This window comes from Dendronephthya gigantea, unplaced genomic scaffold, assembly GCF_004324835.1.
Source record: "Dendronephthya gigantea isolate DGI-Jeju-01 unplaced genomic scaffold, DenGig_1.0 000131F, whole genome shotgun sequence".
Lineage (NCBI taxonomy): Eukaryota > Metazoa > Cnidaria > Anthozoa > Malacalcyonacea > Nephtheidae > Dendronephthya > Dendronephthya gigantea.
In genome coordinates this window covers 543386-615474 of record NW_021163141.1, presented here as the reverse complement: position 1 = coordinate 615474, position 72089 = coordinate 543386, and the positions used below count along the sequence as shown (strand labels likewise).

Below are 72089 nucleotides of genomic sequence, written 5' to 3'. Positions count from 1 at the left end.
GATTGCCCAGTCAGCATCGGCCTATCGGGCTAATAGTGCCATATAAGGCCATATAGGGCCCAAACGGGCCTATGAGCACATGCTCATAACTGCTCATGAGCAGTTGCTCATCTGTTCATAAAACTGCATTGCTGCTCGATAACAAGGCATTTCCACACTGCTAGTGCTAAGGGGATGAGCTGCCAATTTTGCGGAAGATACTTCAGCCGCAGTTATAATCAGCGCAGACACGAGCGGGAGTATTGTCCACTACGAGAGCAAGAAAGAAACATGTCTCAAACAGACTATGACAGCGAAGGTGGAGATTTCCAAGAGGATGTCTCGACCACTTCCAGTCAGCAGTCTGAAAGTTCGGCGACGACGACTGACTCAGAATCTGAAGAAAAAATGGACCCATGGATGCCGCTTATAGAAGAAGCAATGCAAAGAAGTAATAGAGCTTTCGAAGAAATGCAAGAAAGCCTTGTAAACAGTGGTTTTGATGAGCACTCTGCCAAAGGGAAAGCTTTCTCGAACATCATCATGCCTAACCTTCAGAAAGAATTAGAAAATATTTATATGGAGCACCTTTTGTGGATGAGACAATTAAAGGAAGACCCGATACATAAAAAAATAATGAACACAAAAGATGCATTTGTTGAAAACGATGATTTTGATCCAGAGGAAGCAATAGAAGCTGCTATTGATAAGAGAAAGTTTCTTATCAAAGACTTTTGAACGAATACAAGTTTGAAGATGAATAGTAAAATAAAGAAAGCGATTTAAAAGGTTTACTAATAGAGCGTTTGTTGAAGAATCCATGGCAAACGAACAAAAAAGGGATACGAAATGAGATTTTGATGTATTACAATTTATTGCTGTAATTAATCGTTAGATGAATAAATGTTAAAAACGCAAATCTATATCTGTTTTAATACAACTATTTCCGGCGTTTAACCCCCACACAGCAGTTTACCCCGTGCTGACACTTCGGTTTCGGGAGCTCTAATCTGTCACCCCATTGCCAAACGTTACACGGATTTTTACGATCGCAGCAAACAAAGAACGGTCTCCCAAAGTTACGTTTACTTAGATCCTTCACAACTTTCATCTTGGTCGGCTTTTGGTGTGTGTCACACAGCGGATGAATCGCGCCATTCGCCCTCCGCATCATCATAGCCGTATCAAAGAGCGAATGAACTTGTTCAGGGCAAAATAATTCACAACATTTAGGGTTGTTCTTGTTACAAACCCAAAACTTTCCTCTCTTGGTAGAGATTGCGGTCGCAGGCACTCCATGTAAGCACTTCATTGCTGTGTTTTCTTGGGCAATTTTTGTTCGATACTTCGATGTGCGATATTTATGTGCAAGCTACTCTTTGTTTGGAGGCGAACATGTTCAGGTTCGTCATGTCATTAAAACCTATTACCAGTAATGTATGCATAAACGCGTTTGGACAAAGTCATCAACTGACTCATAACTGCGCGTGGGAGTAGCGCACACCGTAGCGCTCACAAATTACCTTTTGTAAACAATATGTTTGATACGAGAAGGATCTCCTCGCAAACCTGTGAATAAATTAAAATATTTAAGACTCGACGACATCATCGGCGGTGCCTCGTACACCGCCTGCACCGCCTGCTCCAGAACCCCTATTCTCTATACTACTAAGGTTTATGACGAGGAAGGCTTAGGGTTTATTTTAATTAATTGGAGAGAGAGAAAATTGGTTATTTTTTTGAATAAGCTGTCTCACCATTGTACATGGTACAGCATAAAAACAATCTTTTGAAAAATATACGTTCTCCTTTAGATCCTTGTTTCCACATGGGAATGGTGCGAGGTAATTATCCTGAGCCCAGGTCAACAAAATGCACTTATGGGTATCAGGAATTGTCTGGCCATGTACACTTGTGAGAGGTACGGATTTGCCAACACCAACACACTTCCCGTTGTCAACCACAACAACAGCGTCTAGTAAAGGTAATAAATTAGTATAGACCGGGTATCATGAACATTGAACAACTCCTTCTCAGACACAATAGCGAGATTTACAAAAAGTGATCATTTGTACGATACAATACAAGTACGGTACATGCAGTACCTGAAGGTAACTTGATCGTTGTATTCGATGAAACACAACCTGTTGGGGTGGGCCCTGTGGCAGGTGAGGATAAAAGACTAGAAGATGAGGAGGATGTTAGACAGGAAGTAGATCTAGTCAACGAGGAAAAAGGCCCAGAAGTGACTGAAGAAGATAAGGAAGGAGGACTAGGAGTGACCGAAGAAGATAAAGAAGAAGGTCTGGGAGTCACCGAAGAAGATAAGGAAGAACTAGGAGAGACCAAAGGTATGGAAGTCAGAGAAGAAGTTAAGGAAGGAGGACTAGGAGTGGCCAAAGAAGATAAAGAAGAAGGTGTGGGAGCCACTGAAGAAGATAAGGAATGTTGAGAGGTGATGGGAGAAGATCCAGAGGAAGGTTGGGAGGTGACCAAAGATAAAGAAGTGACATGAGGAGTAAAAGTGGCAGAAGGATTAGGGCTAACATGGCAGGGAATAGATGTAGCAGGGGGTGGTATGGATGGTAATGGAGGTTCTTCTTTGCCCACAGCAGCCCTTTTGCTGTCTGCCTCTTTGCTCTCTATAAAAGACAAATTAATTCCAGAATAAGAAACTTTAAACATACTTTTTACTTGCCAATCTAATGACATTGATAAGCCTGAGTTACACTGTCAAAGTTTCTATGATTACAGTGGAATTTTACATTTACATTATTTCACATCCAAATTTTGCAGATGCTCTTTCCTCAGTACTGATTAATTTTCCTTATTTAGCCTAAAATTCAGTCAGACTAAAATGGGAATTGTCCATCGGCGCTGGATTTGAGATGATATACACTATGTTTGACTGCATCAACAATTATGAAACTCGTTTACATTGTTTCCGAAAAAAGAACTCCCCACAAAAAAATTAGAAACAACTTACGTCTAACAAATGAGGAAAATACGTCAAGAACTGCTTTGCCTGTTGGGGAATTTGATTGGCCATCATTAGCCCCAATGAACTCTTCTCCCAGACCAGAAGTCCCAAACCTCACAAAACTTCTGCCACGACTATGTCTATGACTTGCCATCACAACAATATCCCATCCACAATGATAATTCAAAACTTTTGCCTAATCAATGAAAAATAAGGCTACAGATAATGCACAATACTAATTGAAATAAGGTTTTATGGTTGTTAATACCATACATAGTATTTAAATTTGCTGAAAGTGTTTTTACTTAGCATCCTATTTTAATGGGCTCGATCATAAATGGGCGGATCATACTCCTATTGAGTGTTGAGAAACAAGATATATGTAGATATATACAGCGTACGTACGTTATACGGCTGCCAGCCGTGAATATGATTTCATGGTGCAAACTGTCTGATATCACCATTCATACACCATACAGCGGACGTACCTTATACGGCTACCAGCCGTGAATATGATTTCATGGTGCAAACTCTCTAATATCACCATTCATACTCCATATACCATACAGCGGACGTACGTTATACGGCTGCCAGTCGTGAATATGATTTCATGGTGCAAACTCTCTAATATCACCATTACTGGATCGTATACCATACAGCGGACGTACGTTATACGGCTTCCAGCCGTGAATATGATTTCATGGTGCAAACTCTCTAATATCACCATTCATACTTCATGTACCATACAGCGGACGTACGTTATACGGCTACCAGCCGTGAATATGATTTCATGGTGCAAACTCTCTAATATCACCATTCATACCTTAAACAAAGTTGGCACCATATTAACCACCTCTTTGGTAGGAATGATAAATCAAACAACATTTCCCAATTAAAAATAGGCGACACTATTATCTCTGATAATTTAATGATAGCTGAGGCCTTTAATGACTTCTTTGTGAACATTGGGCCAAAACTATCCGCTGAAATTCACCATGATTCTCTGGACTTGTCAGAAAATCTTGTTTCTAGTCCAGTAACTCCATTTATTCTGAACGAAGTAAGCGAATACGAAGTATTTCTTATGTTAAGTAATCTTAAGACCTCAAAATCGACAGGCCTTGATTCTATCCCAGCAAGGGTACTTAAAATCTCAGCTGAAATAATTAGCCCTTCCCTAACGTGGATTTTTAATCTTTGTATTAAAACCGGAGTCTATATCGACGATTGGAAGAAGGCTTGGGTTGTACCTATCCACAAATCTGAAGATAGGGAAAAATGTGAAAATTATCGCCCAATATCAATCTTACCGATTATTAGCAAAATCTTCGAGAGATCTATTTTCAATCAATTGTATGAATTTTTAAACGCTAATTCTCTTCTCTCTAAACATCAGTTTGCGTTTCACCCAAAAAATTCTACGCTGGCAGCACTTATTCAGATGTGTGATGCATGGTATGAAAATATGGATAATGGTGAATTAAACGGTGTAGTTTTTATTGATATTCGAAAAGCTTTTGACTCTATTAGTCACAATATTCTATTGCGCAAAATGAAAGAACAATTTGGGATTTCAAATATTGAATTAAAACTGTTTGAATCCTATCTGTGTGGCAGGGAACAAGTGTCATTTGCTAATGGCGCAATGTCAGCACCTAAAAGAATTGTCTGTGGGGTCTCTCAAGCATCCATACTAAACCCCTTATTATTCTTACTGTATATTAATGATCTGCCTGACTGTTTAGAAAAGTCAACCCCATGCTTATACGCTGACGATTCACAGATATTTTCATCTGCGAAAAATTATGTAGACCTTTATGCTAATCTGAATCATGATTTAAACAATGTTAGTCAATGGCTGGTCAAAAATAAACTACAGTACCACTCAACAAAAACCAAAATAATGTATGTCCGATCAAATAATAATATTGCTAAAATTGACAATGAGTTTCCCGTAATGATTAATGATCAATTGATTCCCAGAGTACACTCAATTCCATGTCTAGGAGTTAAACTTGATGAAACATTGAGTTGGGAAGAGCATAATTTATAGAAATGGTCTGCAAGAAAGTCGGAGCGGGCATTGGAATCATAAGGCGTATCAAGGCTTATGTTCCTGCAAATACTTTGATATCAATTTATAATGCTCTGATTCAGCCTTACTTCGATTACTGTTCTTCGCTTTGGGGAGTTTGTAACAAAACGCCAGAATAATAACTGGTGCAACTGGTGCTAGTTATGAAATCAGGTCTGCTGACGTTCTTCGGGCTCTTGAATGGGAAAACTTGACTCAAGACGGACTATGAGCAAGGCAACATTATTGTACAAAATTCTGAACGATTGTAGTGCACCAAACTGTAGTGCAAACTATTTAATGCTGTATTTGAAAACTCACCATATTATAAATTAGTACGCATCCCGACGCTATATTATCGGTCTTCAGAAATACATTGTTGATTAAATGTCGTAACCACGGCTCAAAAACAAAACCAATGTCCATGTTTTTGGAATAACAATTGAAGCCATAGAATGCGAATAGACAATAAAACAATATAGACCATCCAACCCAGCAACAGTATACGTGACATGTGCTTTTTATGGCATAATGCAGTAGATGATCCACTGAAGTAGCTATATCTCTTGTATTTCGAACTGAATCTGTGTGTTTTCCAACATACTCATCGCTCTGCAAAGGCAATGATTCATTAGTTTTCATTTTGCGAAATCTGTACAAATGTAAAAAAGAGGGCCGAAATACATGTGGAAAACGAGATGCAAGATGCTTGAAAAAACCCATAAAAAAAACTATTTTTTCAAGCACAAAAAAACATATAAGCCTAACTAGAAGTGTTGCTTTATCAAAATCAATCTTTTTCTCACCTTAAGAAAGCCATTTTAAGGTATGATTGATCAAAAAATCCACAAAAAGAGGACAAAAACCTTTCCATACATTCCATGTGCTTGTTTTCGAACAACTACGATGTACGAATGCTGACGCTATCTATGTACAAAAACTGGTTTGACAGGAATCATAACGAATAAACAATATTATTGGCCAATGAGAAGCGATCTTTGCCACAATCGAAATTTCCACTTCGAAATTTCGCAATTTTCACAAGTGCAGTGCCACACCAGATATATTTCCTTGATATATTCCGCATGCAGTATGTGTATAGATATCAAATTATTCAACATAATATTAGAAAAATACACACTATTCTAATTCCTAGCGAATAATTTCAGATCTCAAAAATGTAATGATACCTATTGATGGCGATGGTTGGAAGTGAGAGAATGCATTTGTTTTGGTATCTGTGGCCGGTATAGCCAGTATTGTAATTTACAGTGCATGAAAGAGAGACGCGCATGGTGTTTTACTAGAATTTTAAGGTGCTTGAGTAGAGAGTCGCACGAAAGATTAGCCTAATTACTAATTGTTTTTAATTAAGGTTGCTAACTAAGTATGAATACGTTGAGATGGCTTTTATTTCTATGTCAACAATTCTGGAAGCCGCGACTGAGGCTGGATACGTCGTTAACTCGGTCACTTTAGAAAAGACTGTAAAGCGGATTTCGAACGGAAGAGTGATGAAAGAAAATTCCTGGGGCAGAGATGGCTCGGGTTATAGGAATCGTTCTGATGAAGAGGGAGAACGAAATCGATAACAGATGTGCTGATGGGCAGTGCGTGGTGTCTCAAGTTTGTATCAATTTGCTGCCACATCCAGAGATTATGTTCCGCACACACAAACAGAAAGTTTCCATGAACCGTTTAATGGGTATGACAGACATCGAATTGAAAGAAATATCTCTTTTTACCATTGACGTGGCAATTTGTTTCCTGGAAACAGCAACTCCATGCTTTGGACAACCAATTCCAGAGGACACGAACGATTATTATGAAACCCCAGTTTCCAATTCAAGAGTCGTTTTCGTTACAACGGAAGCAATCGGGCCAAAAGAAGCTAAGGAACATCTAATGTCACTGTCTTGTTCATTATTATCCCTCACTTTTCCCAATCCTACCACCGGGGTATCCTCTTGCAAAGAGTATTCTTATGTCTACAGATTGTTTAAACAAAGGATGTACAAACGACGTAACAGCAACAACTTTGAGCGGGCTCCTCATCCTAAGTGCAACCAACGATTTTTGGCAAGAAAAGGTTTGGAAAATAAGGTGGCTGATCATAAAAACAGATTGAAGAAAGAGAAGATTCAAAGAATAAGAGAGGAAGATCACGTGGAGTTTGTTGATGAAGATAATACCGATCTCCTGGAAGTTGTCAAGAACATCGACACGACCTGTTTGCCTTCACAAATGAAATTGTTGTGGGATGTGCAGATGAAACAGTTAGCAACAAATTCTCCTAAGGGATATCGATGGGATCCAAGGTACTGTATCACTAAGGGCAGATTTGTGGTGTCAGTGTAGTTAACTATATATGCAAAAATTGCTGTAATTAAAAGTTGAACATCGTCATGCATGTCTACGTACATAACGTACTAACAACATTTGTAGCACCAATGGCAATAATTTGTGTGTCTGTCATGTTATATAGAGAAACGATACGTTCCTGATACGTTCTTTATTGAACAATTTTAGGATTGTTAGATTTGCTTTCGATCTTTACTGCAAAAATCCTAAAGCACTAGATTCCATGCGTGAATTTGTAATACTTCCAAGCAATTGGGTAATCAGGTAATATACAAAGAGGTCGTCACGACTGGCGTGAGAGCGCTGTAATGTCGAAACAATTTGTTACATGCTGAATTTAATTATTTTTGCCTTCGGTCAGTGGGCCAAAGTTTTGTTTTAACTGCTCACAACAAGCATAACTATGACCACAGGTTAATATTTTTTTATTAACCTACACTAGATATTACGAAAATTCTGTGAATCAAGCGCCAGGATGGCATAACGAAATAATTTCATGGTGCAAGCGTGAAGCTGAACGGCAAAACTTGAAAGATTATGACTATTGGGGAGGTTTTGTCATTGATGAAATGAAAATCCAGGTTTGTCAATCGCCGATCATGCATTCAGATGACAATTTGTATCTAGAAGTTTTTTTTATCAATAGGAAGACCTGCAAATGACTGTCAAGGGTGGAAAACATAATTTAACAGGGATCGTCGCACTCGGCGGTTTTCATAACGCAATGGAGGGAATTAAATCTGGTATGACTATGCGTCTTCCTAACATGTCTACTTCCACCACCCCAAGACAGGATGTTGAATCGTCTAAATTATATTTGCCTAAGCTATTGTTATCAAATGCTCGTTCCTTAGCCCCTAAAATTGATGAACTCGAACAGGTTGCGAAATTGAATGAGGCTAACATTATTTGTATTACCGAAACGTGGTTGTCGCCGAATATACCTGATCCCGCCTTATTATTACCTAATTTCTTTTTATTTCGTAATGACCGTGAATTTTCGAGTGGTGGCGGTGTCTGTATTTATGTCAGCTGTGAAATCTCCTGTACGAGACTTAAAAAGTTTGAGAACCCCAATATTGAATCCTTGTGGTTGTCGTTAAGACCTAAACGACTACCCAGATCCATCTCAATTATGCTTGTGGCTGCCATATATCACACGACATCATCTGGTGCATCTGAGAACTGGGATTTATACAATCATATTCAAAGTAACGTCGACATATTTCTTAGAGACCACCCCGATGCCATTGTTTTGATTACAGGTGATTTCAATCCAACCAGCACTGGCTTTGACGTTAATCGTGTTAAGAGGCTAACAGGTCTCTCTCAAATAATACGCGTGGGTACCAGAGAAAACGCTATATTGGATTGGTGTCTAACTAATGCAAAGAAGTCTACCTTGGATGTTTCTAAACTGCCCCCTCTTGGTCTTAGTGATCATAACACCATCCTAATTAAACCTTACTTAAATAAACCACCTATTCAAGCGAACAAATCTGTGCTGAAAAGGGATCTTAGAGATAGCAATTTGCGACTTTTTGGTCAGTGGATTACTGCCTACGATTGGTCTGATGTTTTATCAACTTCTGACTGTGAAGAAAAGTATGCTAAATTTGATGAAATGATTACTTTTGCAGTTGATTACTTTTTTCCAGTTAAGAAAACTAAAATTAAAAAGTCAGACAAACAGTGGATGACCCCTGCCTTAAAAGTTGCAATATCCAAACGTCAAAAAGCATTTTTCAAATATGGGAAGACGTCGAAAGCCTTTAAATATTGGCGAAATTTAGTCCAACATGATGTTAAAATTGCACGGGCCAAATATTATTGGAAATCAGTAGAAAAACTGAAAGACGGTAATCCATCTAAGTGGTGGAGAGAAGTTAAAAGCTTGGGTGGTTTGTCGTCTACTAATACATGGCACCAACAGTTAATAGGTGATGACAACCCTTCTGTAACACATCTGGCTGAGTCATTTAATGATTTCCTGGTTAACCTTACCTCTCACTTTTTCCCGCTTACACGTGATACCAGCTCCATAGACCCCGACGTACCACACCAGTTCCTCGTCAATCCCGGGATTGTTTTGTCATCCCTTCGTCAGATTAAGACCAATAAGTCCACAGGACCAGATAGAATTCCTAATATTCTGCTCAAAATGTTTGCTATCGAATTTGCTCCTGTTCTGGCTGATATATACAATTCATCAATACAACAAGGAATTTTTCCATCAGCTAAAGCGTGCTGTCGTTATTCCAGTTCCGAAAGTGTCACCCCCAGCAACCCTCGAGAACGATCTGCGTCCAATTTCTCTAGCATCCCAAGTGGCAAAGGTTCTAGAAGGTTTTACCCTTTAATCCTTGTTGTCGCAAGTTGCTAACAAAATGGACCCTAAACAATTTTCCCTTCCGAGAAAATCCACAACCCATGCCTTGGTCTACCTATTACACTCAGTCTTAGCAGCTCTCGAGTCAGGCCAGTGCTATTAGAATATTCTTTGCAGATTTTAGAAAAGGTTTTGACCTGGTTGACTATAATATTATAATTGAAGAATTAAAACGTCTTGATGTCCATCCTTCTATTGTTCGGTGGATCATGGATTTTCTTACTGGCCGCGAACAACGTGTAAAAATTGACAATTGCTACTCCTCATGGAAGAAAACTAATGGTGGTTTACCGCAAGGTACCAAACTTGGACCTATTTTGTTTGCAATTCTCGTCAACCAGCTTTTAAATAACTGGCAGGGCCGTATCAAATTTGTAGACGATTCGACAGCTTTTGAGATCATTCCGCGGGGTTCGCCTAGTTTTCTACCCATAATTGTAAATGAGATTTCCCTGTTCGCCATGAAAAGAGGAATGGAACTCAATCCAAAAAAATGTAAGGAGATGATTATAAGCTTCTTGAAATTTAACCATACCTCCTTCAGTCCTATCTACGTTGCAGGCGTTCCTATAGAGCTTGTGTCAACATTCAAGTTACTCGGCGTTCATTTGTCTAATGATCTTACATGGAATACCCACGTTGATTATATAATTAAAAAGGCTAATTCACGATTATATTCTCTTCGCAAATTACGGAAAGCTGGTTTAAAACAATCCGACCTGACCATGGTATATTGTTCCTTCGTCCGTTCGCTACTGGAGTATGCATCGCCATCGTGGGCTACCTTGTCATCCGCATTGTCAGATGAAATTGAATCTATCCAATGGCGTGCTCTCAAAATTATTTACCCGACGTTGTCATATGCTGATGCGCTTGTTGTTACAGGACTTGATAAATTGATAAATCGTAGAGACATGGCTTGCAAACTGTTCGTTCATAGGTTAAGGGAATCCAAGACACACTTTCATAATCCATTAGAATCTATTGTTAAAGTAGAATCTCAAGAACCCGCTCATGATTATTACCTACGAAATCAAAACAATATTCGATCTGCACCGCTTATATGCACTGAGCGGTTTCGTAACTTTGTTACAGTTAAGTATAATATTTAAAAAAAACAATATTGAATTACAATATTTAAATTCCATTTTAATCTAGCTAAGTATGTAAATAAGTCATTTTACCGTTGTATATAACTTCTCAATTAGGCCTACTTATGTAGACTATATTGATGATTATTTTATAAATTATTAATATTCTGTAACACCTTACAATATTTAATACCCTATGTAACGATAATCGTGTAATTCAGTTTGTACTGCGATACGATTTTAATAAACTAATAATAATAATAAATAATAATAATAATAATATGTATATGTTATAGTGATTATAGTAAAGTTAGTAAAGAAAGTGGGTGCAGAAACTACATGCAGTCTGGTTTTAAAAAGCTAATTGGTTTTAAAAATGTCTATAAATCCAAATCATACTTGTCATACAAATCTGATTCAGGGTCTACATTAAATGCTTTGTCTGCAGAAAAGTCATACTTGCATGGGTCCCCACGGACCTAGTGTAATAAATAATTTCTTGAATATAGGTCAGTCATCCGTTCAGTTAACGAGCCACCTCCTCCACTTCATTTTCGTAAGTGATCGTGGATTCCGTTTCCCACTGGCCCACTTTCCAGCAACGCAATGTTCACCTTAGGTCATGTACCTCCAATTTTCGGAAGGCGTAATGCAGATGAAAAGAGCTGGGTTTACGTAAGCATTTATAAATATATATATATAATATATAATATATATATAATTATATATATATATAAATATATATATATATATATATATATATATATATATATATATATATATTAAAACTCTTTTCATTGTATAACATATAATATATTCATCATGAAGACACTTATCACTAAATTTTTCTTTAAAGTATATATCACATGATTTGTGATGGCGCTGATTCAAATCGTCAATTCATTAATATCCACTTCCCAAATTCAAATCCAAGAGAGCTCCACTTTACTGGATACAACATGTTGACAGAAGATCCTATGATATTCATAATGGATAGCAAGGTATTGTAATTACATACTATGTATATACTCATTGTATGATAGTCTTACTTAATGATTGCGTAAACACTTTTTTTAATTAATTAAAAGTATCGTTTATCCCTGTAGCACAACTTTAAAAAATTGCGAAATAACATCGAGAAAAGTTCAAGTAATGGCAAAAGAACGCTTACAAAGAATGGAAAGAACATCTTCTGGTGTCATTGGAAAGAAGCGTATTCATGGGATCAGATGAGTAATTCCATTCCCATTCACGAGCGGCTGAAAGAAGACCATTTCAATCTCACTCCTAGTTCGAGGATGAGAAATGGATTGGCTGAGGATGTTTTAGACAAGAAGATGCTATTTCTAATGATGGTAATTATATATTGCAGGAGTATGCCAATTTCGTAGGTAAAATCAATACAATAAATCCAGACATTGCTATAGTCTCACTAAAGATAATAAAGCTTGTCTATATATTACGTAGCATTTGTTGCAAGTATATTTGCAAAAAGAAATATTGGTTAATTGAAATTTTTAATATACGGTCTCACTGGGTATCATACTGCGGTCCAATTATAATATACTGAGATCAGATTTTCGGTGTTTTTTTTAAGGCATACAAAGAACATCTTAAAACAGTCGAGGGCGATGATCCAAGTAGATTGGATATGACAATACTGTTTCTTCGACATACAAGTCGAATGGTGGAGCTGTTCTCAGATAAACATGCAATTTATCACTTTCGTGACATTCGTATTCAAGATCTAAACAATACCTTGCAGTTCTTTACCGAATGGCAACAGCAAGCAACCACGGGTAAAGAATTTCTATCTACGAAATTGTGGTTTGACCTACAGTCAATGATACTCGGATTTTCAGCAATGGTGAAAACCAAGCTATCGAGATTTCCTGGAACATTAGTAAAGCCTGCTATTGTCAATCAGGATGTAGTTAAAAACCATTTCTCCCAATTACGAGGGGCTAACGGGCAGAACGAAAATCCGACTTATCAACTCACCCAAGGAACACAAAATTCGATCATATTTGGACAAACCACAATTAGCCAAAAAAGCAACACTGGTGACGTTAAAAATTGCTCATTTCCTGGTTTACCGAAAGAGAAAATCTTTGGAAAGAGCAATAAGAAAATGTCGGAAAGAACAACGGGTCTCCTCCTGGATGAACCAAATCACAATTAATTCAGAGAATAATTTTGATTGGTTAGATTTGACTCATATTTTGTTAATGGCAAGTCACACAGGATCATGCATGTCGTCCCATATTTCATACTCGCACTTTCTGACGTAATACATTTTTATCTGTCTACACTATCATGCACACTTAATTTTTAGTAAACATTTATAGTTAAATTAAACTATATAGGCTATATAGGTTTTCTTAACTGCGTATATAACCTGCCTCGTGCAGCATGATCTTATATATTGTTAATTCAGTTTATATTCTTCGAAATCGCAGTACTGGAAGTCGATTAGGAATGTTTTCTGGACGATAAATCTCCTTTACTGTATAATGTAACATTATTTCACGGCATGGTATATCGTTGCATTCGTTAACTTTTGAGACGAGCTCATTTACCAATTTAGATTTGTTCCATTTTGTCATGATACGGATTCCATACGCACGGGCGAGTTGCTGCAGTTCTGTTTACTTGTACAGTCTGGTCATCCCTTTCTCCTGGACTTGGTTAATTAAAGCTATGAGGCGGAGATGGGAAGAACGCTTTGAAGGGCTTCGATCGTTTTCTATCGCCTTTATTTCAATTTTCATTTGCTTCTCTTTTGCTTTTTCTTTTCTGGCCAAAACTGCTTTGCGATGTGCCAAAGTCTTCTTCAAATGAAAATCCCGTCGAAAATCTCTCAGGAACTGCCCACATCCCAACTTCAAGTACCGTTCGATGACGTCCTCAAATATTTTCATTTCCAAAACCTTAAAAATATGTAACTTTATGTAAAGTGAAGTGCTTCGCAGGCAGTTATCTACTACTATAATAAATTATAAAATTATGCATGCCTTTTCCTATACGTAGTGGTAATATACTACCTTTTTCATATTACCTTTTCCTCTTCTATTTCAATGTCAAACAATTCATTAAATTTCCGCTTCATTGTTTCATTATTTAGAACACTTTTGATTGATTCGTCGATCATATCTGCCTTCTTCAATGACAGCATATGGTGATTTATGAGGTCCACGCGTTTCTGTTCCAGAAGCAAGAAAAATTCGTACGCGCTGTCGGTAATGTGTAACAATCCTCTCGACCTATACTGACGCGACCCCGTTACGCCTAACGTGTGGGGATACGCTGTGCTCTTATCTAGAACTTGATGTGGCACTACAATGTTGTTCTCCAATAGATCCAACATTTTCACTTCCCTTTTTAACTTTTTTCTTGTGTTGTTGACTTCGGAATTCTTGTTGGCTATAACATATCTTCGACCTTTATCCAGACATTTCCGAATTGCCCATGCACCAACATAACGCACTTTCCCTAATCCAGCGCCATCCATTTCTGCCACATGGAACTTAATAGGTTCCGCGTCACTCCTTTTAATTTTCTTTGCTACCTCAACGATGAAAATTTGGTACAACTTAAAAACTAACTGTGCACAAAGAGTCCGTTGCCCATCGGTGATTTTATTCCAATCACGAACGCCAAAAGCAATCGTTAAATCCTTGCGATATTGATGCGACAGAAACAGTTCGTGTACTTGTGATGTTGACAACGTGAAATCTTTGTTTGTTAAATTCACCGTTTCTTGATTATCAGCCAAATGCTGCTCAAACAAGCTGGCGATACGACACCAAAGTATACAACCTAATATCGTAAACGTTTCGAAATTGTTGATAGCATAATTCGCAGCAGCATTGATCGCCTCACTGTAGGAATCCGTGCGATTAGTAATTGCCGATAAGAGGAATGTCTCCATGGAAAACGTAGACGGAGGGCTTGACAATTCTGTTTCAAAATGTGGTATCAAACATAGCAGGATATCCTCAAGCTTACATGTTGCGGGTTCATTGCTCGTTTCAAAAAACTCTTCTTCTTCAATTTCTTCATCGCTTTCGTCTGATTCAGTCTCATTCGATTGTCCTTCATGAAACTTTGTGACTCTGTCTTCATCCATGAAATGACTGTCGCCCAGACGTTGATATCTGCAACACGAATATGTCTCGTTCGGCTCTAAACTGGTGTTGCTTGCAAGATTGACCAACTTGGGTGGTGGAGGTAACAAAAATTTACGGTGGAAATTAATTACTTGGAGGTTGTCTGATGATTTAACCCTTGACATGGCAACGTACGTTTGACCGTGGACAAATTCCTGGGCACAATGGATAACGATAGCGTCCAATGTCAAGCTTTGCGACTTTTGCACTGTTATTGCATAGGCAGGGACGATTGGAAATTGCGTTCGACTTCCTTGAACTCTTCCGTCCGAGGCATACTTAATCCATGTCCTTCGACCTAAAGTTATTGTGCCAGTCGTAGAAAAATTGACGATGACTTTATTGTTGTCATATGGATCCACACCAATGAATTCTCCCTGGTATCCATTCTTTAGACTGTCGTTGATGTTATACAATAACATAATCTTGCATCCAGGTTTTACAGCTAGTACACTCGGAATATTTTTTTCAAGACAGTTTGTATGTCCAGTATCAATACTGCGCAATTGAATTAATTCACCAGGAAGACTTGCTAAAACAGTCCAATTATGAAATTCCACATGGACCTTATTAAAGTAAATGTGGACGATGGACTCTTTGCCCTCTGGTGTAACAATTTCTCTACTCAAACTGCGGGCGTATTCCTCGGCTTCTTGGCTGCAATCACCCACCCGCAACATCTCCAGTAATTTCAGGAATAACGTTTCACTTTCTGACTGTCTCAAAACCTTCGTAAGCTCGACACGGTGTTGAAAGACATCATCAAAAAGCTGTGATTTGTAAATTGACTTCCCGTCATCGAATGCACTTGGAATTGGCTTTAATTGCCAACAGTCGCCAGCAAGAATCACTTGTATTCCTCCAAATGGAAACTTATTGTCGGAGAGCAAATGGTGCAGTACATTCGCTAGTTCAAAAATTCGTTTACTAGACATTGAAACCTCGTCCCATATCAAAACATCGGTTTCCAAAAGTTGCTTCCGGATATTCTCTTGCTTCAATGATCGCTCCGCCAGCATTATTGAACAAAGTTCTCCAATCTGAATACCGTAAAACGAATGTACAGTTTTTGCCACACCATCATAATTTTTGCATGCAATTCCAGTAGAGCAAACTATTTCGCATTTCATCCCCTTAGCAGAAAGTGATCTCACTATTTCATAGACTGTGGTGGTTTTTCCGACACCAGCTTTACCGAGTATGCAAATATTATATTATGTTGAATAATTTGATATCTATACACATACTGCATGAGGGATATATCAAGGAAATATATCTGGTGTGGCACTGCACTTGTGAAAATTGCGAAATTTCGAAGTGGAAATTTCGATTGTGGCAAAGATCGCTTCTCATTGGCCAATAATATTGTTTATTCTTATGATTCCTGTCAAACCAGTTTTTGTACATAGCGTCAGCATGCGTACTTCGCAGTTGTTCGAAACCAGAACATGCAATGTATGGAAAGGTTTTTTCCCCTTTTTGTGGATTTTATGATCAATCATACCTTAAAATGGCTTTCTTAAGGTGAAACAAAGATTGATTTTGATAAAGCAACACTTCTAGTTAGGCTTATAAGTTTTTTTGTGCTTGAAAAAATAGTTTTTCTATGCCTATGGGTTTTTTCAAGCATCTTGCGTCTCGTTTTCCATATGTATTTCGGCCCTCTTTTTTACATTTGTACAGATTTCGCAAAATGAAAACTAATGAATCATTGCCTTTGCAGAGCGTATGTTGGAAAACACAAAGATTTAGTTCGAAATACAAGAGATATAGCTACTTCAGTGGATCATCTACTGCATTATGCCATAAAAAGCACATGTCACGTATACTGTTGCTGGGTTGGATGGTCTATATTGTTTTATTGTCTATTCGCATTCTATGGCTTCAATTGTTATTCCAAAAACATGGACATTGGTTTTGTTTTTGAGCCGTGGTTACGACATTTAATCAACAATGTATTTCTGAAGACCGATAATATAAGCTATAGCGTCGGGATGCGTACTAATTTATAATATCGTGAGTTTTCACATACAGCATTAAATAGTTTGTTTATATACCTCGTCCTGCCTATAATACTATAGGCTTATATATTTTTCATTCTTGGTATTCTCAATTAACCGCTGTAAAGGCAGTATAAAGCTGCAATAAAAGCGGTTGTAAGATGTAAATAACATGCATTCGCAGGCAACCGAACAGTCGCGACCTAAAATATCAGCAAAATAGCGTATGTGCACAATACTTTTAATATACTCCTTCGCAAAAACGCTTGCTTACCTACTGAATCACTTCAAACTGTGTAGAATTAAAGCATTTACCTTGAAGAAAACGCTTCTTTTTAAATCGTCCTACATGGTCAAGTAATATGTATCCTGTTTTAAAGAAATTAAATCAAAGAAGTACCTTCAATTTAGTTTTGTGTTTCTTTTAAAAGTTATGAAAAATGTCGCAAAAATGACAACAAAGTGTAAAGGTTTTTAGCGTAAAATAATACAAATATACACTTACCAAATTCAAAATTCTAGTTTTCTTGTCTCTTTATAAGCTTCCTGTTTGTAATCTTGAGTGTAATTGGCTCCGAAGTAAGTATTTTATGTACTTTGTTAGCACACGCGCGCGAGGTGACAGTGTACGGCAAAAGGCAAAACACTGACGTAGGCCTCTATATGTATTTTTAATTTTTTGTCTCGCTGTCTTTAACATTTATCAATAAAATCCCCCCTGTTTATGCTTTTTTCAGTTAAAAACCTCATACACAAGAGCCAATCATCTCTTTATTTGCAATTCAAAATGATGACGACACCACAGGGTAGGTGCCACTAGCATGGTTTTGAAAATTTTTTGTCAAAATCTCGATAAACATTTGCTTTTTTAGCATCCCTAAAATTAACGTTTGAAGTTAAAACTTCGGGAGAATGTAGTCAAATTATCAGCGTTTAAACCGATGTAATTTTTATAATATTTTTATTTGTAATTTGCAAGATATTCAGGTCGTAGCAAACGTTGTAGTATATTTTAGTAAAAAAACTTGCCAACCTTGCCATAATATTACACTGAGAAGACTCGTACACTCGTGTATACACGCGCGAGCGCCACGAGAAGGAAAACGCGAGCATTAATAAGCGCGAGCCTATATTACTTAATACTTTCCCGATTTTTAAAACAAATACCGATCATTCTGGGCTGCCTATGCGCAAAGTTGCATAATTCATATAAACTGTAGGATCTAGCCAGGCCCGCGTATTATAAGGATAAGTTGCCTGCGAACAGGCACTGAACACATGTTTTTAGTTTTGAAGACGAACGGCATTATCATAGAATTTGTTTTATATTGGTTCGTATTTGGGAAGTTTAACAGTCAGGTACATTTGTTTCATATTTCTTTTAACTTTGTAACAGTATAGTGACGGATATTTGTATGTTATTATTTAGAAACCACGTATACACACACTTAAAATGCAATCCATGTTTGCGGACGATACTAACCTTTTCTGCCATGGTAAATCAGCGGTAGATATTGAGTGCAAAATTAACACTGACTTAGATAACGTTCATAAATGGCTAGTTTCGAACAAATTAACCCTAAATATTAGTAAAACAGAATACATGATTACAGGATCCAGACAACGATTAAACCAAATTCTATCAGACCCTGAAATTACTATTGCCGAACAAAAGGTTATAAGGGTTGATAACAAAAAATTCTTAGGCGTAATTGTTGACAAAAACCTTAAATGGCATGACCATATTGATGCGCAATGCAAAAAAATTTCTAAAAATATAGCTTTACTGAGAAGAGCAAAAAACTACATGACTGACAACGCCCTTAAGACGATGTATAACTCCCTAGTTTTACCCCATTTTACAAATTTGGTCGTTGTGTGAGTGCGTTTCGCTGTAAATCCCCACATTTGAACTACAGTTTCTGACTGCTTCGCTGGTATTTATTAGTACTTTGTTATTCGAGACATTGAAATTCGACAAATTTGGATGATCATTTATGCGGATTCGCCTTGATCGTATTACATGAAGTTTTTCGTGTTGATATTTCGGAAATTCAAGGATTATTAAGAATTAAAGGACGTTCAACGCTAGAATGAGTGAAAGAAGAAATTTCACAGGAAGATTGAACATGGATGTTGTCAGGGGTAAAGAGACCCGTGAACGACCCACGAACAATTTAAACGAGAAAGAAGATATTTCTCCTAGTAGCTACCTACAACAACAGAGGGCTGGGCGTGGGGCCTCTGTTTTGAACATATCTGATTACACTTCTGAATGGGTTAGTCGTGTTCAATTACTCAAGGAAACCCGTTCTATTAGCCCGCCAAGAGATACTGAGCCCAGTTTGGGACAAATGCGAAGACCAGTGGCTCGTTCTGCACCTGCTCTCAGTGTTAGATCAGGTGTGTCAAAAAGGTCTGGTACCGCGTTGAGAAGTAAACTTGAATTAGAATTACGACATATGAAAGAAAGACAAAGGCTCGACAAAGAACAGAGAGAGTTAGAGTTACAAAGGAAAATGGAGGAGATTGAAAGACAACAGAAATTTGAAGAACTAGACGAGAGGCGCAGGCTACATGAGCTAGAGGCTAGGTTGGAGGAAGCACAACTGCAAGAACATCTCCAAGGAGAGGATGAAGAGCCCGATATAGAGTCAAATCACGGAGACGAGTTACAAGCTGAACTAGGTGTTAGGAAAACCGAGGCTGGAGCAGTGGCTGTGGGTGTGGTTCCAAGCACCATCGCACAGGAGCCCCCTCAACAGAATGAAACAGTCAACCAAGCATCAGGGGAAATTGATGAACTTCATCAACCTGTTAGTTCAAGACTCCACACCTTACCATCAACTCAAGCCTGCCAGCCGTACCATCATGATGCACTTCCACCTCATTTGAGGCCTGCAAGGCCGACCCAGCAACCTCAATCGTTTCAACACCAGGTTCAGGAAGATTATGGATACGGAAGATGGAATCAGACAGCTGAGAATTTGCAACAAACATACCAGGGACATGTTCGCGTCCAGGCAGAGCAGCCACATAACTTCCATTATGAACACCCATCTGGTCCTCTAGGACACCAACCTCTTAATTTGGGAACCATACAACATTCCCGTGTGAGAGAACAGAATCCGTCAAGAGAGTATATGGGACCGTGTTTGCTTGACAATGTTCCCGTTCAGGAACCAACCGCCACTGCCCAACAAATCCTTGATCATCAACAGCAAGCTCTTAACTTAATGGCTACCACCATTGGGACAACCATAAGTAAAGAATTCGAAATGCCGAGAAGGGAGTACATGACATTTGATGGCAACCCTTTAACTTATCCAAGTTTTATGGAGAACTTTAGAACCAACGTGGAGGATATCGAGCCCAACCCGAACGCTCGACGAAATTTGCTGTGCACTGGCAGAGCAAAGGATGCTATTAGTGGTACAGTTATGTTGCCCCCCGAGGAAGGATATAAGAAGGCTAAGTCAATTTTGCTTGAAATGTTTGGGCAGACCCATATTGTTGCTGCATCCCATATCGACAGAATTACGGGAGGTGGCGTGATCAAGGATAACGAAAACGAGAAGTTGATGCAACTCGCCCAAGATATGGAAAATTGCGAGATGAACCTTAATAAACTTGGGTTTCAAGCTGACATAAATTCGAGAAGCAACATGAGTGCAGTAGTTTTGCGACTCCGCAGGTATCTCCGCTCAGAATGGGCAAAGGAAGCCCAAATCTCGAGAGAAAAGGGTAAAGAGCCAGACTTTTCGCAATTGACTAAGTTTGTCGTCAAGAAAGCTAAACTAACGAACACATAATATGGTCGATTGATATGTGCAAGACCCAACAACGAGAAGGAGAACTTTAAGAAGCCTCGAACGAGCAACAGAAACGTCTCAACGTATTTAGCTCAGGATTCAGCAGCCGAGACGAGAGAAGTTCAATCAGGAAATCGTTTGCAATACCGAAGCTCGACGAAGCCCAAATGTTTGTTCTGTGATAGGGACGGTCATTCCATTGAAGGATGCTTTAAGTTCCAAGAAAAACCCTATGAAGAACGTAAGAGTTTCGTAAGCAAGAAGGGACTATGTAATCTCTGTCTTCTGAAAGGACATTTCGCCAATAAATGCAGGAGGAGCCGAGGTTGCTTTATTCCAAATTGTGGAAAACGCCATCATCCCATTCTCCATCCAGTAGAACCCCACCAAGAAAGGAAACAAGACTGCTCGAAAGAACAAAATCGAGAGAAGAAACCCGATGCTCCCTCAACTGCGAATGAAAACGCTCAAACTGGTCACTGTGGCACCACTGGAACTGCTAAAAGGTGAATTTGTCTACGAGTGATACCCGTCAAGGTGTTTGGCAAGAACAACGATCGTGAGAAAATAACCTATGCAATTAGGGACGAAGGATTTAATACCACCCTCGTGACAGAAAGTTTGGTGAACGAACTAAAACTAGATGGACGACCGATAGAGTTTACACTTACTACAACGAATAAGATCTCGCAAGAATTATGGAAAGATCACTCAAAGTCGTCGACGATCATTATCATCTCGATTTACCTTTACGAGGAAAGCCGAGTTTCCCCAACAACCGAAGCCTTGCTGAGAAGAGGTTGAATTCACTCAAGACGAGATTGAAGAAGGATCCAGATCTATACAGCAAATATAAGAAGGGAATCGATGACTACGTCAACAAAAGTTACGCACGCAAGATCACCAACGAAACGAAGGCGGAAAGCAACGATGTTTGGTATCTCCCACACCATCCGGTTATGCACCCCCAGAAGCCCGAAAAACCGCGGGTCGTATTCGACTGTGCCACCAAGTACGAGAATGTGTCCCTTAACAAGCATAAACTCCAGGGTCCCGACATGACGAACAGACTCGTGGGTGTTTTGATGCGATTTCGTGAGAATCCCGTCGCCTTTTTGGCCGACATCGAGGCGATGTTTTGTCAGGTTAGACTCCCGCCAGGACATCGTGACCTTCTAAGATTTCTTTGGTTCGAGGATGGCGATTATGACAAGCCGGTAGCGGAGTACCAAATGTTAGTCCACCTATTTGGCGCGACATCCTCACCGAGCTGCGCAGGGTTCTGCTTAAGAAAGGTCGCGGAGGAATTCGAAGATCATTCCAGTCCAGAGACAATCGAGACAATACGAAAGAACTTCTACGTAGATGACTGTCTGAAGTCTGTCGCGGAAACCCAGACGGCTATTAAGTTGATCCAGGAGCTATGTGAGAGCGTTTATTTCGGCTAACAAAGTTCGTGAGCAACGACAAAGAAGTATTGTCCAATCGGTTGTTAGCTTAGACCTCGAGGAACTCCCGATCGAACGAGCCTTGGGTGTGCAATGGAACGTGCAAGAAGATGCGTTCGCGTTCCGTATAATTGTTGGAAAGAAAACACGGACACGCCGGGAAATTCTTTCAAATGTTAGCTCTTTGTATGATCCCCTTGGGTTCGCGTCGCCATTCGTTCTGCCTACCAAACGTCTCCTGCAACGATTATGCAAAGATAAAGTCGGATGGGATGAAGAGATCTCTCCCGACGTGCTGGAAACGTGGGAACGTTGGCTGCGCGATCTACCTAAGTTGGTAAAAATCAGTGTGCCAAGATGTTTCAAGCCCAGTTATTTTGCTCAGCTAAGTAGTATTGAGTTACACCATTTCGCGGATGCCTCGTTCGATGGCTACGGCACGGTTTCGTATCTCCGTTTCGCAGACGTCGAGGATCGAATTCATTGCAGCTTGGTGCTTGGAAAATCCAGAGTCGCGCCAATCAAACCCACTACTAACCCAAGGTTAGAGTTGACTGCGGCAACTGTGGCTGTGAAACAAGATCGTCAGATCCGAGAGGAGCTGGATTTGAAAATCGACCGTGTGGTGTTCTGGACTGATTCCACCTGCGTCCTCCAGTATATCAACAACGAATGAGGCGAGCCGTTTCAGAACATTCGTGGCAAACCGAATCGCTATAATTTACAACAGCTCGAGTCTATCGCAATGGAGGTATGTTAATTCCAAATCCAACCCAGCAGATTACGCATCCAGAGGCTTGCGACCTGATGACGACGAAGAGATCGAACAGTGGATAAACGGGCCAGAATTTCTACGTAAAGACGAATCCAGTTGGCCAGCGCGTCCCGATGGTATCAACGTTCTACCAGACGAAAGCCTCGAGTGGAAACGCGACGTAGAAATCTACGAGACACAAGTTCGCCAAGAAGAACTCTTGGATTCCTTTATCCAACATTACTCCGACTGGTACCGTCTTTTTGAACACCGCTGACGCTAAGAAACTGCCTGGTCAAATCCATTCATCCACAGAAACATTGGAAAGCAAGGTTACAGGGGCCGGAGTGAACCCTTTCTCGGTGGAAGAATTGGACATCGCGAAGATACGTTTAATCAAGTACATTCAAAGCGAAGCCTTTCCTGAAGAAGTTGCGTGTCTCCGGTCAAGACCACTAAACGCTCCGAAAGCCAACGCGACCGTAAAGAAAGCGAGAAGGTTGTCGGCGCTTTCGCCATTTATGGGTGAAGACGGTTTAGTGAGAGTCGGTGGTCGGTTAGACAGAGCAACGATAAGTTTCGATGCCAAACACCCAATCGTCATCCCGAGCAAACACCACGTTGTCGACCTCCTTATCCAGCACTACCACGAGAAGGAAGGTCATTCGGGCGTCCGAACGATCCTTACCGCAATACAACGAGAATTTTGGGTCCTGAACGGGCGGTCGAGAATAAGATGGATCATCGACAAGTGTCTCCTTTGTCGTAGAAAGTTTGCGTTGCCGTGCGAGCAGATCATGGCACCATTACCGACAGCCCGTGTAACTGCCTGTGAGTTCCCGTTTGCATCAACTGGAGTCGATTACTTCGGGCCCTTTATGGTCAAGAGAGGCCGTAGCTTAGTCAAAAGACACGGTTGTGTCTTTACATGTATGGCCGTGAGAGCCGTCCACATAGAGGTCGCGCATTCGCTCGACGCCGAATCTTTCCTATGTGCCTTTAGTCGCTTCACAGCACGTCGAGGGCTTCCAACGGATATGTATAGTGACAATGAGACGAACTTTGTCGGAGCCTCCGGAATCTTGAAAGAAGAATTTCAAAACATCCGATCCAATGAAGCTCAGTCCAAGATATACGACCGGTTGAGAATGAAAGGGGTGACATGGCACTTTAATCCGCCGACAGCGAGTCACACCGGTGGCGTATGGGAGCGTGTAATTCGTTCTATACGGCGAATTCTGGCTTCATTGATGACGGAACAAAAAGTCGACGATGAGACGCTTCTAACTCTGTTTGGGGAAGTGGAAAGGATTCTCAACGATCGTCCACTGGTCCGTCGCGAAGGTCAAATCGATTATTTAGATCCACTGACGCCGAGTAAGCTGTTGCTCTTGAGATCAAACTCGTCTTTACCGCCCGGCGTATTCGTTGGTACTGACCCTTTGTGGAGGCAAGCCCAGGTGTTAGCAAACGTGTTTTGGAAACGTTGGGTTGGCGAATACCTGCCGACGCTTCAGCAACGACAGAAGTGGCGTAAACGGAGACGGAACGTTCAGGTTAAAGACGTCGTCCTGATGGTAGAGAGCCGGTGTCCACGAGGACAATGGCCTTTAGCTGTGGTGGAGGAGGTCTTTCCCGATAGCGAAGGAACGGTTCATCAAGTCGTGGTTAGAACGAGAAACGGAAAGTTCCGAAGAGACGTAAGGAAGTTGTGCATGCTGGAAGAAGCCGAGTAAGTCTAAGGACGGCGATTGATAAACTCTACATAGCTATAACCGTTGTTGTTAACGTTTTGCAATTTTACTGTATGCTAGATCCGCTTTATAGTATCGCATGACGCGATAGGGGCCGGTGTAGGATCTAGCCAGGCCCGCGTATTATAAGGATAAGTTGCCTGCGAACAGGGACTGAACACATGTTTTTAGTTTTGAAGACGAACGGCATTATCATATAATTTGTTTTATATTGGTTCGTATTTGGGAAGTTCAACAGTCTGGTACATTTGTTTCATATTTCCTTTAACTTTGTAACAGTATAGTGACGGACATTTGTATGTTATTATTTAGAAACCACATATACACACACTTCATTTATACAATCCGGAATTCGTGATTTATGCGCTTGTTTATTCGCCTGGTGTACCCGTTGCGACGTTGTACACAAATTTGGTCGTTGTGTGAGTGCGTTTCGCTGTAAATCCCCACATTTGAACTACATAAACCATTGATATAAAGAAACCAAAATAAATATGTACCCCATACTAGTTATATCATCAAGCCAGATGCCAAACAAAATTGCCTTCCTTTGAAAAATTAAAGAAAAATACCACAATAAAACTGTTAAAAACTGTTATAAGAGTAAACTCTTTCCAATTGACTGACTCATAGCCCAAAGAAACATTATTAGAATCTTGTAATTGTAAAAGATGGCGTCGTTTATTCCAGAATCAAATTCATAACAAATAAAAATATTCGCATTTTCCAGCAGAATCTCATGTACTTCTAAAAGTTCAGTATCTTACTACTTCATTCTTTAGAATTATAAACGTAATTTTTCGTTTAACTTCAGATATAGGTAAAGAATTTCTGTAGAAACTACAATTGGCAGAACTCAGCGTACAAACGTACGTACGTTACATGGCTACCAGCCTGTCCGTTTGGGGTGTTTTTTACAGGTGTCACTCGAAATTTATGACTTGCGAAATATATGAGTGTCGCAGTCCTGGGCATGCGCAAATGCGCGCATAAATTACATTCTGTTCATAAATTTCGCAACTTGTTTACCGTTCAACACGTATTCTCTGACTTGTCTCAAAGGAAGATTTTTCGAAGTTTTTTTTTTCCTAAATGGCTGCAAATTCAACAACTGAATCAGCTTGCTGTTCTGGCGTTAAAGCGAAGAAACCTGACTCGGAAATCTGTAAATATAAGGTATGTCATTGTCGTCCAAACTCTGTTTAGTTCGAATTCAAATGTTCGATGACTTCGATCTGATACCGATATTCGGACTGTTGTTTTAATGTAATTATTGTGATCATACTGATTATAACCAAGATATTACTGTTATTGGTATTTATTAATTTGTCGTTGTTTTGGGCATGTATTAACACTATAATTTGAATGTCTTAGGCTTAAGTGGAAGAAGTGCTGCACTTCCTAAAATCAGGATGCCAGGTGAAGTGATGCAAGGTGCAGATGTAAATATATGTAAATAAGATATAAATTCCAATGATGTAAATAATTTTGGTTGAACTGTTAAAATTATCTTGTCAGAAATTAAATGAAGCAATGTACCATTATACTTGAATTTTTGTGGTAGTATAATACCAACTATATTGCTATCTGAATCCTTACATTCATTATTGTGATATCCTAACCAAACAAATGATCTAACCACTCTATTGATCAACTACTTAATTTCCCAACTGACATTAGTACCTGACTGTAGTACCCGTATCATGAAATAGATACTGGGTAATTATATACAAGTAGATGAGCACCAGAGTGGTGGGGTACTAGAGTCAATTTGGTAAAGAAGTGGTTAGATAAGCCTTCCATTATTCTGCATGATCATGACAAATCTTGACAAATCTTGCATGATTTAATAAGGTCTTAGAAAGATCTTGGCAGGATCTTGTGTAAGGTCTTGCTAGAACTTGACAAGTCAAAGTCAAGTTCTTGACAAGATTGTGAACCTTCAATGATGTTTTATCTGTCCTAGTGAATCTTTGTTTTACACGTTTCTCGATTAATTACTAAAACGTACTAAAATTTTGATCAAAATAGCCAAAACCAAACAGTCGCACTCGGCCGCCGAAGTCATAGATTTCGCAATCGTCATGTTTTTCGCTCGAGTAAGCCGCGAAATTCGTGACTAGTCACGCGTGGTCATGTATTTCGCAATGGTCATAAATTTCGCTTGACACCGGCTAATAGCCGTATGGAAAGAGACGAAACGGGTGAAGAAAAAATCGGGTGTTCCAGGGGGCAATTCTGCGCAAATCCGTTTGAAACAAAACCCAAACCGCGGAAAAGCAATGCCTCAAAATTTACAGTAACGGTCAAAATTCCTTAATATTTTGGTGGACTTAGCAAAAGGGATGTAGAGCATTAATAAATAAAGCAAGTTAAACTGATTTAAAAACTTTAAATTACTGAACGCATAAATCAACCTACCCCCCGTAAAATTTACACTATGACTGACTGACTGACCGACCGACCGACCCGACCGACCGACCGACCGACCGACCGACTGACCGACTGACTCGTTTGAATTTTCGCCACTCATCACAATACTGCAAAGTTTCTCAAACTTTGCACTAAAAATGGGTACGGATACCTTTCATCCACAATGCTAACAACTCGCATCCTTTTTCTTTGCTAGCTTTCAAGATCTTTTTGGAAATTCCTTTGGAAACATTCCACAAATATTGAAGTGTTGGGTTTCCTTTTCAGTAGTTCTGATCCACTTTGCGATCCTTTTATGCCGATCACTGATAAATATTGGAATTTGCAGTCGATTATCCTTCAGAAATTTTGAATTCGTTGAGCTTCATCCAATTCCATGGCATTGCTGCTAACTGACTGATTTGACTAAACAAAAAGAAATGGAGGGTGTGCAACAACCTGCTGTAGTCAACATTGCTTATGAAACTCCAAACCAAGTAAATTGAACTAATTATATTATACAGTATGTATTGAATTAATTTGACATTTAATTTAAATAGTCTATAGTTTACCTGTCTGATTTCAAAATGGACAATTTTGGAAATACTATTGCAGAACATAGAGTAAGCACCATACTTGGCACTATGGTCCATTGAATCAAAACGACCATCACCAGACCAAGTAGCATCCTTTATTTTCTTCAGTTCCTCAATAAGGGTTTTTTGGTACTTTTCCCAATGCACTATCACAGAGGGGATGAGGAATTTGTTTTGGCGTATGTAATATGCTCTACTGGTAATTGAACAAAGGCCCAAATGCTTGAAAGTTGAAAAGTAGAAACACCTTGCTTATACTAACACCTGACATTAAGATAGCAAAGCTTGTCATAAGGTTTCCAGCTGCATGCCTTCCTAATACATATGGCTGACTGTTCCACTGAAAACTTTTCATAGGTCCACAGGCTGAACAACATTGAGTTACAACAGCCATTGAACCATTCCTCTTGATATCTACTTTGGGATTTGGACTCTTGCAATTGAAGCAAAACATAGTAAACAGCGATAGCAGCATGCCGTAAAAAGCATTTTCACTTAAAAATCTTTATACACGGTAGCTTATCAACAATGATTTAAAAATCCGTTCTATAGTTTGAAGTATATATAACAAAGAAAAGTGGCTGCTTTTCATAAGGCCGTGTAAAATTTAGAAATATTAAAAATATTCACACTACAACAACTAAACTTACTATAATAAATACGTACACAGAACATATATAATAAGTCATTATTAAATGTTAATTATTAATAAGACATGATTAAAAATTAAGTAACAGAAAGAAATTTTAGTTTACAAAATGTTATAGAAGTTACTGACAACTTGAGAATATATTTAGGAATGAATTATTTTCCCGTATCACTATGTCTATGAAATCCTGTGTTTTGAAAACATTGACAGAAATCGCAAGGTCAGTTGGCAGATTATTCCAAGTTTTAGCACCATGTAGCTAAAATTTCGTTTCATTGCGTTTGTTTTTGGTTTTGCCAGTTTCAACGGAAATGGTCTGAGATTGAAATAGAGACCTCGTTTTTTAAAAATTTGCGCATAAACACGAGCGTTTTCAAGCACATTCATTTCAGTGATTCGTAAAATCTACACTCAAATATAAAAAGCGTAGATATAAGTCAATTTTCGGGCGAGTGTGCCTTTTGTTTCGGAAAGACACAGAAGTGTTCACTAGTAATAAAGAAATTGCCACTGTATGAAAAGGGTTGAATGTAAATACAGTTACTTCGAGTTCGGATTCTGCTTTCAGAAAGGTACACGGACTCACTTACCACAAATTACATTGGTGTGATGGATGTGATGGGTAGAAGCTATTTGGGTGTGGTTGGCAGTCGAAGATATACCATTGGTATGGATTATTCCAAGTGCCAGTGCTATTTCCCAGACCACCTGCGACCTTGGCTCGTTCCCGTGCCACCTCGGACTAGAGCTTGCACCGAACCTTCCAAATTGGTAAGCGGCGGGGTCTAGATATCAACAAATGTTACCGATGCCAAAAGTTCTATTTCACTGTCTGTCCACGAGAATATTTATTTTTCGTTTTCGCTTGCATACACTTTAGGCTGTGGGATGAGCATCCAAAAGATGCTTAGAAAACGGATTCCGTTGCACCCCTCGTGGAACTACATAATTTTCACATGAATCAATAGATAAAAATTTACTTTATCAGAATCCGTTGTTCCCCAAGCGAAGCACGTGCACAATTGGGAAAACAATCCCTCCAAAGTTTGCTAATTTCGCGTTTCGAAATATTCGAACCGCCATTGTTTTAGTAGCAAATACGCATGCGCTTGTCAGGCAAACTCGCACTGCGCACGCGCATAAGTACGCACATGCTTCGAAGTGGAAACACGGTTAGTTATGCAAAACAATAATGGCTGAAGATATTTTTAAAACTCGAATATCCTCATGTTTTATTCATTTTGATGGTGTTACGGAGCAACTTTGCAAAGTTACGCGTGTTAAGAAATTTCTTGAGTGTAGGTTTAAATGGGCCAAACTTAAATGTCAACAAGCTGAAATAGCTAAGAAATCGTACGCGAACATCGATGACGGATCTGTCAATTCATACATAGAAAAGAACCCTGACAGCATTAACTTAGAATGGTACCATCATATGAAATACTGGAAGAGATTTTGTGATGAAGAGACGATCCGTAGACAACAGCGAAAAGAAGAAAGCTCTAAAACTGTAACTTCTACCGAAGAACTACATGTAGAAGTGGAACCAATGGAACCAAGGCGAAAAATTACACGCCAATCAGTCGCAGACGTTAATAAGGCCCTGCCTAAATGAAACGAGCACGTACTTCCAGAGATATGTATTGTTTGTGGAAGAGACGCCTCTTGGTTCTCACTAGACAAGGTATGGTCATTTTGATAGATATAGTTATACTAGTGCAATGTGCACTAGTAGCACAACATTCTCGGGTTTGGTTTTAAAATATCTTGTTCACACCAGGTAACTAAGAAGAGAAGAAGAACCCCACTCATGTTGGCAGAAACAATTGATGCTGGTCTTCTACGTACAGCTGCCGAGAAAAGGAATGATGAATACTCATGCAAATCAGGGGGAAAGACTGTGCAGCACTGGAAGTCATCTATCACAAAGATTGGTACTACAATTATACAAAATTTCTGACCAGAGAGGCAAAAAAGCAATTGGAGACTGAAAGATCTACATCAGTGTACGAGAAGTCTTATGATGTCTTCTGTAAGGTTGAGGAACATATGTCAAACAAGTCAGAAAACAACGATGAAGACTTTGATAAAGAAAGCTATACCATTGATGATGATGATCTGAATTCCAACACAGAAACTTAGGGAAATTCTAAAGTCAATGAGTTACAAATTCAATACAATGATTCATTGATTCTTTGCCAAAAGGTCCAAGAAATACCAAAACTAAATCTTCCTTAGCCACCATTGGCATCTGATTTGACAATAGATAATGTGCAAAAAGTGGTTCCATGTAACTTTTTAATGTATTGGCTTGGATATGTGGATTCTCTTCGGAGCCAACTTTAAGTGAGTACGTGCCAATTGAGGGCAAGAACAGTGCCAAACTAACATCAATTGTACAAGACCTTGTGAATTTAGCATCTGGGGGAAGGAATCCTACGCCCAAGAGCATAGCACTCGCCATAACACTTAGACAACTGACAGGTTCAGCCTCAGTAATTTTTCTATTGAGTGGCTTTGGACATTGCATGTCACACTAATTTGTATTGTGCCATGAGACTGCCCTTGCACAAATGAATTCATCCAAGGATTCTGCTATTCCTCCAGGCTTTGTTAGTGATGTGAAGGCTATAGTTAAGCGAAATATTTAACTTGTCCCTTGATTGTGTGAGTTGTATGTATATTTATATATTCTCCGTCCTGTTTGATACAGGAAAATCGGGGAAAACCCACAGGGAAAATCCATTTTCCTGTTTGAGCGTGCGCAGTGCGACTTTGGGTGACATGCGCATGCGTATTTGCTATTAAAACAATGGCGGTTCGAATATTTCGAAGCGCCAAAATAACAAACTTTGGAGGGATTTTTTTTCCAATTGTGCACCTGTTTCACTTGGGGAGCAACGGATTCTGATAAATTAAGTTTTTATCTATTGATTCATGTAAAAATTACGTAGTTCCACGAGGAGTGCAACGGAATTGCATCTTTTCGATGCTCATCCCACGGCCTACTTTGTTGTCCGCCATTTTGTTTGTATTTTGAATCAATCTGGTATCAAGAAAAATCCTATACCGGATCAACGTGGATGATCCGAAATACAAAAACTAACACGGAATAGTGTAACGAGGTTTATCACGTTTGGACATTGTTGAAAGAGATTGAGATTTGAGTTTGAAGAAGACAGTAAAAAGCATTTTTTTAGGATCGAGGGGCATTGTGATTATGTGCAGTTGTTGGCGCATTGTTTTTAAATTCTCTCACTTCGCTATACGTGCTCTCACGATTTTTACCTCCGTTCAACAGCATGCAAGCAAATAGTGATCAAGATTAACACGTCGCGATGAAAACACACCGCTATAAAACAAAAAGTATTGACCATGTATTGACCATGTTGTTGAACAAAGCCTATGACAATTAAAATCAAGCAAAACACTTATTATTAAACACTTATGTTATTTACGTTATTTTTTTTATAAATATGTGCCATATTAATTTGGAGGCAGACAAGGCTGGAATTGTATGCAAAGGTACAAGTATAAAACTATGCAATTAACATGCACGCGACGATGACAGAATTAAAATAGTATAAAAATATTATTTTAAAAATTTAGAAATACATTGACATTGTGCAGGTATTTTGTTATTCCTAGCTATATAAAATATCTGTACGTTATTGAATACGACTGTGCAAAATCGTTCAAAAATTACAGCCACCCTGAGAGTACGGAATTTTGGTCGGTTCATTGGGAATACTTTTTCATTTTCTTATTTTCGTCTTAAAATTTCGTCTTCAGGTAGAATCTTTCTTATCTTTCAGGACTTCTTACTGTAAATGCAATATAAACAGAGTAAAGCATGCACGTCCGGCTCATGAGAGCGAGAATAGCCAGTTTACGCAGACGTCACATGAAAACAGCCGTTAGTTAGGGCTGCTTTCCACCTTCTAAGTAGTTATATAATTAATTTTATTGCAGAAAAACATACCAAATCTTTAACAGAATCAAACCCTAAGCATCTATTCAATAGCAGATTCTTTTTCGATATACTCCGCATTGTGGGATAACTATGCAAACTTCCTGATTATCAGCGGTCAGCGGTCACACTTTAAAGCCATTCAAATTCAAATTAGCAAACACATATAAGCCCCAGGTTACGATAATAAAGTCAGTTCTTCCTTTCGTGCCGTGTCAGCGTGTTGTAAGGTTTGTATGTTACCTTGTTTTCACAAATTTCACGTTAAACCTTGGCGGTTTTCTTTATCTAACGTTCATTTCTTGTCTTTAGAGATTGGCTGTGTTTATTTTGGACGTTATTTTTGTTGTGATTTCGGCCTCTTCGAAGTCAAACGGCAAGGCTCAAGAAAATCAAAATAGCGCTCCTGTTCCGTTTGAACCAACCGTACAGATTCTCAGCAACGACTCTACGGACGAAATCGTAGATACAACACCGATGTTGGACATCGATATTGACCAACTAAAAGATGAGTTGGGACTTGGCGATATTCAAAATTCACTTAAAATTTTAAGTGACAAAATTATTCAAATGTCTAACGCAAATCGCTCTACCGAATCGGTAGCAGGGTCAAACTCATCTGAGTCTCCACAATTTGATCCCTCTGGTAATCTCGACAATATAATCGACCCGCAATATAATCGACCCTCCAACGAAGTAGATGTTGCAACACACGCGCTTGACTCAAGTACGTTCTTGCCCTCTATATTTGAGGAAACCGAATCTGTTGGCCCGGACATTGCCGATGCTATTGCCTAGAGAATAAATGATGCTGTATCTAAGAAGCCACTAGAAACGAAGTTTAAAGAGCTTCAAGATAAGTATAAAACACCTAAGAATTGCCATTTGCTGTGTGTACCCCGAGTTAACCTCGAACTATGGCACGATCTACCGCGTCACACCAAGTCTAAAGATCTTGGACTTCAAGAAATTCAGAAAATTCTGGTAAAGTCGGCCCAACCATTGATACAGCTTTTGGATTTTCTCCTAAAGTCTAGGCTTGAAAACAAGCTGGTCGAGCAATCTACTATTCTTCCTATGGTTGCTGATGCAGTCACTCTATTGGGCAATGCCTCGTTCTTAACATCATTGAAGAGACGAGAATTTCTCAGACCTGATATTGCACCTGCATACCAGTCAGTGTGTAGTAAATCTAATCCCGTGTCAACTAATTTATTTGGTGATCAGTTGCACAAGCACATTAAAGAGATTGGAGAAGTTAACAAAATTGCTAGGAAAACCATGTCTCGTACTGCTGGCGGGTCAAAGCAATAATTTTGTATACAAAAGTGGCAGTAGCAACACTCGATACCAGCGTGGTGGACGTCGGGCTTTTTTAGGCTCAGGCCGAGACTCAAAAGGTCCTTATATCTGGAAAGGAGGCCTTTCATACGCCAGCCTCATCCAACTGCCCGAAAGATCGTCCTTAACACAGGTATCTACTCACACTAATAATTCCAGTTGTAAATTTGTAGCTGGTAATCTCATATAGCATGTTAACAAATGGCGTGAGCTTACCAGTGACCCTTGGGTGTTGGAAACCGTGACTGGATATCACTTAGAGTTTGATAACACACCTTTTCAATCTACATTACCTAATTCACCCCCGTTTAATGCCACAGATATTTGCTTAATTGATAAGCTTCTACAGAAAAAAGCAATCAAACGTGTTATTTCCTGTCCAGGAGAGTTTATTTCATAATCTCTTCCTAGTCCCAAAGAAAACTGGTGATATGCGCCCCGTTATAAATCTAAAACCATTAAACCAATTTGTTCAAAAGATCCATTTCAAAATGGAGAATGTTCATTTAGCATTGAATTTAATTTCAAAAGGCGATTATATATGATATATCTTGATCTCAAAGATGCTTATTTTAGCATCCCTATTGTCGCTCATCATAGAAAATATTTACGACTTGTTTGGAAAGATACAACGTACGAATTTAACTGTTTACCATTTACAGTCTTGCGCCAAGGGTTTTCACAAAAGTTCTCAAACCTGTGATATCGTTTCTTCGGTTACGTGGTTTTAAGGTCGTAATCGATTTAGATGATTTTTTCTAGTTGCAAGTTCAAAACAAGAGTGTTTAGCGCAACTTATGTTTTTGCACCAATTGTTGGAAGACTTAAGGCCGGCGCACACTAGAGCTATGTGCTTAGCAAAAAGTCATTCGTGGCCATTGGCGAAAGCCAGTTGCTCTCGTGTGCGGGCGACTTTTCCGGCGACTTTGGTCATTCGTGCCACTTACGGCAAATATCTAGCATGTTTGATAATTTATGCCTCGCGTGCCGAAATCTTTCCGTGTGCGGCAAACTGAAAGCTATCTGCTTATGGATTGTCTTAACAGCGCATGCGTAATGTACGAAAGTAAACATCCAAGATAGCGGTGCAAACAAAGCAAAACGAATTGGTGGCTGAGGCAATATTGGAAGACAAACTGGTTGATCTTTGGCCAGAATACAGGTGAATACAGTTGTTAGAGAAACGGGAATGCGCTATTGCAGAATTAGCTAGTAAGCTTTCTCAAACAGGTAATATAATTAATAGCACTTGAATAACGGTGTTTAGTCCAGTCCGACGCAACAGCAACAAAAATAACAACACCTCTTCGTCTTCACTTTCATACATAATTTTGTTTTTGCAATCTGTACGCCATCTTGGATGTTTACTTTCGTATACTACGCATGCGCTGTTAAGACAATCCATAAGCAGACAGCTTTCAGTTTGCCGCACACGGAAAGATTTCGGCACGCGAGGCAGAAATTATCAAACCAGCTACACATTTGCCGTGACACGAATGACCAAAGTCGCCGGAAAAGTCGCCCGTACACGAGAGCAACTGGCTTACGCCAATGGCCACGAATGACTTTTTGCTAAGCACATAGCTCTAGTGTGCGCCGGCCTTTAGGCTTCGTAATAAATGATGCAAAGTCGCATCTTGAATCCAGTACGCAGATAAACTTCCTGGGTTTCAACATTGATTCTATAACACTAAAACTCTCTTTGTCAGAAGACAAGATACAGAAAATTGTTCTAGCCTGTTCAAATATTGTTACAAGAAAACACCTAACTATTCGGCAGGTCGCCCATGTCACTGGGCTCTTAGTTTCCGCTTTTCCAGCAGTCTGTTATTTAAAGCAGAAGTACTATCTATCACAAACGATTTTGATCATCAATTGTCCTTAAGTTCCGAAGCAATTTCTGATTTGAATTGGGTGATCCAAAATCTTGCAAAGTTTAACGGCTCTTTTTTTGGACCGAGACCGATTGATATCATGATCGAATCAGATGCTATTTTGTTGGGATGGGGAGCCACATGTGGCCTCAACCAGCACAAGGGTTATGGTCTAAATTAGAGGCCTCGAATCATATCAATTATCTAGAATTGCTGGCAGCCTTTTATGCCTTACAGACGTTTGTATCCGATAAACGACATGTCCACGTGCAGTTAAAGCTTGATAACTCTACAGCCATTTCATATATATAAATAATATGGGAGGTATTAAATCTAGTCTTCTCAATTCTCTCCTACGAGACCTATGGGAATGGTGTATCATACGGAACATTTATGTTCATGCTGAATATATTCCGGGTAATATGAATACCACGTCTGACGCTCTTTCAAGGAGGTTTAACCCAAATTTAGAATGGTCATTAGATCGAACCATATTTGACAAAATTGTTCGTCTTACCCTCACACCAGATATCGACTTATTTGCCTCAAGTCTTAATGCCAAAGTTGATCGTTTTGTATCATGGCACCCAACAAATGGCGCTGAAGCTATCAATGCTTTTAGTATGAGTTGGCCTAACTTGAAATGTTATGCATTTCCTCCATTTAGTCTGCTATCTCGGGTTTTGAAGAAAGTTTGTGTCGACCGAGCCTTGCTCTTACTAATAGCACCCGTATGGACCACGCAAACTTGGTATCCTCTCCTACTCCAGCTGCTGATAGACACGCCAATTTTGTTACCGAAAAAAGACAATCTTCTCCATCTACCTCAGAGCACAATCCTTCATCCCATGAGAAATCATCTGGTTCTAGCCGCCTGGAAGTTATCTGGAGATCCCTTGAAAGTAGAGGCTTTTCTGAGCCGGCAGCCAAACTCATTACCGCATCGTGGTCACGAAAACATGGTGTCGCTGGTGGAACAAAGAAAAATTGATATACTTCAAGCATCTGTAAACGAAGTGGTAAATTTCCTGTCTGAATGTTTTGAGGAAGGGAAAAGTTACAGCACTTTCAACACATTCCGCTCTGCATTGTCAACTTCACTTTCTCCTATCAACGGAATCGCAATTGGATCACATCCTCTGGTAACCAGACTACTGAAAGGGATTTACAATCTCCGCACTCCAGCTCCTCGATATTCGACCACGTGGGATGTAATTACTGTAACGAGTTATTTAAGAACGTTGTTTCCTTTAGCAGAACTAAGCTTAAAGACCTTGACGTTAAAAACTGTTATGCTTTGTTCTTTATCATCGGCTCAGCGAGAACAAACTTCGTGTGCTCTAGATTTAAACAATCAGAGGGTATCTGATAACTGTTTAATTTTCAATATTACAGAACGTTTGAAGACTTCCAAATCTGGGAAGTCTATACAAGTTACATTTGAGTGTTTACCTGAGGATCCCAAGATATGAACTAAGTGTACTTTGTCGGAATATATTTTGCGTACTGAGTGTTTGAGAAGTACTGATCCAGCTAAACGTGTCACTAAATTATTTATCTCCTACGTCAAGCCTCGTAAAAACATTTCAACCGATACTCTAGCCCGTTGGATAAAATCTATTCTCAAAACCTCGGGTATAGATACATCGGTATTCAAAAAACACAGTGTTAGAAGGGCTTCAACTAGTCACGCTTATGCTCAAGGTGTTCCAATCGCTGATATTCTCCGCACTGCGGACTGGTCTAATGAGAAAACATTTAGAAAATATTATTTACGTAGTTGTGATCATTAGTGCTCCTTCCTATTGATTAATATGAATAAAATTGTTCTATGACCTTGCCACTTTCGTTCAGGTTGTTTTACATGGCTTCGATGCTATGAAGTCGCATAGTTATCCCACAATGCGGAGTATATTGAAAAATAATTTAAAATTAGACGAAAGGTTCTTACCTTGAAGTATGATTGTAATTCTTTGAGATATACGGAGCATTGTGGGATGGCTTCCCACCCTCGTCTGTGTTAACGTGGAACGTTCTTACCCTACCCAAATCTGGGACCTTCGCCAATTTTGTTCAGCACTCCAGGAAGAACTGACTTTATTATTGTAACCTGGGGTTTATATGTGTTTGCTAATTTGAATTTGAATGGCTTTAAAGTGTGACCGCTGACCGCCGATAATCAGGAAGTATGCATAGTTATCCCACAATGCTCCGTATATCTCAAAGAATTACAATCATACTTCAAGGTAAGTACCTTTCGTAAATTTCTTAAATTTTATGATATAATTTATGTGATTTTAAACTTTGATTTTACACTCGCACGTACGGCACGCACGTAAAAGTTTAAAACCTTCTAAGTTGTTCTCAATCTACACTGCATGCATGGTCTTTCTGTAAAATACGCCTTTTATATTGGCGATAATTCTAAATATTTCTCCCACATATTACTGTTCGAGTTGGCTAAATGATGAGCAAATTTTTGTAAAACAAATAGTATTAAGCAAAAAATTGCAGATCATCCTTGTCTAAGGTAAATTCTCATCAAAAGTAACGTATAATTACTCTGGCATGAGCGACAGAGTTAAAAATTTGCCGAGGTTTTGTTTTTATTTTTTTCTATTTTTTTTATTTCAAGCTCAAGGCTACCAGATCATCCTATGTTGAAACCCTCAGCTTTCAAGTCATAAACACTGCACAACCAGCACTATTGAGTGTTGATGCAAGTACGAAATTGGGGGCACTATCCCTAGATGCCGATTTTGTTTGCAGATGTACCTTGGGTGCTGCAAATGAAACTTCGGCCAAGCAACTTCCACCTGACATTTTCAAGCAAGATATTACTACCTCAGCTATTGGGCCACCGCCAGCTCCACCAGACACATCTAAAAGAGTTTGGCCACCTCTTGGTACTTTAACCATGGACTTCATTACTCAAGAATGTCCCTCTTTATTTAATGGTATAGGACACCTGGGTCCTCCAGTTGACTTTGATCTTGATCCAAATGTTAAACCCACCCATGCTCCTATCCATCGTCAGCCAGTTTCCAAGCTTGATAAAATCAAAGCAGCATTAGATTCTTATGAAACTACAGGGCAACTAGTAAGAGTATCACAGCCAATGGAGTGGATATCTAATATGGTTGTCCGAGAAAGAATTGCAACACAGACAAAACCAAGCAAGATCCGCATCTGTCTAGATCCTTCGCAGACCCTTAACAAGGAGTCCAGGGTTGATCATGATCGTAATCTTATCGCAGTACTTGAACGCCTTGAGCAAAATCATGTGAAGATCAATGCGGCCAAGATGAAATTCACGACGACGGTTGCCACCTTTATGGCTCATCTAATTACTCCAGATGGCCTTCAACCAGATCCAACAACAGTCGATTCAGTAACAAATTTACCGACGCCCAATGACAAGCAGGGAGTCCGCCGGTTGTTGGGATCCATCAACTACCTGAGCAAATTCTGTCCCCAACTGAGCAGTATCACACAACCATCGCCCTCACTAGGACGATGTGCCATTTGTGTGGTCAAACCAGCACCAGAAAGCGTTTGATGGAGCCAAGTCACTAGCCACGTCAGCACCTTGCCTCAAATACTATGATGTTAACGCACCTGTGGTATACTTCAGGTGGATGCGTCGGACTACGGCCTTGGGGCAGCCCTTCTACAGCCTTCCCAGGAAGAGGGGGATATCACTTTTGATGAGAAGTCTCTTCAACCGGTGGCTTATAGTTCCAAAAGCCTGACCGCAACTGAGCAGCGCTATGCTCAAATAGAAAAGGAATGCCTCGCTATCGTTGAGGCCTTCAACAAGTTTGACCAGTGGCTTCTGGGAAAAGCTAATGTCACAGTGCATACTGACCACCAGCCTTTACAGACCGATCTTGCCTCAGCTCCAAATCGTCTTCAGAAAATGATGCTTTTCCTACAGCGTTACAACTTCACCGTCACTTACCGAAAAGGCACTTCTCTCTACTTGGCAGACACCCTCTCTAGAGCACCCTGTAGAGAGAAACCAAGAGTTCAGACATTTTCCAAGTTTTTCGTGCGCATGTCAGTCAGGTTGATCCAGTTTCCACTTCAGTAAGGGACACGACTCGCGACAAAATGCGCAGAGCGACGGCGGCGTGTTCAAATATGCAGACCCTAGGGCACCATATTGTTCATGGTTGGCCTCCAACAAAACAGCAGTTACCTAAACAATCTTTTTGGAATTTTAGAGAGGAGCTCACCGTCGCTGATGGCCTCATACTCAAGTCCACTCGCATCGTCGTTCCAGTATCATTGAGAAATGAGACATTAGTTAAGATTCACCAATCCCATAGAGGTCCAGAACATTGCCTTCGTTTCGCGCGTGAGTCTGTTTTCTGGCCCGGAATGGCAAAAGACATAGAATATACCTGCTCCACATGCATCACTTGTGCCAAATATGGGAAGCAAGCCACAGCAGAACCTATGTTATCTCATCCAGTACCAACGTGTCCATGGCAATGTGTGTCCCAAGATCAATTTGAGCTCAACCGGAACTATTACCTAGTCACAGTTGATCACTATAGTGACTTTTATGAGTTGGACCAACTCAAGGATACTCTATCTATGACAGTGATTCAGCACACGAAAGTCCATTTTGCTCGACATGGCATTCCGCTACGTTGTCTTACAGACAACGGTCCACAGTTTGTGTCAAATGAATACCGGGTTTTCGCCAATCGTATGGGTTTGCGCATATAACCTCTTCACCTTATTGGTCACGAAGCAATGGAAAAGCGGAGGCTGCGGTCAAGGATGCTAAATCTGTTCTAAAGAAATCAGGGGATTACCACCTCGCCCTCCTCAACATACGCAACACTCCTCCATGGGGTTATTCGTTTTCTCCAGCGCAACGTCTAATGGGAAGACGTACACGTTCTAGTCTACCACTACGTAGAGAACATCTTTTACCAGTTACACCCGATCCCCAAACTGTGACCCAAGAGATTGTCAACCACCGAATAGCATCTAAGGCCTCTTATGACAAAACTGTACAGCTTTCCCTGCCTTCATTACCCATGGGGTCGTATGCATATGCAAAACCAAGACCAACTCGGCGTGGACAACCATGGATGTATGGCAAAATTGTCAATTCATCTTCTCCACGGTCTTACAACATAGATATAGGCGGCTGTACTATTCGCCGAAATCGTACCCAGATTCGACCAGCAGCAGCACCAACCCATCTTCGTGAAACACACCCACTGCAACCATACACTAGTCACTCCCCTCCTGGCTCAACTGAAGATCCACCGTCTACCACATCATACTCGGAACATGGTTTACCACCTACCACGTCTTCACGACCTGATCAAGGAGAAATTACTACCAAAGCCGAAAAGCTCCAACAACCTACTGTTCAAATTCCGCCTTATACTACCCGTGCAGGAAGAAACGTGCGACCACCCAGCAGATTTAAAGACTATGAACTTTATTAGGGAGTTATTGTTGTTTACAATATTGTTTGTCAGGACAGAGACTGAAACAGTCTGATAATTTTTCTCTATAAAACTAATAATTTTATAAGTTGTATCTCGTGTAAAGGAGGGGAGATGTTATGCATCATAGTCGGGAGTGGCCGATGGCCTCCTGAGGGGTGGGACTTGGGGGAGATTAGGCAATGATTATTAAATATAGCTTTTCATGTTGTTGTTGTTCTGCTGTTGGACTTATTTACACGCCTAACAACTGCATTTTTGTGAATGTTCATCTGTGGAAATCAACATGGACATATAATCGCTTATTATTTTTAATTTAAGCTTTACGATCGTCGACGCAAATTTTCTCTCCGTAGACACTCAGGAACATCTTTGATGGTCGAGCACATCTCTGATTCGCGCCCGGCATTAAGCATTCAGCGGACACTGTTCACTAGTCCTCTTTGCATGCCACACAAGTTGCAGTGGTGTGCCTTGCGCGCGCAATGATAATTTTCAAAAGTCAAAACGTGGGAAATTCAAAATGGCTGGAGAAGAGACTTCGATTACAGCTTCTAAATCAAGCGAGTTTTCGGGATATCGCGCATTTTATCGAAGCGTTGCTGTTAGGATATGTTTTGCAACTATAAATTCATCGTTATTATTAAAAAAATAGCGTACATCTAACGTCTTTTTGCCTTCAAAGCGTTTTAGAAGATCAAAATTTGAACTAAAATTTGAACTAAACTTTAACTAAAAATTAAAACAGGGTACGAAGAGATCTATTTCTAATGCGTGAAAGCCTGGGCGCGGATGAAAGATGTGCCCGACTGTCCACGGAAAAAAATTTTGCATCGTCGACTACCAAAACGAGAGCTGTATTACGCTTCCTTAAGAGCATGCGCGCTTGGCAACAAAGGCAACTTCCGACTGTTAAGACCTGCAGCCTGCCTCCCACAAGACTCTAGCTATTCGAAGCTATTACAGGATATCAATTCATACCTTACTTCCTGGTAGATAACTTAGAAGTCCTTAAATGGCTCGAGCTGTTTTGCACTGACTGGTAACGCACTTTGCCAGTCTTCATCAGGGTAGTCGTCAAAATTTTTGGTATCACCGGCGTGCCGCATTCTTGGAACGATTGGCGGCTGAACGAAACAAAAAATAAATGGGACTGGTCTCATCGGTATAATAACGTAATTGCATAATCGTGTCTATAGTTAATCACAATAGGACATAATTGGGCTTATTGCTATGTTTTTTTAAATATTTGCAGGTTATACTAGTCAGTATGAATATTTTAAATCTGCGTGAACCATATTTGGTGTTCATAGTCGCTAATTTGTAACAATTTTAAACTTTCCCGTAACAATGTGCGGTTTTGTATATAATTTAAAATCATATAATCCGACAATCCAAAAACTAAACAATCCGATATGATATTGCAAAAACTCCTGTATAAAGGCAAAATTAATCTTAAAAAAATATTCGATTGATCGATTAATCGGGAGCTCGAAAAATGCATAATCCTATTATGGTTAGAGCTTTTCGTTGCTTGCATTTTGTATAAGAGCGTGATCCCCCTGATCACGTAACCAGAGCGATAATTGTGCGGGGGGATAGTAGTGCAGAAGAAATTACGGAAGAAATCCGTAGGGCAGAACTGGATATATGAATATTCACCCCCCCCCCCTAAATTATCGTTCTAGTTACGCCACTGAGCGGGATTTATAACGTGTGGAAATAATTAGTTTGCGCAATGAATATGTATTTTCATCTTGACCCCTGATGCTGACCCCTCATGCTGAATATGTATTTTCGTGTTGACCCCTGATACCCTGTCACTGACTACGCGTGTATTATTGCTGGTGGCGTTCGTTCTCTGTCTAAAACTCGCGGTCCACTTAAACTCAGAAATATCCCAGGAATCGAAGTCAAACGAATTTAATTTTCCTCATAAATTCCTCATAAAATACAGCGGCAGCCCGCGAGCGAGAACAAGCGAGTGTTTGTTTATACTGGATACATGCTGGATACTAAACACACCCGCGCCAACCGGAACAATCACCCGCGCCAGTTTTGTTGGACCCGCGCAAGTTTTAATGACCCGCGACCCGCGCAAAAAGACCAACCCGCATGCATGGACCACGTGCAAGTAGTTTCCAGGTAATCGGCGTTAAATCATGTCAGCGAAAACCCGAAGTGACGTCGGAATGGAAGACCGGAAATTTCCAGCTTAAGCTAAAAAAATGATCGAATTTGCAACAAACAATATGAAGAATAGCTGTAAAATATGTGTCGATATGATAACGTTGGCCAATTTTTGTCGCTATTATTTAGAAAAGTGAAATTTCAGCCCCGCACTGTCGTAGAGAGGGCACAAGTTCCGCCCGAAGATTTTAATTATACCCGGAAATGAAAATACGAAACTGAAGTTGTACGCCATTATGTCAGACGTTCGGAACTTTTGTCAGTTATTATTTAGAAGGAACTTAAAAAGCCGGAACGCTGATACTGTTTAAATCTCAAATTGTATGAGCAACATCACATTATTACATATAGCTACCTTTAATAAAAAAATTACCTTTAATTTTCTTTGAATAACTACTTCCCAATCTATTCCCCGAAACCACTTATGCGCTTTAACATCTTCTGCACCATTCTAAACAAAATAAGCTATTATTAAATGGCCAAAAAACTCGAACAAGTTACGTTAAAAAACAAGGGTAAAAACGTTAACCAATCAGATCGTTTGTCTACATTTTGCCCGCTAGACCAATCCGAGAGCATAAAATTCGAAACCTGTAAACAGAAGGAATGAGAAAATAACATCACGTTCTAAATAAGTTCATAATAATTTGAATCATGTAATTTATCATTTAGTCTGAAGATGTCTTAAGTTAAGACGAAACGTTACTATCAAATATATTATATATTTCGAATACGCTTCCCGCCCGGCACGACTCTGGCAACAGTATTTATATATATTTGAATAGTCATGCAACTACGCTCACAGCGCTTTTTCTTCGTTCTCGTCGTCGTCTTTTTCGAAATTGTGCTTAAAGTAATAAAATCTGTTGTACATTTCCATTTCCATACAATATTAGCCAAACCTTGTACATTTATACACAATATTAGCCAAGATATAGGCGTTTAAACTCAAGGTAGCGTTTCTGGAAGAAGCAAAAAATGTTTTGAAATAGAACGAAAACAACACGCAAAAGTAAGAACAAATATTGTTAGCTTCGCCAGGCAAATCCTGACTCATCAGGAAATGAATATCCAGCAACACGGACACAACATCTTGCGTGGGAAATCATGCAGTCGAACGCATTGTGGATCAATTCCTGCTCCAAGTTGTTGTACGCCATAACAACCGCTTCTCGAAGCTCTCAAATTCCTTGGCTGTTGCTGAATAGTTGCGTTCCAAATTTCATGTTTTAAATATCACCAAAGAAAGAAATCACACACTGTCAAGTCAGGAGAGCGTAGAGGCCAGGACCAATCGCCGCGTTTACCTACGAGTAGACCTGGAAATTGCCCACGAAGATAGCGTATTGTCGCATTGCTGGCGTGAGATCGAGCCCCTCCTTGTTGCCATCATTGACATTTCTGTCAATATTGTGGACGTGAAAATCTCTTTGTATCACGTTATAGCGGATAATTCTTAAACACTCTCTTGTGTCGAGGTTTCCGCCAAATGGGGACCAATACTATGTCTCTTCTAGTCAAGCCAACCCATACCATTATTTGATTTGCTCCCTGCAAAAATTCGACATTAAGATCTGGTGGATGACCGTTGGCTATGTTCCGCGTAGTTTCTCACGTTTCTTGTTTTGACTTCAGAATTTAGACTGAAAACAGCTTCCTCTCATACAATCAAACGATCAAGAAAATCTTTATTCTGCTCAACGGTATTTAGAAGTCAGTTGCAGAACGCTAATCGTCATTAACAACTTCAGTAAAAATCACAGTCGTTCCCAACTTGGCCTTGCAGCTCAGACGGTAGAGCATCGTTCTATAATATTATATATATATATATAATATATATATATATATATATATATATTATATATATATATATATATATATAATATTATATATTATAATATATATATATATATATATATAGATATATAGATATATATATATATATATATATATATATATATATATATATATATATAATATTGTCCGTACTTGAACAAAGAGTGCTCAATATCAATAAATAGAGCAAATGAATAAATGTTTAATCTAAAAATATTGTCATCGCTACACGGTGTTTCACTCTCAAGGCAATTATCAGGCGAATGGATACATTTAACGGTTTTTGACGCGTAAGGATTGCATACTAGGGCGTGCGCCTAAGGTTTGAATTTGTGCGCACTGTATTTAAAGCGGTGTCTACACTTAGAAAACAACTCCGAGCGCTTATTCAGCACTCTGTCTTTGTCTGCTTTCAAAATAAACAGCTTTACTTCCAGGCAAAGGTTGCAGCTTCTCCCACTAGGTCTAAACATAGGGACATGCTTTAGAAGGGACCACTTGATTGTGAATTCTCTTTCGCTTTGTTTCAATTTCCACGCATACTTCGAGAGCTCTGTTTCCGTCGAATATTTGATATTGTTCAGAGACTTCTTATGGTTGGCAAAACGTTTCTTGAAGTCTCCTGCTGTCATTCCAATATATTCCTTCGTCTTTCCGTCTTCCGTTGATGTTATTTCGGCTTTGTAAACGAGGCTCTTGGTCAGACATTTTCCAGCTAGCGGGCACTCATCTTTTCTACGACAGTTGCAGTGATTCTCTTTGGGCTCATCGTTTCGTTTTTCTAACACACGATGGTTGTGGCTTGAGATAGCATTTTTGATGTTGTTCATGCAGGAGTAGCTGACCTTTACTGTGTTTCGATTATAGATTTTGTGGAGCCGCGATGTTTGAGGGAAATGTTTGTCGATCAATTTCAGGAAATCACGGGCCACGTTTGACTGTACGTTTTTGCTAAAGGGAGGATTGAACCAAATGACTTTTCGTTTTCGGTTGTTACTGATGGTTGGAGTTTTGCGTCTGGCGGTGTTGGTTGTGTAATGCAATTTGACGTTGTGGTTACTGCGGTTGAATGTATCCATTCGCCTGATGATCGCCTTGAGCGTGAAACACCGTGTAGCGATGACAATATTTTTAGATTAAACATTTATATATATATATATATATATATATATATATATATATATATATATATATATATATATATATATATATATATATATATATTCGTCTTGGAAGCAATGAAGATCAATGTATCCATTCGCCTGATGATCGCCTTATTGAGCGTGAAACACCGTGTAGCGATGACAATATTTTTAGATTAAACATTTATATATATATATATATATATATATTAATATATATATATATATATATATATATATATATATATATATTTATAAGATAAAAGGGGTTGACACTGGCTATAAAAACGTAAAACAACGTTTATTTACAAGTTAAAAGACGTTTCGGTCAAAAATCTAAGACCTTCGTCGGTTAAAATGGTGTTGAAAATATACTAGTTATATACAAGTTGATATGTTATTTGAATTGCTAATTTAGAGTAACATAAATGCCAGGTAATTCGATGTGATCATTACCGGCATTGGTGGCCCTTTGGGAATGCCATGCTTCAAGGAACAACACGTTGTCGATAATTGTTTGCTTTGTCTTAACCTTGGGTTTTTAAATCTTATACTGTGTTTGTAAAGTTGCGGTTGGGCTAATTTAGAATTCTTATCCTGTTTAATGATGGCTCGTTGATGTTCTTTGAGCCGGGTCCGGAGTGCACGTTCGGTCTGTCCAATGTACACAAATTCACAATTTCTGACAGTTGATTTGGTATATCACTTCCCTGGACTGCATAATATTTGGTTTGTCTTTGGGTTTTGGAAAGCAGTTGTTCAAGGTCCTAATGGGTTTATAGCCAACTTTGAGATTTTCGCGTCTAAGTACTCTGGCAATGCGTTCTGAAACTCCTTGGATGTAGGGTAATACAACTAGGCCTGCAGAATCATTCTCATTGTTGGTTCTATCTTTTGAACATTTACGCATAGTATCACAATTTTTGATGAATTTGGTGGAATATCCATTACTTTGTAGTACTTTCATGACGTGTTTTCTTTCTTTGCGTTTGCCATTTCTTGTAGACGGAATGTTGTCTGCACGGTCTAATAAAGTGTTGACAACGGAACGTTTGTGGGTGGCTGGGTGGTGGGAATTGAAATCTAGGTACTTGTCTGTGTGGGTTGTTTTCCGGTAAACCTTGATTTGTATGTGTCCATCTTTGCGGTATGTGATGGTATCTAGGAAAGCAAGTTTGTTCTCCATGATCGGACAGACATCTCCCGAACAATCATCTTAAGATTACTCAAATTTGTCCTCACAAACAGCTATTTCACGTATGAAAACACGTATTATCAACAAATATTCGGTTGTGCCATGGGCTCCCCCATTAGTGCCACCGTGGCGAATATAATCATGGAACACATTGAAGATCAGGCCATTACATCAGCAGCGCACCCTCCTATATGGTGGTTTCGCTTTGTAGACGATAGCCACACAGGCCTACATAAAGACCATGTACAAGAATTCCACGACCACTTGAATTCAATCAACCCACACATACAGTTCACAATTGAGATGGAGCAAGACAACAAACTTGCTTTCCTAGATACCATCACATACCGCAAAGATGGACACATACAAATCAAGGTTTACCGGAAAACAACCCACACAGACAAGTACCTAGATTTCAATTCCCACCACCCAGCCACCCACAAACGTTCCGTTGTCAACACTTTATTAGACCGTGCAGACACATTCCGTCTACAAGAAATGGCAAACGCAAAGAAAGAAAAACACGTCATGCTGAAAGTACTCACAAAGTAATGGATATTCCACCAAATTCATTCAAAAATTGTGATACTATGCGTAAATGTTCAAAAGATAGAACCAACAATGAGAATGATTCTGCAGGCCTAGTTGTATTACCCTACATCCAAGGAGTTTCAGAACGCATTGCCAGAGTACTTAGACGCGAAAATCTCAAAGTTGGCTATAAACCCATTAGGACCTTGAACAACTGCTTTTCAAAACCCAAAGACAAACCAAATATTATGCAGTCCAGGGAAGTGATATACCAAATCAACTGTCAGAATTGTGAATTTGTGTACATTGGACAGACCGAACGTGCACTCCGGACCCGGCTCAAAGAACATCAACGAGCCATCATTAACCAGGATAAGAATTCTAAATTAGCCCAACACGCAACTTTACACAAACACAGTATAGATTTAAAAAACCCCAAGATTATAGACAAAGCAAACAATTATCGACACCGTTTGTTCCTTGAAGCATGGCATTCCCAAAGGGCCACCAATGCCGGTAATGATCACATCGAATTACCTGGCATTTATGTTACTCTAAATTAGCAATTCAAATAACATATCAACTTGTATATAACTAGTATATTTTCAACACCATTTTAACCGACGAAGGTCTTAGATTTTTGACCGAAACGTCTTTTAACTAGTAAATAAACGTTGTTTTACGTTTTTATAGCCAGTGTCAACCCCTTTTATCTTATAAATATGACTACTCCTGGCTGCAACTTTAGTATTTTTAAATTAATATATATATATATATATATATATATATATATATATATATTAATATATATATATATTCGTCTTGGAAGCAATGAAGATCAAACAAAGGATATCAAACAACACTAAATCTAATCATTTTGCACAAACGTTTTCGCTTTATTGAAAGCTCCTCAGGTGCTGAATACTTTGTAAGAAATAAGCTGTGATATCCTATATTTACATATTTCACTGGTTTGCCACTACGTCACTACACGTGTGGTGTTGGATTACTTAATGGTAATTATTTACATAAATATTTCACACAAACAAAGATATGAAAATATATAACAAAATCTAACATAAACTGCATGGTATTATTATTAACATGAATTTAAATCCGGCTGAAGTATAGTTATAATGTCTCTTTCCTTTGACTCCCTGACTAAGCGGTCTGAATGACTGTCACATTGATAAATCGGCATAATCTGGAAGTTGTCATTGCTACATTTTCTGATGTGCTCACTTACTGCTAAGTGGCATTATTCTTCATGGTTTATTTGCTGTCTGTGTAGCGTAACTCTGTGACGGAGATTTTCAGTTTGGCCGACATAAAAACTTTTGCATTTTGTGCAGAGTAGAACGTATATAACGTTCCGCGATTTACAATTCATCTGACATTTTATATTCCACGCTTTGCCGTTCTTCAGTTTGATATCAATTCCGGTCACTATGATTGCACAGGTACCGCATCTTGTTTCTCCGCATTTTGTCACACTGCTGGGAGTTCTCTCGGAAACGAACTGGGCTTGTGTTAGCTGTTTCTTCAAGTTTTTTGGTTGGAGAACTGATTTAATATTTAATATAACTATATAAGCGCGAATTCCAAAGGCAAAGTGTAAGACAAAGTGAACGTATCATGCGGTTTATTTACAATTTTGAACAATTGAACTTCTGTACTTTTTAAAGTACGATGTGCTTCTGAATTTCGCGATCGAATAACATATAGGTTGGCAAGGCATCTAAATGAGTATGAACTGTATTGTTTATGTTCAGAAGCTTTATATTAAAGACTGGCAGGTGCACGGCACGCCGGAGTTAACGCCAGAACAGGCGTCTTGTTTTACTTGACTGAACGAAATACAACACTTTTAGGTTCATGTCCGACCCAATTGTCTTTAAGTCTACCATGATTATTTTATCAAGTTAGCTTTATTACTTTTTGAGTAATCTTTTCACACAATAAGAGGAATGAGAATTTTAGTTTGCTAAGAAAAGCAACGGAAAACGTTTTGCATATATTTAGCTTGAGGACGCGAACGTCGAAGAGGAAGTAAAAATGGCGAATAAATGGCGTGGCATGTCCATATACAGGGTGTATCAAAAAAAAAGGAGACCTTTAAAAATCAAGCTATTGTTAAAATTTGAATGCTTTTTCAATTGCATTTGCACATATGCTAAACCGTAGTGCGTGAAATATTGATGGCATGCATGCATACATTAGAAAAGAAGACCTTTAGAAAATGAATTGACGTTTGTACACAAGATTGTCTGCTCCTGGGAATTTGAAAATAACTTTAATAGCATAAGGAAAAATAACGACCCAAAAATATTCAAATGACTAAGCACAAACGACTAAGCACAAAAGCGATAACAGTATGCGTGGTAGATTGCTTTAGCTGTTCCTTCAAAACATGAACAAATCATTTGTTCATTAATTTTTAACACTGCGTGCGAGTATTAGGGCTGTTCACATGAGTTAGAATTGACTTTGAATCCGGAATGGCTCAGCATCCCATTTTACAAACTCTGCCTATTAAAATGTGTACATGAGTCAGGAATGAATTACAACTTGATCTGACACAGATTCACTTGACATTTCGATCCGGATTGAAAATTACTGATAAATTGAACATCAAAAGAACTAAATGTCATGGACCATGACCTCCAACGTGGCCTCCATTTCTCTCAACACAAACTACCGTACGCTTGCATGTGCATATCGCGAACTGCTTTTCTGATGACGGCAGGCTAGGTATAAGTTAAGACTACAAAAACTCTTTGCTCCGAAGTCAGTTGAACCATTTTTGTTCTGGTAGTGTGCTTGGTCATTTGAATATTTTTGGGTCGTTATTTTTCCTTATGCTATTAAAGTTATTTTCAAATTCCCAGGAGCAGACAATCTTATGTACAAACGTCAATTCATTTTCTAATGTATGCATGCATGCCATCAATATTTAACGCACTACGGTTCAGCATTTGTGCAAATGCAATTGAAAAGGCATTCAAATTTTAACAATAGCTTGATTTCTAAAGGTCTCCTTTTTTTTGATACACCCTGTATAGGCGTATCACGCCATTCATTCGCCATTCTCACGTCCTCTTTGAAGTTCGCGTCCTCGAGCTAAATCTGCCTAATTAATAAATTATAGAGAACAATACAATAGAACAATGAAACAATAGAATAAGTCAATGGACCCCCTTTGTTTGCTCAGGGTAAAACCCTAATTAATAAAACTTTTCATTTAAATCTCGCGTTCTTTACATATATATTTTTGAGGAAAAATATCCAGGATCGATTAGGGAGACATTAAGTTCCATCCAACAGAATAAATCGTGATTTTTTTGTATAAGACCACCCTTAAATGTTAGGGTATGCTGCTACATTATGCCAATATGGCATTTAAGTTAATAAAAGTATAATTAAAAAATAAGGAAGACATTATATATCCACAAAAGGCAAAACATACAGTATTCACAACGCAACACAGTCGAAGCAAGCACAGTCCGAGTATCATAAAAACAGTTAAAACCACAAGATTTTTGAAACGGTGGTGTATTTATAGTAAAGAGAGTAATGAAATACCTTGGTCCTTGTCATATTACGTGTCTACACATGTAGTAGCATAACTATTCGAACATAAATATTTCACGTTGTAGGCCGAATCTGCAAAATTCCCACGACAGAATTCAAGAGAAAAGCTCGTTTTATCATAACTTGTCTTTTTTTTGCGCTTCTTTTTTTGTTTTTTTTTCACTCTTTTGTTTACATGTTACTAATTTTAAACCCTCTGATATGTTTACCGCGTACAAAATGTAAACAAACGATCTGATTGGTTAACGTTTTTTACCCTTGTTGAGTTAAAATAAATTTAGTAATTGGTACCTTTAAACAACCTAATCGTCTCGTCCTATCGTGGACCAGTAACTTCTTTATCAAATCTCTAAAAAACAATGTACAAGACTACAAGTATTTCTATTAAGTTTCTCTTTGAACCTATAGCCCTGACCTAAAGTTTCTCATTGAACCTATACCTCTGACCCTATACTTTACATAGGCAATATGCCTGATTTATATGGGCAATGGACGTCCTGGACCGTAATTATGTTGTTATAGCGAGGAAGACGAAACTCGTGCGACGTTCATGTTTAGTCGTGGCAGCATAGTATAATTAACATATATTCTGCAAACTCGAGTCGTATAATATGCGCCGAGTTAGCTATTAGTCATATACGACAGGAGTGAGCAGAATTGTTTTATATACACAAGCGCTGGATCAAACCAAATTTCAAATTTATTCGTGATTTGAACATTAGTGAATACACTTTTTTTTAAATTAAATAATTAAATGCCGTATCGTGTTTTTTTCGAACGTTTTAAATACAGACAAACAGAAACAAAACCGTATATTTTGTAAACCTATAGTTTTCAACCTACCGTTGAATACTTTTGTTTTAAAGTTTATCGCCCTTTCGGTGCACTTTGGTTTATCAAGGAAAACTTGAATTTCATCGTTGTTTAACTCCCCAAATCTTGCCGCCATTTTGTTTACGTTTCTCTACTACACAGATATGAGCTTATATCTGTCTAGTAGATAGACAATCAGATTGCCCATTAGCTCATAATCAGCGCTTGTGTATATAATAATATTTAACAATTATATAATACCGTGTTAAATTTCGATCGTTTAATTGGTTGATGACGATCACGTGATATTGAATAGAAAGTCCGATTTCCTAAGAGTGCAATGGAATACATTTTGTTTCATTGCACCAGTGAACTCTAAAAAGACTGGAACGATAACTTGGCCGCCATCTTTGAAGCCAGCACCGATGGCCGCCATGAAGGCCAAGAGTTGAAATTACACCACCAAAACAACGCCGGTTTTTATTTAACAAATAGATTACAATGAACCGTTGTCTGTTCAGTTATTAGGGACCTTAAGCATGTAGGACGGGAACACGACGACGGCAGCTATCAATACAATGCTTCATTGAAAAGAAATGAATTATTAAATACCTATGGGAGTTTTAGACGTGGTCTACGTTTTGTTTACAACGGCAAAACGTCGTTTCTTACGTCCTATGTAGAACGTCTGCATTTCAGGACCCAGTGAGCGCTATCTCGAATTAGCTCTATAGAATTGTCCCTAAACATAAACACAATGTTTTCAACGTCTTTTATCTCATTAAACTGGTACTGTTAATAATATACAACAACGCTTTATCATAACATTAATTTAAAGGAGTATTCCAACCACGTCGTCGTCATGTTGCCGTCCTACATGCTTAAGGTCCCTATAGATACACGGTATGACGTCATATGTGATAAGAACAAAAAAAGTGGCCACGAGCCGCCGGGGCGAGTGGTCACTCTTTTGTTCTTATCACATATGGCGTCATACCGTGTATCTATAACTGAACAGACAACGGTTCATTGTAATCTATTTGTTTTATATAATAAAACTGAAAAAAATCCAAAATTAAACCGGTAAAAAGAAAATTGCTGTGACGTCATTCCGTGCGTCTGTCCTCTTATAGATCATGGCTCTCGACCAATGAAATTGCTTGAATTATTTACGTTATTATATAAACACAAATCCATCTCATCTGTTCATGAATAAAAGCTTAAAACAAGCATTGACACTTAGACTTTACTAAAAAACAAGTATTATGAACGTGAACAGGTGCAAACCTATTTTTTTTGCGAGTTGAAGGCGAGGTTTTTTTTCGGCCCGTTCAAATTCTTTAAATATTTCAAGTACAAAGCTGGTACATCGCCGGTTTTTACAGTAAGATGATGCGGATTACTTAGGTCTATCCAAAAAGGGTAAATTCGTTGTTTAAAGTTGAAGTGGTCAAATGAAAATTGCACTTTTCTGGCAATTTTTTGCCAAAAAATACGATTTTTACGGAATTCTCACTCTCCCTAGTTCTTTTGAAGACTTGATTTGCTCGCGCGGCTCCCGCCTTAATCAGCAAATTATATTCAAATCGGCTTCATCCAATGACCAGTCTTTATTGCTGAGTTATCGTTCCAGTCTTATTAGAGTTTACTGCATTGGACTCTTCATGCTTTGAGTAAACACCATCCGTCAAAATGCTTCTCGCAACCGTGGTCGCAACTTATCAACATCTCTCAACTTACTGAAAATTCAGAAGACGCTGAAAATACGAAAAAGACAAATAAAATACGCCGTTTCTCATATGAACTCGTTTTGTGTATGTGGTTGTGTATTTAAATCTGATCCATAGAGTACGTTCGTGTTACGAGATAGTTGTAACAGTAACTATTGCATGCGCCGAACACGTGAACATTCTATTTTGAGCAATGACGAAGACGAATAGTTTTGGGAAAAGTACGAGAAGAAGGGGTCTTTTTTGGAGATAACGAAGAAGAGATGTGCAAAGACAACGAGTTTGTGTATGATCGAAGTATTGACGAATAAAGTATTTATACGAGCATAACATTGGTGACTCCGACAAGAAACGTATTGTTTACAAATACAAAGCACAGGGAATCAGACTTTTTGGCGGCTCGATTCGCCGTTTGTGAACATTGGTGTAAGACTTACGGAATATTATCAAATACGTCAAAAGAACTATGCAAAGGGACGCCATAGTTGACATTCGCGAGGCCGGACACGTCGAAGAAACGGTCGAATCACTCCGAACACAAATGGCAGCCATGCAAGCTGCCATTGAAGGACAATCGTCATCGTAATCTTTTCGCCCAAAATCTTTCAGTGGGCTTTCGTACGAGGATAGCACCGACTTTATCGATACATTTGAACGATACAGCAAGTTTCACAATTGGACAATCGCCAAGAAACTGTCTGCATTAATGCTACTGTTTGAAGGACCAGCGTTGGCATGGCTACATACGATACCAGACGAGACAAGGAACAATTGTGTTAATTTAATAACGGCCCTTTGACAGCGATTTGCTTCACCAAACGAAGAGTTCCTTCGGAGACAACAATTAAATGACCGAAAGCAAGGTAAGGGCGAAGGCCTTAACTGTTGCACAGAGGACATTATTCGTAGATGCAGCCGACTTAATGACACAAACAGAATAAACTGTTTCATATCAGGACTAAACGACCAGTTAAAATCGCATGTCATTTTGAACCGCCCAACAACATTCAAGGAAGCAGAATCCTTAACGCGCCTGAAAGATCTAGACAGCTTTAGCAGTGACTACGAGTACGACTACGAGTACGAGATTCGTCATTCTCGCGCGTTGTTTGCTTACGCCATCAGCCAAAACTCGTAGTCGTTGGGCTTTCGAGTACGAAATTTATCAAAAAACTCGTACTCAAAAGCTCAGCGACTACGAGTTTTGACCGATGGCGTAAGCAAACAACGCGCGAGAATGACGAATCTCGTACTCGTAGTCAGCGCTAAAGCTCCCTATTGTCAGCAGAAGTACTAAATGTGGCAAAACAGAGTCACCTGCTCCAAATAATGTAATAAATCAGATACATGATCTCCTAAGTGAGAAGAAAGCTTCGGAGAAACAAGTAGAAACAATCTCTAATGATAACCTCACAGAACGACAACGTCTAGCACAGCTCGAGAGCCAAGTGCAACTCTAATGTCCACTATTGATCGACCACTAACATCCGCAGTAGCACCTATTTTAATTCAACCAATTATCCCGCTGTTAAGGCTCCCTCTACCCAGGATATCGACGCCATGAAAAGGGAAATCATAGCAGCAGTTCGGGGCGAAATCAGATTATCAGGAAAGACACTCCACAAAATGCCCCAACACACGGACACGAATTCAGCGTAGGTAAAAGATATCCCCGGCGAGACAGCAGAGGAAGAAACCTTCGAACAACAGACGGGCAGCCAATCTGCAATACCTGCCAAAGAGTTGGGCATGTTGCAAGATATTGAAATGAAGCAGGTACGACCAGTTTACCAGCTCACCCCCAAAGTCGGTAGTCCCTCCTCCTCAGCCCCCTTGTCATAACCATCAGTAACCCCTGGCACCACCACCACACCCTGAGAATTATGCTGGGTATTTAAACTCCCAAGGGCTTTCCATATGGGGACATAAGGGGCCCCACAAGTAACTGGATATTCCCCACCAAATTACAACAGCTTTTACCCAAACACTTCTTGGCAAACGAGTGGAAATTTCAATGAACATTATTCACCACATGTCTAACCCAAGCAACAAAGTCAGTTCATACAAACACAACCACCCCCTCTACCCTCTACATTGCCTAGAGATATTAATGTCACCCCTAAATTCCCAATGCCTGATGTACGTAATAGATCCGAAATTCCATCCATTTCCCCATCAACTAAAGTCCTGGATCAATCAACCAAATTCAGCGACTTTCTGCAACAAAACCGTGCCATCATCAATATGGGCGCCCATACCGTTAAATTTTTGGTAATGTGCTCATGTTTGCCGATGAAAATTGTGGTCAAACCCACGTGATTGCTGCCCATTGCGAAACTGTCATCCCAGCAACTGTTGGTCAGATAACAAATAATGTCATTGCTTTAATTGAGCCAGGAAAGACTTCTCAACAGATACCATCTAGCGGGTATCTCAACAGATACCATCTAGCGGATACCATCTAGCGGTATGCCCAGACATACAAGAAAATATCTCCTTCCGGTTACTAAATCCAACTGATCAGCCTGTTACAATCTTCCGTGAGTGCTACATTAGGACAGTTCACAAAGAAACTATATCGAGACCACACCTACTTACTGACCCGCCCACCCCTAGGTCATGTACACGATTACCCACGACAACTCAGAAAAGCACCCGATTACCTATTATCAATCCGTTGTCAAGCACAATCCCCCAATCTGATTTTGCTGATCTGCAAGAGATCCACCAGGCCCAACCCAATGCCCTCTGATTTTTCCAACCTGACAAACTTCGCGTTGTCTTACCCTGAGAAATAAACCCTCTCAGAACTGCTTATCCAATACTCCGACGTCCTGTCTCATTCAACCAAAAGCCGAGCCTAGCCCTCGAGCCTAGCCCTCCAATTCGCCAACCTCCATATACGGCTCCCCACACCAAACGACGAGAGATTGAAAACCATGTTCAAGAAATGCTGCAGGCAAACTTGATTCAACCTTCCAATAGTCCGTGGAGTGCTCCAGTTGTCCTGGTCAAGAAAAAAGATGGCTCATCCCGCTTCTAGTAGGCTCAACTCGGTTACACGTAAGGACAGATATCCGGCTTCCCTGCGTCACGAAATCCTTACTAATGCTCACGACGACGCTACTGGTGGACACCTAGGAATCCAAAAAATCTATGAGAAGTTACGGCGAAAATACTATTGGTTTGGAATGTTTAAAGATATCGGACATTGGTGCCAATCTTAGATTGACTGTTCTATGAAGAAGTCGCCCCGTTATCACCGTCAAGCCCCACTTCTTCCTATCCCCATTGAAGGAGCATTCCATCGCGTAGCTGTGGGTGTCCTTGGCCGCTCCGTGGCCTGAGGCATTTGCCGTACCCTCTCGTGAAGCTCACCGTATCGCTTCCCTTCTCATTAACAAGATCATGACTTGACACAGTGCACCCCGTACCATCCTTTCTGATCGCGGAAGTAACAGCCCTTGTCAAGGAAACGTGCAAACTGATGAACACAGCTAAACTGAACACAACCGCTTACCATCCTCAAATTGACAGGTTAGTGGAGAGATTCAATGGTACCTTGGCACAAACCCTTTCTATGTATGTTAGCACCAACCAAAAGGATTGGGACGAACATCTTCCACAATTTTTTTTTTGCCTACCGAGTATCTCCGAATGCTACCACTGGAGAGTCGCCGTTTTACTAACTCTACGGTCGTGAACCCCGTCTCCCAATGGACGTTAGTCTACTTCCATCTACCAATCTTAGCCCGTCCGTAGCTAAGCATCGCGCCTGTATTGTGACAACTCTTGAGGAAGTCAAACAGCTTATCCAATCCAACACCCAGCAGGCTCAACATAAAATGAAAGCCAGGTATGACCACTCAGCACGTCAACCTCCGTACACCAACGATTAAAGAGTGTGGGTTTTGACCCCAAAAAACCGTACAAGGGTTGTTAAAGAAACCGCTCCACGATTATGTTCACTTTAAGTTGCGAACCCTGGAAAACAAACAAGTTCACGCTCCAGTTCATGCAAGCGATTAAAACCATATTTCGATCCGAAAGATCAGGCTGATCGATGCCCGGTAAGAAGATCCAGGTACGGATAGTGAACCATATCTTTACGATGATGACATCCCAGCGGACAGTTTTCCCTCCTGTGTATCTCATGTCTTTACAAACTGCCCATCGCCTAGTCATTCTGATGACGCAACAGCGACCGGAGTAACCACATCCACCCAAGAAAATATAAACCAGATCTATGATGCCGAACAAATCGTTGGTCATCGCGTCCGCCATGGAAAACGTGAATATCGTATCAAATGATGCGGATATGGAAAACGGCACAATACATTGGAACCACCACACCACATTTTGGATCAACGTCTTTGGACAGATTTCAATCCTCGACATCCCGAACACCGTTCAGCAGCAAACATTAACAATTAATCTTTAATAAATAAGTATTTTTATATTGCGTTCAAGTTAGTTTTTACTCTGAACAAGCCAGGAGGTTTGTTTTTGCAGAGGGGGGGGGGTAATGTCACGAGATAGTTGTAACAGTAATTATTGCATGCGCCGAGCACGTGAGCATTCTATTTTGAGTAATGACGAAGAGACGATATAGTTTTAGAAGAAGTACGGACGAGAAGGAGGGGTCTTTTCTGGAGATTATGAAGAAGAGATGTGCTAAAGAACGAGTTTGTGTATGATCGAAGTATTGACGAATAAAGTTTTTAGACGAGCATGTCTAATAAACAGTTCAAAGCCAGAACGTGTGACAGTGTAATTTATTATCATAACATTCGTTATCTAATAAATTATTGTTGAAAGTGACAGTCTATTTTGGTATTATATAAAACAAATAATGAATGTTTTCATTCGTGCTATGATGAAAATATTTTCACTTAATTGGTGAACATTCATTATTAGTTTTTCATTAGCGCAATTCTTCATAGCGCGCATGAAAAAAGTCGTATCACATGTTATATGACGTCACACGTTGGACATGACGATTTGAGAGCATGACGTGAGTTTTCGAGCTCCTCGTTTTTATCAAATATATACCATATAAAGTCTGTATACCAATCAAGAATATAGGCTTATACTAGCCAAAAGCCTTGTATTTGCTTATGGATAACAAATTAAGCGATAAGTTAAGCTTCGCATGGACGGGTGACCTCGAATCATTAAAACTGTTTATAAGTGAAAATCTAAAATTGGAAGGAATTTGGTCGCAGCCCGCAAGTGACAAAAGGCTGTTCATGTTTGATGACTCATCTATTTTATGGAGAAAGAACAAGAACCTGTTGTACTTTAATGGTGGAAAAGCGAATGTCACTATGAAAGAACTGTGTAAGGAGATCTGTAAACTCGACGAAGACGAATCGCCTATCTCAGACACCCGGCAACCAAGCGTGCAATCGGCTGATGTTAGTGACGACCTTGAATGCATAAAAGTCGGCCAGAAAATGAATGCTGAAGCGATTCAAGTATTATCGGGATCCATTTCTCACTTAACGTCAGTAATCTCACAATTTCAAGAGTTTATGGATAAAAGTAAAAATAATCTTAGCAAATGCGATGAAATTCGGGCTAAGTCAAGTGTTAATGCAAATACGCCAGCTTTCGACAGCTCTATTGTCTCGAATGAATTCACAAACCCTATTGAGAACATTGGGCATGAAATAATTTCAGTGCTAAATGAGTCAACAGAGGATAACAACACGACCAGCGCTGAACAATTAACAAAAGACGGACATCAACCGACCTATGCAAATGTAGTGGCATCCCGTAATTGTAAAGATATCAATGAAAAGTCTGATACAGACAATATAAATACAACTGGTGATACTCCGCAACGTAAAATCAATAATAACATTGAGTCATCTTGCGACCCCGAGGGCTTTATTGGAGTCAATAGAAAGCGAAACAAAACAAAGAAATATTTCCTGTCTGGTGTAGCCAATAACGTTAAAGAAAGTCAAATCCTCTCGTATCTTGAGCGACGAAACATAATTCCAACATACATTTCCGCTTTCCCCAGTCGACGCAAAGGAACACTATCAGTTAAGATCCATGTCCCCTCAGCGGTCAGTTCACAAGTGCTAGAAGATAACTTTTGGCCCAAATTCGTTAGTTGTAAACCATGGCGACCGAAAGAAATTGTTAAGAATCCCACAGAACGGAAAACAAATTTGACCCTCGACGGGAACTACTCTACGTATGTATAATGGCCAACTTAATACCAGTTAGAATTTCCTCTCGTAGTCGTGTGTACAGATCAAAGCAAAACGGGCGAAATGGAAATAATTTAATATCATTGAGGCAGAGTATTCCCGCTGATACTCCCATCCTGGAAAGTGGCATCGGCAGCAGTTCAAACTCCAGTATTACTTCACATGTAGACAATAGGAATCTATTACCTGCTCAAAAGTCAGAATTTTCCCCAAGAATCTTATTGACTAACGTTATGTCCTTAGTCCCCAAGATTGACGAGTTACGTATTCTAACGTCTGAAAACAGTTTCGATTTAATTTTTGTTACTGAAACCTGGCTACGAGAATCCATTTGTGACAATCATGTGACCTTAACTGATTACCACCTCTTAAGGCGAGACCGCGTCTTCGGCACCCATGGCGGCGTTTGCGTGTACATAAAGAACACTATCATGTTTAAACGACTACCCGACATCGAACATCCAGACTTTGAGGTATTATGGACACATGTTAGGCCACCTAGATTACCAAGAGGAATAAACTGTATCGTTTCAGCATGTGTTTACCACACACCAAGTTCTAATAATGCAGATCTCTTTGAATATCTATCTGAATCTTTGACACGAATTGATAGTCTTTTCCCAGGGTGTGGCATCATCATTGCCGGTGACTTTAACCAGTTCGATACCAGAGACCTCTGTCGTGACTTTCAGTTAAGGCAATTGGTAAACAAACCAACGCGAGGCACCAATACCCTAGACCTCATACTTACGAACATGTACAAATTTTATGATACAAAATCAGCTATTGTATTGCCTCCTCTAGGTTTATCAGACCATAATGTAATAATTGTTGATCCCAAAACTAGAAGACCTGTTGGTATCTCAAGTAGAAGAACTGTCATCAAAAGAGACACTCGTCAGTCACGTAAGAATGAACTTGGTCGTTTCCTGTGTAACATCGACTGGCATATTGTAAACTCAACTATATCCTGCGATGATAAATGTAATTTTTTATGTTCTATCATTAAATCTGGTTATGATACTCTAATGCCAGAGAAGCAGGTAAAATTCCATCACAACGACACTCCTTGGATCACAGAAAAATTGAAACAACTGATAAAACTGAGACAACGTGCTTTTTCGTCTAATAACACTTCACTTTTTAAATTCTATCGGAATAGAGTGAACAGAATGAGGAAATCCTGTAGGGGAAAATATTTTGCTACCAGAGTTGCCAATCTAAAAGTCCAACCCGAAATCATGGTGGTCGGAAATTAAACGTATTTCAGGTATGAAACCAGTAACCAGCTGCCTGCTGAATCAACTTCATATCGAGGATACAGAACATCTAACACATAAAGGTTTCTCAGATTTAATCAACAATAGCCTATTAGAACCAATGAATTTTTACAGTCCATTAGATGCCTCAGACGTAGAAATCCTGTTCGAAGGAATCCCTGACGATCCACCAGATTTAGATATGAACCTGACTGATACTGAAATGGTGTTTAAAAAACTGAAACGCCTAAATCCATCCAAAGCCCCAGGTCCCGATGACATTCCAAACTGGATTCTTCGAGATTATGCCGAAATCCTTGCCCCCCCCCCCCTATATCAAACCTATTGAATTCCTCTTACAAACAAAAGAAGCTTCCCTTGTCGTGGTAACAGGCTAATATAACACCCATTCCAAAGGAGAAACCTGTTAAGGACATAAACAAACACCTTAGACCTATATCGTTAACCCCTGTCCTATCTAAGCTTGCGGAGGAATTTGTCGTGGAAAAATACTTCGCCCCAGCTGTGCTTACGGTAATAGATCCCTTTCAATTTGGTGGCATCCCTCGATCTTCTGCTACCAAAGCTTTAATTTCTATGATTCATTCTTGGTCTCAAGCCACTGATGGAACAGGTAATGCAGTAAGAGTGGTATTATTTGATTACAAAAAGGCTTTTGACCTGATTGACCACAAAATTCGAGCAAAAAAAGTCATCAATTTAGCTATGCCAACTTTCATCAAGCGATGGGTGGTCGACTTCCTCATGAACAGACAACAACGAGTGAAATTAGCAAGAGATTGTAAGTCCGAATGGATTGATATCCCTTCCGGTGTCCCTCAGGGAACCAAACTGGGACCCTGGATGTTTATTCTTATGATAAATGACCTCCGCACTCCTCATTTCGAGCGTTGGAAATACATTGACGATACTACTGCATCAGAAATTATTCATAGAGACTCATCCAGTAATATTCAAGATGCAGTCGATTGCGTTCAAAACTGGTCGGTAGAAAATAAGATGCAACTAAATACCTCGAAGTGCAAGGAAATCGTAATCAGTTTCACTAAAGTTGAGAAAGAATTCCCTCGCCTAAAGATTAACTCAGGTCATATCGAAGTAGTCAAGCATGCCAGAATCTTAGGACTGACAATAACCAGTGATCTAAAGTGGAACCAACATATCAACAACATTATTAAGAAAGCCAACAAACGTATCTATTTTATCATTCAATTGAAACAGGCCCACGTCCCTGAAACTGATGTTTTAAACTTCTACACCACCTGCATCAGACCAGTTATGGAATTTAGCTGCCAAGTATTCCACTTTGCTCTACCCTCTTATTTGTCAAACTCCCTGGAACGGATTCAAGCGTGTTCTATCCATAATCTATCCACAGATGAGTTATACGGATAGCTTATCTAAATGTGGCATCAAAACTCTGAGTGACAGGCGTGTCGATGCATGCGAGAAACTTTTTACTGAAATCAGCACAACACCTGAGGCTAACATGCACAATATCATACCACCTAGATGCCTTTCAAGTTACAATCTGAGACATTCAAGAACTTTTGTCCTTCCAAAAACCAAGACAAATAGATTTAAAAACACTTTTATACCCTCATGCGTTAGACATTTTAATGATAAAATATAATTTCTAGATCTTTTTAACTATTATATTAGCGTAATTTTATCCTACAATTATGTATTTTAAAAATTTATGTGTAAATAGAGTAAAAATTAATTAACTATTTTTATTAATCCATGTAAATTATAGCACGCAATTCAGCCTTATTGGCTGCCATGTGTTATCGTAATTAAATCTATCTATCTATCTATCTATCTATCTATCTATCTATCTATCTATCTATCTATCTATCTATCTATGGCTATTAGTCAATCACAGTCTGTGAATTATTTTAAATAAATAATAAAGGTGATATATACGACTTTTTTCTTGCACGCTATACGTCATAACGTGTGATAAATAGTCGTATCCCACGTTTGACGTCAAAGTTGTAATGTTCATTCTTTTAAATGAATAAAAAAACAATTATCAAATTCGGTTTTCACAAGATATGAAGAATTATCAAGCCTCAGCTTTCGGTTAATAGCGACAAACGTCTGCTTGATAATTCTTCATATCATGTTCAACCTCATTCAATAATTATCAATTGTCGCATGATAGGTGACGATAGATAAGTTCATGAGATACGCACGGCACAGAACAAATTTTCGTCAAGTCGGTCGTTTTTGGATACATGGCAAAAACATACACACAAACTTTATAAAAGAATGTAGAATTTTTTCGTGTTATCTTTATGAATAAGAATTACTACATACTTGGCATGGGAATTGTCCATTGTCTTTGGCCACTCAACCTTGCCTGCTAATATTTTTTCATAGATTCCAAAAGGATTATCATCAAAGAAAGGTGGATACCTGTAAATAATAACAATTAAGTTTACATGAGCCCTGCTGGTACCTGATTTTCGCAGCAAGCATTAAAGCATTTTGTTATACAGGGTGAGTCAAAAAAAAGTGATACCTTTGAAATTCAAATTAGCCGCATAGCGGCTGTAATGTGACAGAAGTTGCCTAAAATATTTCATGGGTATACGAAGCATATCATATTAATTAACCTAAAACATAAAGTTTGTTCCCATTGGGAGTTAAAATGCATTCTAAGCTCTGTAAATACAAAAGAATAGTTTTATCAAATCGTTTTTGTTGATTGTACATGGGAATTGTCATATTCCAGTCATAAGTTCGCAGCTAATTTGAATTTCAAAGGTGTCACTTTTTTTTTACTCACCCTGTATAGGTGCTTTGTATTTTAAATGTGATTGGTTCATTCGTAGTCACATGATTTTAAATAAATGCAATGTTTCCCGCCAGGGAAACAAGTGAAAAATTGTTCCCCGCTTCATGTCATAACAAAGTAAAGTGGGTTTCTTTTTTAAATGAAATTGTTGTGTAACATGTATGTTTTCGTTCCTATATAACAAAACACTTAATCAGTTAATGTACACTATCTCGGGAAATAGTGTCGAGTCTCAATGTTGTCAGACTCTCGGGAAAACAAAACTCACTATTTCCCTCGGGAGCATACATTAAGTGTATAATATACCGGCCCTGATTAAAATCAGTATAAAAATGGGTTGATCGGGACTATTAATGAAATTTCAACAAATAATCCGAGCCTCAGCAAAAACCAAACTAACATTATGCTGGTTCATCATTCGGTCGCACCGTGCTTTCCGTACACGTCCAATACTGTCACATGCATCCACAAAACCAATTTTCGTTTCGTGACACCTATCACGATACCGATAGTAAAACGGTTTACAAACGGACCAACGTACGAATTACGAATGGAAATAACCCAGTTACCATTTGTAAATTAAAAACAGATGCGCTACAAAGTACACCGTTTTCTCTATACCACGCATGCACCAACCATACGAATGGAAACCTTCCATATAATATCGTATTTAATCAAAACACCGTAATCGCTGTACGCATAGCCCTGTAGAGTGTGCTATTGAAAATTATTTTTCAACACAAAAGACAAGGCTAACAAGCCATTGTAACCCCGATCCCTGAGGCCTAAAATCTATTATACAACATGAACTTTAGAATATTAAGTGGTTGTCTTTTTTGTACACCCTATAGTACCCAAGATATGCATATCAATACGTTAGAGTAATTATATATGTCACTTTAATTCTTGTTGAAATTATTCTGACTTTTATATCAACTGATATTTATTCAATTTAATCAAAATTAAATACTCACCCTATCAACATTTCATAAATTAATACTCCTAAGGCCCACCAATCAACTGCTTTGTTATGGCCTTTACTTTGAATTATTTCCGGCGCTAAATATTCTGGAGTGCCACATAACGTCCACGTTCTAATACAAAGTAAAATTGTTAGGTGGATAATATAACTGATAAGCCATACGCTGCATGGTACACAGTAAGGTCTATATCTGAAGACAGTAGATGTTAAGCATGTCAGAGTAAAATGATATAAATCGAGATCAAAATCACAAGAGTTTTGATTTCAGCAGCGCATTTTCATTCAGTGATATAGTTAGGTGATTGTCATTAATGTGGTTTTCAGATTCGAAAATAAAATAAATAAATGAATGAAAAGATGAAAAAAAAGTAAATAAATAAAACGAAATAACATTAGCGAGGTGAAGAATTCCAAACCCCCACAACCCCTCATGCGTGTGGACTGCGGCTCCCCTATTTCCAGCCTATATACCGTGAGAAAGCCTGACTGCTGATACTAAATATTAAAAATAGGTCCGTAAGCGTACACGTATCTGCACATTAGAGTTGAACTTGATCAAAAAATATTTGAAATTTTTATTCTATTTTATTTTATTTCGGTCATTAAATTACTTATTTTGCATAGTGCAACTGAAGGGCAGAAACAAAATACAAACATTTTTCTATAACATGAATGCCAACAAGTATCAAACGGTTTTTCGATATGCAATTGTGCTATTTGCTATGAAAATTTTGGATGTATAAAAGACTTCAGAATATAAGTGATAAATTACATGTTAAATTAAAATTGTAACCTCGATATATAATATTACGACGAAACTCGAAAGCGCGATAAATCTATTTCGTCGTGACAAGTACAATATCCAGGTTAAGCGGAATTTAACTTGATAAAATGACGTAGCTAATGCTTATAATTAGGAGCGGAGAAGAATCAGCCTGATCACCAAGTTGAAGGTCTACCGTGCAGTGGTGCTTACTACCCTTCTCTATGCTAGCGAGACCTGGACTGTCTACAGCAGACACGCCAAACAACTCAACCATTTCCTCACGAGTTGTCTCCGCAGACTCCTCCGTATCAGATGGCAAAACAAGATCCCTGACATGGAGGTCCTGGAACGGGCCGGTTTCCACAGCGTCCACACTCTCCTACAGAAAGCGCAGGCCAGATGGGCTGGTCATGTCGTCAGGATGCCAGCTGTGCCAGGACAAGCGCTCAGTGGGGGCGGGGGGGGGGGGCGGGCGGTGCAAAAGAAACGATTCAAGGACTACCTTAAAGTGTCATTTGAAGACATGAACATTGACCACAACACCTGGGAGACACTCGCCCTGGACCGCTCAACTTGGCGAAGCAACCTGACCACAGGAGCTCGTGCAGCAGAAACCAGACGCACGAGGCCCAGAGAAAACGTGCCGCACGCAAGGATAGAGCCTGTGCTACGCGACGCTTGTTTAGCACCGCTTTAACTAACCGGGGTAAAACCCTAAAATTGACCAGACAAACCTGTTTTTTCCCGGCGTTTCATGCCATGCCACTATACGTCATACGCCTTAACATTTCAACATTGAAATTCGCCTTTTAATAGCAGAATTTACTACGAGCATTAATGAATCATTCCATATTAATTGGTCAATTCCTTACGGCTTTGCATGAAATTCAAAATTTAGTTATTGTTTTGTTGTGATATGATAGTATATTTTGTTACTGTATCTGACCTTGGACTAGATTAAGAACAGTTTTAAGAACATGTTCTCGCGGGATCTGAACAAGGCAGCAAATTCATTCTTCGGGTGCACTATTTTGCATGTTTACCGATCCTCGTTTTTCAATTTGAGCAAATCGTTTGTAATACTGTGTATCTCTTCACCGTTTTAGTCTATAGTTCATTTAGGAAAATTTTAACTGGAGGATAGGGTTAAATTTTATAAGGTGGTATATAGCAAATTAAACGGTCATGTTAAAGGCGACCTAAAACGCTTTTCGTACAACCAGACCTTGGGCAGGGCTGTAGCTAGACAGCTTAATTAGGGAGCAACATATGACTATTTAGCTTAAGAGTAAATAAGGTGAATATCTACTACAAAGTTAAACTTTTTAAAAAGGTTATCACCATAAATAACACTTCAAAAGAATTATTTGCACAAAGAAATATTCAAGGAGCAAAATATACAACCTATATGATGATAATCCTGCACATGTACAAGCTTGTGTAGAGTACATTGTGCGCTTGAATGTACAAGGTTAAATGTTAAATGCGCCTAATAGAAGTTGTAAAAACTGTTAAATGCCATGTCTAACACAAGTTGTACAGATTGCGAGATCAGAGGTTGGTTAAAAAGCAGCCCTAATAAATGGTACATATGTAATATGGAATGAGCTGAAGCAGTCCTAATAAGCAGTACATATGGAATGAGCTGAAGAATAAAGCATGTGCCCAGCAATATATTTTATAGTGAATGCAGAAAAAGATAAAAACCGTATTCAGATCAAAACAGTTTTCCCAATAATGCATTTATGAGGAGACAGTGAAGAAGTTTTTATTCAGATTTTATTTATAACACAATTTTTATTAAAGGCTCAAAGACGCATACTGATACCCACAGCCCTTGGTTGAAACAATTTCACTTACTTGTCTAGAACTTCTTTGGCAAATCCAAAATCCGTAATTTTGACATGGCCATCAATATCAAGTAGCAGGTTTTCTGGTTTTAAATCCCGATAAACAATATTTACAGAATGCAAGTGTGCTAAAGCTGATACAATCTCCGCGCTATAAAATAGTCCAGTTGTATTGCTAAATTTGCCAGCAGTTCTCAAATATGTAAACAGCTCCCCACCACAAACATACTCGAATATCATGTAAAGAAATTTGCTATCATGATATGTCCACAACCTAAAAAATAAATTTCAAAGTGAATTTGCTGCCAAATGTCCAAGAATATAATCAGTATGATGCTGTGTTTTCATGGAATTTTGGACACTTCAAGAAACTTTCTGATAGATCTTGTCTTATGATTATGTTATATGATCAATCAATGTCAGATTTGGATTAAAATGTCTTGTGGGGGAGAAAGTTTTAGGGACAAAAAGCCCCTTTTGCCACAACATTCCTATAAGTAGAATGTTGATGAGCATCAAAGCATTTCTATACACCTATATTAAATTAGAGTATTTGAGCATGACCAATGAATTTTACTGGGGAAATTAATTCTGGTCTCAGGCAAATATGAAAAATCTATAAGTAAATGTACATGTTTGTAGCAGTACTAGATAATTAAAGCAAGTTCCAGAGATATTTATCATTGAAGGGCATGCCATCTCCAATGTCATAATGTCAGGTAATTTTACTTATAGCAGAAGATAATTGATTAGAAGTATACTGCATACATTGGGAAATTGATCATGTAAGTAGTTCTAAAGAGCAATTAGGCTAAAAACCAAAAATTTTCAAACACATTAGGGTTAAAGGGTCATTCTTTGAAAAGTGAAATTGCAAAATTGCAAGGCACTTTGGTGGAACTAGGGCATATTGACTCTTTATTGGTTCAAGGAATCAGATGATGTTGGAAAGAAGCTGTAAGGAATGAACCCAGCAACAACCTCTAATCAACATACATATGAATAATTCTACAAGGTAATAAATTACAAGTACAAAATAAGATGATAGGAGGGGTTCAGGAAAGATTAAATGAGACAGAAACAGGATTGAACTGTTTGTGTGCTCAGGGAAGGTACTTATTTAGGTTTGCCTTCAAAACCTAACCAACACATAACTGGTCACAGGGCTTCTCCTTAAACGTTTCCAGGTTTTTATTTATATGGTATACTGGTGATTGACCAATTTTCCAAAAGCAGAAAGATCCTTGACTTTCCATCACTAAATGGGAGCCCAGTAAATCAAGATAGCTTCCTCATATCATATTTATTTAAAACAAAATGAACAAAAAACAATGCATAGTCTTCTTATATGCAACCAAGCCAGTATGCAGCCAGACAAATTTTTTCCTTTGGATATGATAATGAGGCATATATTGGTAAAATTATAACATGGAGAGGTTATATAATTATTGACGGTTTTAAAAATGATAATATCAATGCTCTCATACATACAAACTACTTTGAATATATCAATTTCTGGTTAAATCATAGGTTAAACTCTATTAAATACAAAATGATCTTTGTGCATTTACCAAACATAACCGACACCATTGGGTGTATTTTTAAATTGAATTTCCTACAATTTACAAGCAGCAGAGTATATTTTTTCGTTTCGAATATTACAAGCAACATTTACATTGATTGGTAGGCACAATCGGTTATAATTGTAACTTCGCATTTTTTCGCATCGCAAAAAATAACTTGCAGGGTACCGTATTTCTGGCTAAATTAATAGTCAAATGCGTGATATTACAATATTAACATTAATCGACCACCAGAACGAAAGTCAAATAACTATATATACAAATCAACTTACAGATTTACTACAAAGGGGTTATCCACTTTGATAAGGATGCTCTTCTCGTTCTGCACGTGCTCGACTTGCTTTAGTCGTATAATATCGGCGACGCTCATGATTTTCAATGCAAAATATTCACCGGCCTTCTTCTCTTTTGCCAAGATGACACGACCAAACGTCCCCGTACCTGCCAAGCAAACATTGCACTCACGCTATGCTAACTTGAGTCACGAATGTGAAAATTTTATTAAAACTGAAAATCGTTTACACACAATGTTTGACCAACGGCTTAGCTTACGATTTTAAAAATAAAACGTTTACGGTACAATGTAAATACTACATACCAAGAGTTGTAGACAACTCGAAATCTCCGAGGCTGAAATCACGGTGTTTTGTTCGACCAGCACTGGTGCTGGCCATCGCACAATGCCTTCGTCCAATTCGGGGGCAAAAATCTTGCTCCACGGTGTCAACTAGAGATACCCCCAACCAAACATTTTTAATTCTCGCTTGTGTCGGCTAAACTACGACCCATTTGGCCACTATTGTACGTAAAATAACCCAAATTAACTGGACAAATATACACACAGACTTGTCGCTTAGCTTGAAATTCGCCCATGCGCACTCACGCGGAGAATAATATATAAAATATTGACTTGGAAATTAATATTTGTAAGAAAGCAGAACTGATCAATTCTAACCGGAAATTTAAATTCTATATCTAAAAGATGATTTGTCCGTTTAATCAGTTTGTCGTATGCCATGGTGAGCGAGAATATCATTATACTAGAAATATACATGTAACATGCGTGCAGCATTCCCCCCGACCCCTCGCCATTTTAAACGCAACAAAATAGTTCCTGAATTGAAGTTTATGAGTTCACGGCAACCAGGTATATAATCCATCGTAATTATCGCTACTCTGGTTTTAGTAAATGAAAGTAATCACCACACAAAGATTAACTTTCACGACCCAGTGAACTATATTGTGAACTATAGGTGTCTGGAGGTAAAGTCTCGCAAATTTTGGCAAATTTTTGGCATCATTCGCGCGTGACTCGCGAGACACTGCAGATGCAGAGCGAATTTGGTTCCTTTTGCTCATGGTAGTTACCACTGACATACCGCGATACAAGGTGAAAAACTGTGTCCGTCTCCCTCCTGGATTTTATGAAAATATTTTCAGCTTTCCGTATATATTTTTTCGTATTTCATTTTTGTTTCTTTTTTCTTCGGTTCAAAAATTAAAAATTGAACGAAGAAGTGGCTTCTTGCTCAAACGATGTGGGGAGAGTAATTTTTTCTCATTTAGCATTCAGGTAAGCCGTTTTTATAATAATTTCGGGATTTTTTGTCTTTGGACTACATATTTATCACTAGTCTGACTACCAAAGCTTCTGAGCAATTATTACAATGATTTAAATCCATCAAAACGTATCGTATAAACAGCAAATATACTATCGTATGGTACACGAGCTAATTACAGTGCAATGTAAGTTATGCAACTTCTTGTTCAGGTCCACATTTCATTTTATGGCATTCAGGCATTGGAGTGGATTCATGACACCTCATTTCAGTCATTTGAGAAGAGTGACTATTTTCTCTTGACTTGAGTGGGCAAAAAATTGTGGGAATTAAATTCTTGGCAGTATAAATCTTTCGAGTTTCATCTATGTTGTTTTTATGATATAGCAAGCATCTATGAAATAGGATTTGTGGAGTGTTTTTGTGCAAGCAGTAACTTACTTACATTTAATATGCCAATAGGTAAACCATTCCCCCAGTGAATCTATTAGTCTATTGATCCCATCCCATCATCATTAACATGATGATGTGATGATAACATATCATTAGTAATACACAAAGTAATACAATTTTGTGGCAAACAGTGTAAAATTGCAACCTCTGATAGTGGCTGTTAAAGCCTAGTTAATATATTATCTTTTTTGCCAATTTGTCATCCAATTATCATGGCTTACAATTAATTTCTTAGCCTCTTGCACCTTGTGAATATATCTCGATGAGATCTCTATTTTTATTTTTCAGGATGAGCATGCCATGAATAATAAAGCAAGAGATGACTTGTCATGCAAATTGCTGGAACATTGAACTGAGATGAATACAGCACATTATACATGTTGTGATGAATGTGCATTGTTATTCTTAATTACCATGTTAACTGATTTTCTTGT

General features: G+C 39.0%; 1 protein-coding gene across 1 annotated transcript; it reads right to left on the bottom strand.

The window, feature by feature from the left end:
- Positions 1–31925: 31925 nt before the first annotated feature.
- LOC114536138 (cAMP-dependent protein kinase catalytic subunit PRKX-like) lies at positions 31926–70539 on the bottom strand. Its single transcript, XM_028557489.1, has 9 exons — positions 70242–70539; positions 69916–70084; positions 68071–68334; positions 65437–65556; positions 63982–64080; positions 51904–51961; positions 43691–43768; positions 42109–42254; positions 31926–32292 (listed from the first exon to the last, which is right to left on the bottom strand). Exons 1-8 carry the CDS (start codon positions 70315–70317, stop codon positions 42129–42131), a joined length of 990 nt encoding a protein of 329 aa, XP_028413290.1. The 5' UTR covers positions 70318–70539; the 3' UTR covers positions 31926–32292; positions 42109–42128.
- Positions 70540–72089: the final 1550 nt, after the last annotated feature.

What these genes read in the sequence shown, in the direction of transcription:
- LOC114536138 (XM_028557489.1), bottom strand. Translation starts at nt 70,317, where the DNA reads ATGGCCAGCACCAGTGCTGGTCGAACAAAACACCGTGATTTCAGCCTC. An exon ending in ATTTATGAAATGTTGATAGG is followed by an intron (nt 64,081 to 65,436) that starts GTGAGTATTTAA and finishes TATTATTTACAG; the next exon opens with GTATCCACCTTTCTTTGATG. An exon ending in TTATTCAAAGAAAATTAAAG is followed by an intron (nt 42,255 to 43,690) that starts GTAATTTTTTTA and finishes TGTTTCGTTCAG; the next exon opens with CCGCCAATCGTTCCAAGAAT.